The 72,089-nt window shown below is 37.0% G+C and overlaps 1 protein-coding gene, 2 long non-coding RNA genes and 1 pseudogene across 3 annotated transcripts; all 4 read left to right on the top strand.

Moving 5' to 3' along the window:
* Nucleotides 1-23,818: 23,818 nt before the first annotated feature.
* LOC118485390 lies at nt 23,819-32,555 on the top strand. Its single transcript, XR_004875850.1, has 3 exons — nt 23,819-24,670; nt 31,007-31,261; nt 32,245-32,555. It is a non-coding gene; the product is annotated as an uncharacterized LOC118485390 (long non-coding RNA).
* A 6,164-nt stretch (nt 32,556-38,719) lies between these two features.
* On the top strand, nt 38,720-46,659 carry LOC110899241 (annotated as a pseudogene).
* LOC110901634 lies at nt 46,242-48,280 on the top strand. The gene is made up of 2 exons (XM_035982340.1): nt 46,242-46,533; nt 47,784-48,280. Exons 1-2 carry the CDS (start codon nt 46,242-46,244, stop codon nt 48,278-48,280), a joined length of 789 nt encoding a protein of 262 aa, XP_035838233.1.
* A 181-nt stretch (nt 48,281-48,461) lies between these two features.
* On the top strand, nt 48,462-52,066 carry LOC110899243. The gene is made up of 3 exons (XR_002570033.2): nt 48,462-51,390; nt 51,500-51,749; nt 51,839-52,066. It is a non-coding gene; the product is annotated as an uncharacterized LOC110899243 (long non-coding RNA).
* Nucleotides 52,067-72,089: the final 20,023 nt, after the last annotated feature.

The following is a 72,089-nucleotide window of genomic DNA, read 5'->3' as shown; positions in this document are numbered from 1 at the left end:
GATCATAAAGATCAGCCAGCTCTGCCATCCCTAAGTCAATCCCCTCCTGCTCGATGATCCTCTCGAAGGTATACAGAACCCTCCAGATCATCGGCATGGCTTGGATATAAGATATGCCGGTCAAGGAAAAGAAGGATTGGGTGAAGGCTGGAAAAGGATATGAATATCCTATGGTAAACGGAGTTGCAGGAAAGGCCACCCAGGCGTCGGAAACAAAATCACTCAGAGCGGTGGGAGTAAAAGACTTGAAGACAGTATCCGCCGGAAAACAGTGACGGATCCTATCAACATGAGCATCAGTAAAGCAGCATCTCTCCGTGGGAGAATCTTTAATGATCCCTTGGCTTTTCAGGGGGCTACTCTTCTTGTGATCCTTATGAGGGGAATTCCGGAGCAACATACTAACCGAAGAATGAAAACAGAGGAACAGAAAAACAGAGTAAAGGAAGGAAGAAGGAAGAGAGGAGAATACCTGATCGATCTTCGGTAGAGATTATAAAGGGAGTATATCTTGAATTTAAATGCAGATTGATCCTAACCCTATCTCCTATTTATAATCATGATTTGCAGGGATGTCACCTCAATGACGTAAAGGTTGCAACGGCTAGTCCGGTTATAACGGCTAGTTATCCGGGTCGCCCGTTACAGATAGGATCAAAGCAAAATATAACTCGTTAATTTACAATAAACTCCTTATATTTTGGGGGCAATTGTTAGGGCTGGATTTTTATAATACATGATCCTTACATGTGATCCTAACCAGTGATCCTTACTTCTTTGGCAGATAGTGATCCTCAGCAGAGTTCCAGGATCAGGATCACGGACCATCATAGGATCCTCATACTAACAGTTGCTTTCATTGAACTTAATATCATTTTGCAGGAATGTCTAGCAGGATCCGCTCTTAGCATCACGATCAAAGGACGCGTCTTTACAATTATAGCATGTGCTTAATCGGAGATGGACGTTGCAAAGGATATGGAAATTTGGCATGATTCAAGGGCCACAATTTAGGCTTGATTTACTTTTATTTCTAAAGGGGTAATGAGCTGATTATTAGTCTTTTTACCTAAAATAGGTCACCTACACTTGTATATATAACACTCTTCCCCATTCGAAAGAACACACAACACAATTCTCACACGCTTAGACACACATTACGATAGTGATCCTTGTACTCAGCTCATTATCATCCGAAGTTGTAACCATATTTTGATATATTGAAGTTGGTGATCGGTAGTTGCCATCACCCGAGGTTTTTTATGCCGGAGATCATACATTGATCAAGGGCTTTTTCCTCGTATAAATCATTGTGTCTTTGCATATTTCATACTGAAGTGATCCTTTACTTTTTCAATTAACCAAGCATCATTCCCCATTTACTTAGAGTTTGGTTGCATTATCCTTGTGTGATTTTTAACCAAAACAACAGGTATCAATCACGCCATGGCCAGGGAATTGCAAAAGTTGAAGGATATGATATCAAGTGTTCCAGGAGTGGTCAAACCTATCCCGGAAATGGCAGATGGGATCCATAAGATATCTCGTTTTGCGCCACCAATCTGTGATGCTGAGATACCCAAGAGGTTCCACGTACCAACCATGAAGCTATATGATGGTTCAACGGATCCTGAAGAACATGTAGCACAATACCGGGAGAGGATGGAGATCAATCCAATCCCAGAAAGGTTAAAGGAAGCATGTCTGTGAAAAGGATTTGGATCCACTTTTACTGGATCAGCTCTCAAATGGCTACTAAGTCTTCCCCCTTACTCTATTACCTCATTTGCTAATCTAGTTAACCTATTTAATAATCAGTTTTCTTGTAGTAGAAAATTTGAACGATTAACTAGTGATCTATATAGGATAACCCAGGGTCATAATGAATCATTAACTGATTACATTACCAAATTTAGTAAAGAATCCTTAGACATTCCCAATTTGGATATAGCCACGACTGTTGAGGCCTTCAAAATGGGATTGCTTAGGGATTCATTGTTCTATGATGATCTTGTTATGGCTCCATGCAGGAACTTAGATGAGGTGAGAACCCGGGCACTCAGGTTTATCCGGCTAGAGGATGATAAGAGGATCCAGGAGAGATTAGCAGGATCCTCAAAGCAAGAGAAGCAAGGATCTTCGTTCAAGAACAACAAATTCAAATCCTATAACAAATCCGATAACCAGAACGTGCATGCTGTTGATCAGGAAGAGGATGATGAGGATTATCCTCCAATTTCTGAATATTGTTTTTCTGTTGATAACAATGAACTAATCCTTGCGACGCAGAACCTAGGTGATTGTTTTGGTCAAAAATCACACAAGGATAATGCAACCAAACTTTATGTAAACGGGGAATGATGCTTGGTATGATGAACAGAGTGAAGGATCACTTAAATATAAAATTCACAAGTGACACAAGGATTTATACGAGGAAAAAGCCCTTGATCAATGAATGATCTCCGGCATAAAAAACCTCGGGTGATGGAAACTACCGATCACCAAACTTCAATATAACAAATAAAGGTTACAACTTCGGATGGTAACGAGCTAAGTACAAGGATCACTATAGTATCGTGAGTCAAAGCGTGAGGGAAGTGTGTTGTGTCTTCCGAATGTGGAAGAGAGCTATTTATACAAGTGTGAGTGGCCCTATTTTAGGTAAATAGACTAACTATTAGCTCGTTACCCCTTTAGGAATAAAAGTAAATCTAGCCTAAATTATCGCCCTTAAATTATGCTGAGTTTCCATATCGTCCACAACGTTCATCTCTGATTAAGCATATGCCAAAGTTGTAAAGACGAGTCCCTTGTTTACGTTGCTAAGAGCGGATCCTGCCAGACATTCCTGCAAGATATCATTAAATCTAATGAAAACAACTGTTAGTATGAGGATCCCTATGATGGTCCGTGATCCTGATCCTGGAACTCTTCTGAGGATCACTATCTGCCAAAGAAATAAGGATCACTGGTTAGGATCACATATAAGGATCACATGTAAGGATCATAGGTCATAAAAATCTAGCCCTAACAATTGCCCCCAAAATATAAGGAGTAATATTGTAAATAAACGAGTTATATTTTGTTTGATCTTATTCGCAACAAGTTAATCGGATAACTAGCCGTTGAAGACGGACTAGCCGTTGCACATCTTACGTCACAGAAGTGACAGCCCTGCAGATCATCATTATAAATAGGAGTTAGAGATAGGATCAATTTGCATTTAAATTCAAGAGAAACTCCCTTTATATTCTCGTCCGAATATCAATCAGGTATCTCTCTTTCTTCTTCTCCCTTCTCTTACTCTGTTTCTCTGTTTCTTTGTTTATCATTCTGCAAAGATGTTGCTCCGGAACTCTCCTCATAAGGATCCTAAGAAGAACAGCCCCTTGAAGGGTCAAGGGATCATCAAAGATTCTCCCACCGAGAGGTGCTGTTTTACCGATGCTCACATCGACAGAATCCGTCACTGTTTTCCGGCGAACGCCATCTTCAAGTCTTTTACTCCCACTGCTTTAAGTGACTTTATCTCTGATACTTGGGTAGCCTTTCCTGTTACTCCGTTCTTGATAGGATATTCATATCCTTTCCCTCAATTCACCCAGTCCTTCTTTTCCCTCACCGGCATCTCCTACATTCAGGCCATGCCAATGATCTGGAGGGTTTTATATACCCTTGAAAGGATCATTGAGCAGGAAGGGATTGGCTTAGGAATGGCGGAGCTGGCTGAGATGTATGATCTCACAACGTTTGGATCCCATCGGTATCTGTTTAAGCGGAAAGCTGGAGAGGATCACCCTGTTCTCAAGGTCACCAAGAACGACACAAACTGGAAGCGTCGGTTCTTTTTTGTTAGGAGGGATACCAATCCTGATGGGAAGGGTCTGCCCAAGGAGTGGGCTACTCATGGTAGGATAGAGGATCCTGGAAGGATCACCATAAGATTTGTTCCTTAGGATAAGGGTCACTAATATTTTCTTGTTTATTGTGCAGCTATCTGCATCTCTCGTCTGAAGTTGACACCTGCTGCAAAAGAGAGACTTTTAGCCTTCAAGAAGCTTGATCCCGAGATTAGAAGTTTTCAAGTTGCCACTCAAGATTCCCAAGAAGTATCCTCTGCCTCTGTCACAATGTCAAGTAAGTATCCTTATTTAGAAAGTAATTCTATGTAGGATTTTCAAGTTTAATTAGAAAACTTATCTTATTTTGGTTGTGTAGGTGCTGGAAAATCTTCTAAGTCTGCCTCAAAGTTTGGCATTGATGATCTTGCTAATGTCAAATCTGCAAGGAAGAAGACTCCTGCTGCCAGCCCAACTGCTTCAGCCCCTAAAGCACCTATTAGGGGTAAAGGAAAGAAGAGAAAGGCCTCTGAGGATCTACCAGGCCTGCCCCTGCTTTGCCAACAGTTTCTGGACTACTTCAACGAGGTAAGGATCACTGCCCCTGTTCGTTATCCTGACAATTTTGAGGATCACTTGTTTCTGACGTTATGCCTTGTTTTCCTTGCAGAAATTTGCTGAAATAGAAACTTATGTTGGTCACGTCGAGGATCAAGATCGCCAAATTGCTGACCTCCAACAGATGGGTGTGCTGAAGGATCTCAAGATTGCTGATCTTGAGAAGGAGCTCCGGGCCACCAAGGATAAAGCTGCCAGGATGCTGATCAATTTTGATTATGAGAAGCATGACATTACCCAGGATGCCAAGGTCTCTGCTGCGATAACCATGTATAAGATCCAGCTGCAGATGGCTGCGGAGGCTCAGGATCCTTCCTTCGACAAGAGCACATGGGACGTGGAGGGCTGGAAGGCGAGGCTGGCAGAGTTGGAGGATGATGAGGAGGCTGAGGAGATCCCAATGCTTGAAGGTGGTGATGCTGGCAAGGATCAGGGGGAAGCAAGTGGAGCTGGTGGTGATGGTGCAGCGAAGGTTTGAGCTGCAGAATTGGGCGATGAAGGAAACTTCTAGACATAGCCGGAGCCCAATTTTTTAATTTTGGTAGTGGTTTCTTTTGTGGTTGTGATGTTTTAAACAATGATGGTCTGTAACTTTAAACAATAGTTTTAGGATTAGGGATCCAGGATCCTTCAGACAATAGGTAGGATTGCAAATGGTGGAGGGATCCTCTGTTTGGGGGATGAAGCCATTGTGATCCTGCCGCCTTTATATCCCTGCATAACTTTTGAACCTATTATCATGGACACCCTTTACCTACCCCAGCGGACGGGCCACGTATTGCTGGTAGATGCTCGGGGTAGGTAATTTTGCCAACCTTTGAAGGGTTACTCCTTTCGTTTATAAATAAAATCTTAAACTTTTGTCGCTTATCTTGTGTTATTATCCTTTTTGTTCCTTTAATTCCCCATTGTTTTGGTGTACATTTATTAAATAAGTAATTTTGAATAAGTCAGATTGAAAACATTTAGGATATGATCCTTGATCAAATATCCTATAGTTGAAAAATCCCAAAAAGTAGTACATATTTTAAGGGTCACAGGTTTAGTTGTCAGATTTCAAGGGTTAGCATAAAGAAACAATAAATAGGATTAAAAACAGTTAAGAATCATACCTGAGAATCCAAGTTAGGATCCTAACCTTTAATCAGGATAACCGTAAATGAAATTTTAATGGATAATAAGGATTAAGGATCCTTAATTGTTTTAACTTCGAAAACCTGAAAAATAGAACATAACTTGGGACTAAGCCAATATAAAAGACAAGTTAGTAACTGGGGACAAGCCCAAAGGATAACTGGGGACAAGCCCAAAGGATAACTGGGGACAAGCCCAAGGATCGTATGTAAACTGGAGTATGGGCCTTACTGGCGACTATCCAAACTTAGTGACATGAAAATGCCAAAACCTTAGCTAACGTGAAAACGTTAGAAACCTTAGGAACGGATGTATGGTACGTCTACCATTATACGTAGGATCCTAGGTATAGCCAGTACGATGAGGTTATCAGCCCCTGGAGTGGGTACTGGTCCCAAAGACATGAACTATACCAGGATCATCGTGCGCTACAGGCGAAAACTGGGGACAAGCCCAAGGATAACTGGGGTTGAACCCAAGTATCTGAGATGCTTTTGAAGACTATCAATAATATGCTGAGGATACCTGGACTATCAAAACTCAAATTCTCGTGAGAGGAGGATGAAGGATACATGATCCTTATCCTTTGGTAAAAATAAGAAAATGGAATAGTTTAGGATTAGGATATAAATCTGTTTAGAGCTGCTATCCTGCCTGTTAGCCTTTGCACATCCTTAGCGTTGGCAGGGGATTTGATATTCACCAATGCTTTGATTTGTTCCGGGCTTGCTTCAATGCCCCTCTGAGTTACCATATATCCTAAGAATTTGCCTGCTTTAACACCGAAGTGACATTTTGAAGGATTAAGCTTCATGTTATAATTATCTAGGATATCAAACGCTTCCTCCAAGTCCCTTAGGTGATCCTCAGCCTTCTTGGATTTCACAACCATATCGTCTATGTATACTTCCATAGTTTGTCCAATTTGATCTTTGAACATCATATTCACCAGCCTTTGATATGTTGCACCTGCATTTCTTAATCCAAAAGGCATAGCAATATAACAATATAAACCGGTTGGGGTCATAAAAGCCGTATCATCTTGGTCAGATGGCTCCATCTGAATTTGTTGGAATCCAGATGATGCATCCATAAAGGTTAACAGTTCATGCCCCGCCGTTGCATCCACCATGGAGTCAATGTGGGGTAACGGGAAAGGATCCTTGGGACATGCCTTATTCAAATCCGTGAAATCGACACATACCCTCCACTTTCCGTTTTTCTTTTGAACAACGACCACATTGGCTAGCCACTTTGGATACTTTACCTCTCTAATCATACCTGCTCAAAGTAGCCTTTCTACCTCTTCCTGGATAATGGCATTTCTTTCCGGTGCAAACTTCCTCCTTTTTTGATGGATTGGTTTGATTGACCTGTCAATGCCAAGTTTATGAGTTATAATATTCTTAGATATACCTGTCATATCCTCGTGTTTCCATGCAAAGGTAGACTTTCTTCTTTTGAGGAAGGATACTATGTCTTCTTTCATCTTGCCAAGGATCCCTGATCCGATATAGATTTTTGATTCAGGATCATTAGGATCCAAAAGGATTTCGTCCACATCCTGTTCTCTCGCCTCCAAGACATTCCTTGGCGGATACTGTAATTGCTATTGCTCCCTTGGCTTCGAGGCTGGTTTCATTGATGAGGTATAACAATCCTTAGCCTCCTGCTGATCACTGTCGATCTTGATTATTCCCCATGGGCTAGGGAGCTTCACACATTGATGATAGGTGGATGGGACTGCTTTCATATCATGTATCCAGGGCCTGCCAAGGATAACATTACAACAAGACAAACAGTCAATAACACAAAATTTTTGATAATTATGTAATCCTTCCACATAGATTGGGAGTTTGATGTCCCCCAAAGTTTTCTTAGTTTCGCCACTAAATCCCACAAGCACGGAGGATCTTGGAGTGATATCTGATTCAGGAATACCCATCTTCTTCAGAACATCAAGCTGGATAATGTTTACTGAGCTTCCTCCGTCGATAAGGATCCTGCGGACAAAATGGTTAGAGATAAAGAGAGTGATGACTAGACTATCATGATGAGGATCCTGGATGTTAATTCTATCATCCTCATCGAAGGTTATAACTTTTCCTTCCGAGACACTTGATGTTCGAATAGGTCTTTCTCCGTTATCCATTTTAGCTTCCTTTGCATGCCTTTTAGCTGCCGAGAAGGATGTACCACATATGTCTGATCCTCCAGAAATAAAGTTGATTACTTGGGCATCTGCCGGAGGAGCTGGAGCTTTCTCAGGGATCCTTTCAGGATCCTGAGTCCTTTGTTTTTTTCTTCCCAACAACTCTTTTAGATGCCCCTTGCTTAGCAGATATCCAATTTCCTTTCTTAATGCGATACATTCTTCAGTTAAATGCCCAAAATCCTCGTGGTATGCACACCACTTCGATTTGTCTTTAGTTCCAGTTGGTTTGTCGTTTTTTCTGGGCCATCTGGCTTTTTCTCCTAGATTCTGCATTGCAAGGATTAGTTCATGATTATCAACGGAAAAACAATATTCAGAAATCGGAGGATAATCCTCATCATCCTCTTCTTGGTCAACGGCATGCACGTTCTGGTTGTCATTCCTATTGTAGGATTTGAATTTGTTGCTTTTGAAAGAGGATCCTTGCTTTTCTTGCTTTGAGGATCCTGCTTGTCTCTCCTGGATCCTCTTGTCATCCTCTAGCCGGATGAACCTGAGTGCCCGAGTTCTTACTTCATCTAGGTTCCTGCATGGTGTCATAACAAGATCATCATAGAACAATGAATCCTTAAGCAATCCCATCTTGAAGGCCTCAACAGCTGTGGCCATATCCAAGTTAGGAATATCCAAGGATTCTTTACTAAACTTGGTTATGTAATCCCTTAATGATTCATTATGACCCTGAGTTACTCTATATAAATCACTAGTCAATCTTTCAAACTTTCTACTACAAGAGAATTGATTATTGAATAAATTGACTAAATTAGAAAATGAAGTAATAGAGTAAGGGGGAAGACTTAGCCGCCATTTAAGAGCCGATCCAGTAAGAGTGGATCCAAATCCTTTGCATAGGCATGCTTCCTTTAATTTTTCTGGAATTGGATTGATCTCCATCCTCTCCCTGTATTGTGCTATGTGTTCCTCAGGATCCGTTGTACCATCATACAGCTTCATAGTAGGGATATGGAACCTTTTGGGTATCTCAGCATCACAAATTGGTGGTGCAAAACGAGATACCTTATGGCTTCCATCTGCAATTTCCGGGATAGGTTTGACTACCCCTGGAACACTCGATATCATATCCTTTAATTTCTGTAGTTCTCTGGCCATAGCATGATTGATACCTGTATCCTGCATGAATCCGTGGTTAGTGGTAAGAGAGTTATTAAAAGTGTTACCTCCCATCGGGTTCAAGTTAGGAACATTGGGTGTGAATCCATATTGCTGGGATTCTGGGATAATGGATGGACCAGTGGAAGCAATGGTCTGCATTGGAATAAAATCTCCTTGATGGACATCTAGGCTTCCTGTTTGCAAATTCTTCAAGGATCCTGGTATCTGTAGGGATCCTTGAATCTGGGATGATCCTGGGACGAAGGAGGATCCTTGAACCTGGGATGATCCTGGAACGGAGGAGGATCCTTGAACCTGGGATGATCCTGGAACAAAGGAGGATCCTTGAACCTGGGATGATCCTGGAACAAAGGAGGATCCTAAGCTCATGAAGGATCCCAAATGCTGGGCGTAGGATCCCGCCGGTTGGAAATATGATCCTGATGCCTGAGTCATTGTTGCTGGGCCGAAATGCACTCCTCTTGATCCACCCATATATTGAATGTCTGGGACCTCTGATGGCTGAGAAGTAATCATTGGAGTATCAAAATTCAAAGATTTGGGCATCAGTGGGGAATGATCCTCTGCCGTTTTCTTTTGCCTTTTGAGATCTCCGATTTCTCTGAGGATCCTGTCATTAGTTTCATCCTGCTGCTGCATACGATCCCTCATCTGCAAAATCAAAGTAAATATATCACTAGTACTGGGAACAGAAGAAGTTAAAGCAGAAGATGATGGTTTAGAGGAGATAGAAGTTGGTCTCTTCTCAGGATTTTTCTGAGATCCAGCTGGTGGTGGAGGCAAAGGTGGAATGCCAGTAGATGAATTGACTGCCGACATCGCTGTGAAGGTATTCTTCAACGACGAAGCCATGCAACACTCCGGAATGGTCACCAACAGAAAAACTTTTTATGAATGAAGCACCAATTGCCCCACGGTGGGCGCCAAACTGTTTTGGTCAAAAATCACACAAGGATAATGCAACCAAACTTTATGTAAATGGGGAATGATGCTTGGTATGATGAACAGAGTGAAGGATCACTTAAATATAAAATGCACAAGTGACACAAGGATTTATACGAGGAAAAAGCCCTTGATCAATGAATGATCTCCGGCATAAAAAACCTCGGGTGATGGAAACTACCGATCACCAAACTTCAATATAACAAATAAAGGTTACAACTTCGGATGGTAACGAGCTAAGTACAAGGATCACTATAGTATCGTGTGTCAAAGCGTGAGGGAAGTGTGTTGTGTCTTCCGAATGTGGAAGAGAGCTATTTATACAAGTGTGAGTGGCCCTATTTTAGGTAAATAGACTAACTATTAGCTCGTTACCCCTTTAGGAATAAAAGTAAATCTAGCCTAAATTATCGCCCTTAAATTATGCTGAGTTTCCATATCGTCCACAACGTTCATCTCTGATTAAGCATATGCCAAAGTTGTAAAGACGAGTCCCTTGTTTACGTTGCTAAGAGCGGATCCTGCCAGACATTCCTGCAAGATATCATTAAATCTAATGAAAACAACTGTTAGTATGAGGATCCCTGTGATGGTCCGTGATCCTGATCCTGGAACTCTTCTAAGGATCACTATCTGCCAAAGAAATAAGGATCATTGGTTAGGATCACATATAAGGATCACATGTAAGGATCATAGGTCATAAAAATCCAGCCCTAACAGTGATAAAGCCAGATGGCCTAGAAAAAATGACAGACCGGCTACAACCAAAGATAAATCAAAGTGGTGTGCTTACCATGAAGATTTTGGGCATCTAACAGAAGAATGCATTGCATTGAGAAAGGAAATTGGATATTTGTTGAGCAAGGGGCATCTAAAAGAGTTATTGGGGAGAAAGAAGTCAAGGACTCAGGATCCTGAAAGGATCCCAGAGAAAGCTCCAGCCCCTCCAGCGGATGCACAAGTTATAAACTTTATTTCTGGAGGATCAGACATCTGTGGTACATCCTTCTCAGCAGCTAAAAGGCATGCAAAGGAAACTAAAATGGATAATGGAGAAAGATCTGTCCGAACATCAAGTGTCTCTGAAGGAAAAGTCATAACCTTTGATGAGGATGATCGTGTTGATATCCAGGATCCTCATCACGATGGTTTAGTTATTACTCTTTTTATTTCTAACCATTTTGTCCGCAGGATCCTTATTGACGGAGGAAGCTCAGTAAACATTATCCAGCTTGATGTTCTAAAGAAGATGGGTATCCCAGAATCAGATATCATACCAAGATCCTCCGTGCTCGTGGGATTTAGTGGCGAAACTAAGAATACCCTGGGGGACATTAAACTCCCAATATACATAGAAGGCCTACATTCTTATCAAAAATTTTGTGTTATTGACTGTTTATCTTGTTGTAATGTTATCATTGGCAGGCCCTGGATACACGATATGAAGGCAGTCCCATCTACCTACCATCAATGTGTGAAGCTTCCTAGTCCTTGGGGAATAGTCAAGATTGACAGTGATCAGCAGGAGGCTAAGAACTGCTACACTTCATCGATGAAACCAGCCTCGAAGTCAAGGGAGCAATAGCAATCAAAGTATCCTCCAAGGGATGTCTTGGAGGCAAGAGAGCAGGATGTGGTAGAAATCCTCATGGATCCTGATGATCCTGAATCCAAAATCTATATCGGATCAGGGATCCTTGGCAGAATGAAAGAAGACCTTGTATCCTTCCTCAAAAGGAGGAAAACTACCTTTGCATGGAAGCATGAGGATATGACAGGTATATCTAAGGATATTATCACTCATAAACTTGGCATTGACAGGTCATTCAAACCAGTCCATCAAAAAAGGAGGAAGTTTGCACCCGAAAGAAATGCCATTATCCAGGAAGAGGTAGAAAAATTGCTCCGGGCAGGTATGATTAGAGAGGTCAAGTATCCAAGATGGTTGGCCAATGTGGTTGTTGTTCAAAAGAAAAATGGAAAGTGGAGGGTATGTGTCGATTTCACAGATTTAAATAAGGCATGTCCCAAGGATCCTTTCCCATTACCCCACATTGACTCCATGGTGGATGCAACGGCGGGTCATGAACTGTTAACTTTTATGGATGCTTCATCTGGATTTCAACAAATACAGATGGAACCATCTGATCAAGAGGATACGACTTTTATGACTCCAACCGGTATATATTGTTATATTGCTATGTCATTTGGATTAAGAAATGCAGGTGCAACATATCAAAGGCTGGTGAATATGATGTTCAAGGATCAGATTGGACAAACTATGGAGGTTTACATAGATGATATGGTGGTAAAATCCATAAAAGCTGAGGATCACCTAAGGGACTTGGAGGAAGCATTCGATATCCTTGACAAATATAACATGAAACTTAATCCTTCAAAGTGTCACTTTGGTGTTAAAGCAGGTAAATTCTTAGGATATATGGTGACCAAGAGAGGCATTGAAGCTAGCCCGGAACAAATCAAAGCCTTAGTGAATATCAAGTCTCCTGCCAATGCTAAGGATGTCCAGAGGCTAACAGGCAGGATAGCAGCTTTGAACAGATTTATATCCAAATCTTCAGAAAAGTGCAAAGAATTCTATGATATCCTAAGGAAGAACAAGAAATTTGAGTGGACTGAGAAGCATGAAAATGCCTTAAGAGCTCTCAAAGATTACCTATCCTCAGCCCCGGCCTTGATGAAACCAGAAAAAGGCGATGTGCTATCCTTATATCTTGCAGTATCCTTAAAAGCAGTAAGTGCAGTCCTTGTTAAGGATCATGAAGGTACACAACATCCTGTCTATTATGTAAGTAAGAGTCTACTTGATGCCGAATCCAGGTATTCACACCTTGAAAAGCTTATTATTGCATTAATCATGGCATCTACTAAGTTGAGACATTATTTTGAAACTCATGTTATTGTTGTTAAAACTAATTTTCCAATTAAGAATGTCCTCAGGAAACCAGAGATGTCAGGAAGGATGGCTAAGTGGGCAGTGAAGCTTAGTGCCTATGATATAAGATATGAGCCCAGGACAGCCATCAAATCCCAAGCATTGGCCGACTTTGTGGCTGATTTCAGTAGTGATTTACAAAAAGAAGCTGAGTTAGAAGTCCAGCAGCTAGAAGAGACCAAGGATCCTTGGATATTCTATACTGATGGATCCTCAAATATCAAAGGCACAGGGCTTGGAATACTACTAAAATCGCCACAGGGGGACATAATACCCCACTCTATAGCTTGTGAGTTCCAAACCACTAAAAATGAGGCTGAATATGAAGCCTTGATTGCTGGTTTACAAATTGCTAAGCATATGGGGATCAGGTATCTTGAGGTACATGTGGATTCGTTGTTAATCACTAATCACTTTAATGGATCCTATGCTGTTAAAGGTGAAAAACTAACTAAATATTTAGAGATAGTCAAAGAGTTGGCATTCTCTTTTGTTTCCTTTAGTTTGACACAGGTACCAAGGGAAGAAAATACAGAAGCTGATGCATTGGCTAACTTAGGATCATCCTTGAAGATCCCGGAGGATATAAGTATCCCTATTATCCATATCTTGGCTCCTGCCATAGAGGATCATGTGGCCATGGAAATAGGAGAGGATTCTGCAATTATCCCTAGTGAGGATACTCAATCTTATTCAGGATCAGGATCATGGATTTCACCAATCATGAGATACCTACAACACGGAGAGATTCCTATGGGAGAAAACCCTAGGGCTTTCAAAATTAAGGTATCTCAGTTCACAATCTTAAATAATATGTTGTATAACCGATCTCTTGCAGGACCATATTTAAGATGCATTGAGGATCCTGAAGTCCAAGAAGTTTTAAAAGACTTCCATGAAGGAGATTGCGGAAACCACACTGGGGGCAGGGCACTGTTCTCAAGGATCCTAAGGACAGGATACTACTGGCCAACTATGAAAAGGGATGCTGTGGAATATGCTAAGAAGTGTGATCCTTGTCAGAGACACAGCAATATCCTTCATCAGCCGGCTGAATTTCTACACCCTATATCCTCCTCTTGGCCATTTATGAGATGGGGCATGGATATAGATGGTAAGCTCCCTAAGGCACCTGGTGGAAAAGTGTTCATGCTAGCCATGACTGATTACTTCTCTAAGTGGATAGAAGCTGAAGCTTTTGCCCAAGTCAGAGAAAAGGAAGTTATATCCTTCATTAAAAGAAATATTATAACTAGATTTGGTATTCCTTCTGAAATTATATGTGATAATGGTTCCCAATTTATTGGGGGCAGAACTACTAACTTTTGTGACAGCTGGGGGATTAAGATGATAACATCAACACCAGTCCACCCACAAGCTAATGGCCAAGCAGAATCATCCAACAAGATCATCATCAACAATTTGAAGAAGAAGCTTGGATCCAAGAAAGGGAAATGGGCAGAAGAATTACCTTACATGCTTTGGGCTGATAGGACAACCCCCAAGAATGCTACAGGCCAGACTCCATTCTCTTTAGTATTTGGGGCAGAGTCAGTGATCCCAACAGAAATGGTGGTTCCAACTGCTAGAACAAGTACCCGTGATCCTGAGGAAAATGATGAGAACTTGGCTCAAGACCTGGATACCATTGAAGAAATCAGGGATCTAGCTAGGATAAGGATGGCCAGTTATCAACAAAGAATGGCTGGTGCTTACAACAAAAATGTCAGGATCAGGAAGTTTCAAGTTGGAGATATGGTATTGAGGAAAGCATTCCAGAATACCACCAATCCTGCTGATGGAAAGTTGGCACCGAAATGGGAAGGCCTTTATTTGATTGAAGCTGAAGCAGGAAAGGGGGCATATAGATTGCTGACCATGGAAGGTGATTTGTTACCAAGAGCTTGGAATGCTATCCACTTGAAGAAATATTTCATGTGAGCAGGATCCTCATGGCATAGATGATCCTTACATTAGGGGTATCCTTGAAGGATCCTTAAAGCATCAATGATCCTTACTCTGGTAATGTCCTAATCTTGAACTATTTCATTTCCTTATTTTCTCATATAAGGATAAGGATCATGTGTCCTTTATCCTTCCCTCACAAGATTTTGAGTTTTGAAAGTTCAGGAATCCTTAGCAAAGCGTTTATTATCTACAGAAGCAATCCAGTTCCTTGGGTTTAACCCCAGTTATTTGGGCTTGACCCCAGTTCCGCCTGTAGCGCATGATGATCCTGGTATAGTTCAAGGCAGTGGGACCAGTACTCGCTTTAGGGGCTGATAATTCCATTGTACTGGCTATACCTAGGATCCTACGTATAATGGTAGACGTACCATACATCCGTTCCTAAGGTTTCTAACGTTTTCACGTTAGCTAAGGTTTTGGCATTATCATGTCACTAAGTTTGGATAGTCGCCAGTTAGGGCCATACTCCAGTTTACAAACAATCCTTGGGCTTGTCCCCAGTTATCCTTGGGCTTGCCCCCAGTTATCCTTGGGCTTGTCCCTAGTTATCCTTGGGCTTGTCCCCAGTTATCCTTGGGTTTATCCCCAGTTGCTAACTCTTGTCTTATATTGGCTTAGTCCCAAGTTATGCTCTATTTCAGGTCCTTGAAGTTAAACAACTAGGGATCCTCGATCCTTACTCCTCTCTAAGGTTTATCTTATAGTTATCTTGATTATGGTTAGGATCCTAACTTGGATCCTCAGGTATGATCCTTAACTATTTTTAATTCTATTCATTGTTTATTCGAATAACCCTTATACTTTGACAACTGAACTTATGATCCTTAAAACATATACTACTTTTTGGGATTTTTCGACTATAGGATATTTGATCATGGATCATATCCTAAATGTTTTCAATCTGACTTATTCAAAATTGCTTATTTAATAAGTGTACATCAAAACAATTGAGAATTAAAGGAACCAGAAGGATAATAACTCAGGATAAGCGACAAAAGATTAAGATTTTATTTATTAACAAAGAGACTAACCCTTCAAAGGTTGTCAAAATTACCTACCCCGAGCATCTACCAGCAATACGTGGCCCGTCCGCTGGGGTAGGTAAAGGGTGTCCATGATAATAGGTTCAAAGTAGTGCAGGAATATAAAGGCGGCATGATCACAATGGCTTCATCCCCCAAACAGAGGATCCCTCCACCATTTGCAATCCTGCCTATTGTCTGAAGGATCCTAGATCCTTAATCCTAAAAACTATTGTTCGAAATACAAACCATTGAATTGTTCAACAAACTACCATCAAACAAAAAAAATTGGGCTCCGGCTATGTCTAGAAGTTTCCATCATCGCCCAATCCTGCAGCCTAAACCTTCGCTGCATCACCACCTCCGGCTCCACTTGCTTCACCACCTTCACCCTTGCCTCCAGCCTTAATGGTAAGGATCTCTTCAGCCTCTTTTTCATCCTCCAGTTCAGCCAGCCTTGCCTTCCAGCCCTCCACATCCCAGGTGCTCTTGTCAAAAGCAGGATCCTGAGCTTCCAGGGCCATTTGCAGCTTGGTCTTGTACATTGCTATGGCGGCAGAGACCTTGGCATCCTCGGTGATCTCGTGCCTCTCGTAGTCAAAGTTGATCAACACCTTGGCCGTCTCGTTTCTGGCATTCTGGAGATCCTTCTGAAGATCAGCAATCTTGAGGTCCTTTAGCACTGCAACCTGTTGAAGATCAGCAATCTTGCTATCCTGATCCTCAACGTGGCCAACGTAGGTCTCAATCTCAGCAAATTTCTGCAAAGAAGACAAAGGATAAGGTCAGAACCAAGTGATCCTCATATCAGCAGGATATAAGAGCAGGAACTGTGATCCTTACCTCACTGAAGTAGTCAAGGAATTGTTGGCGGATCAAGGGGAGACCTTGCAGATCCTCAGCTTCAGAGGCTTTTCTCTTCTTGCCTCCCTTTCCTCTGAGGGGTGCCTTGGGGACCGAAGCTTTCGGGCTGGTAGGAGCCTTTCTCTTGGAGGATCTGACGGTGGTGAGATCGGTGACACTGAACTTTGAAGCGGACTTGGTGGATTTTCCAGCACCTACACAACCAAAACAAGATAAGTATCCTAATTTCACTTATATTTCATTATTTATTTAATTTTTTAAACAAAGATACTTACTTGACATCGTGACATAACCTGAGGATACTTCCTAAGAATCTTGGGTGGTTATCTTGAAAGATCTTGTTTCAGGATCAAGCCTCTTGAATGCGGCGAGTCTCTCTTTAGCAGCAGGAGTCAGTCTAAGATGTGAAACGGAGATAGCTGCACAACAAGAAAGCAAAAGAATGTCAGTGATCCTTATATCAAAGGATAAGTTCTCTGGTGATCCTTCTCAGGATCCTCCATCCTACCATGGGTAGCCCACTCCTTGGGTAGATACTTCCCATCAGGGATAGAATCTCTCTTGACAAAAAAGAAACGTCGCTTCCAGTTGGTATCATTTTTGGTAGCTTTGAAGATCGGGTGTTCCTCACCAGATTTACGTTTGAACAAATAACGATGGGAACCAAAGGTAGTGAGCTCATACAATTCTCCCAGTTCCTCCATGCCTAAGTCTATCCCCTCCTGCTCGATGATCCTTTCAAGGGTGTACAAAACCCTCCAGATCATCGGCATGGCTTGGATATAAGATATGCCGGTTAGGGAGAAGAAAGATTGGGTGAAAGCTGGAAAGGGATATGTGTAGCCTATGGTGAACGGGGTAACAGGAAACGCAACCCAGTTATCAGAAATATGATCACTGAGGGTGTTGGGATCAAACGATTTAAACACAGTGTTCGCCGGGAAACAGTAGCGGATCCTGTCAATTTGCGGATCGGAGAAGCAACATCGTTCTTTTATGGAATCTTCGATGATTCCCTGGCTCTTTAATGGGCTGTTCTTTGTGTGATCCTTAGATGGGGAATTCCGGAGCAACATTTTGAACGGAATAGTGAAAAGAGAAGGAAAACAGAGCAAAAGAAGGAAGAAGATGAATACCTGTTTATCTTCGGAATGCAGTTATAAAGGGAGTAACTCTAGATTTTAAATGCAAACGATCCTATCTATATCTCCTATTTATAATCATGATTCTGCAGGGGTGTCACTTCTGTGACGTCATAGTTGCAACGGATAGTTCTACATCAACGGCTATATATCCGTTAAGTTAGTTACGGATAAGATCAAGAAAACATAACTCGTTCATTTTACATATTACTCCTTATATTTTGGGGGCAATTGTTAGGGGAGGATTTTCTAACAATTAGTGATCCTTATTTGTTATCCTAATAGTGATCCTTACTTCTGTGACAAAAAGTGATCCTCAGAAGACCTTCAGGATCAGGATCATGGATCACCCTAAGGATCCTCATACTAACGATTGTTTGTTCACGTTTCGTATTGTTTTGCAGGAGTAATAGGCTTGACTTGGTCTTGGCAACGTTACTATGGAATATTCCACGGGTATTTCGCACACGTTTGAATGGAAATGGACGTTGTGGAGAACGTGGGAGCATGGCATAAAAGTCGGATAGTTTGTTAGCTTAGTTAGCTTTATTTTTAAAGGGGTGACGAGCTATTTTTAGAACACTTAGCCATTTTCAGCTACATACACTCTCGTACTACTGCACTCTCGAAACTTTCAGCAAACACTTAACAGTTTTCACACACTTTCACACAATTAACTATAGTGATCCTTGTACCTAGCTCGTCACTATCCGAAGTTGTAAACATTTATTGATTTATTTGAGCTTGGTGATCGGTAGTTTCCATCACCCGATGTTTTTTATGCCGGAGATCATTCATTGATCAAGGGCTTTTTCCTCGTATAAATCCTTGTGTTGTTTGTGCAATTTACATCGAAGTGATCCTTATTATTGTTCTTCATTTCAAGCATCATTCCCCATAACTAAGAGTTTGGTTGCATTATCCTCATTAGATTTTTAACCAAAACAATAGTGTGTTTGTGTACATCTGGATTCTTGGACTCATGTACAAGAAAGTGATGTGCACTACTTTGATGCACATACCCAATGAAGATGCAATCAATAGTTTTGGGTCCTATCCTAAGAGCCTTAGGAGGTGGTACAATCACCTTTGCTAGGCACCCCCACACTTTCAAGTATTTGTATGAAGGCTTCCTTCTTTTCCATAACTCATATGGAGTTTCGTCCCTCTTTTTGAGTGGTATCTTGTTCAAAAGATAATTGACTGAGAGAATGGCTTCCCCAAACATGTCCTGGCTTACCCCAGAACTGATCAACATGGCGTTCATCATTTCTTTCAATGTACGATTCTTTCGTTCGCCACACCATTTGATTGTGGAGAATAAGGAGGTGTGCACTCATGACAATGCCACTTTTTGCACATAAATCAGCAAAAGGTGCAACGTATTCGCCTCCTCGATCGCTTCTCATAGCTTTTATCTTCTTTTGAAGTTGATTCTCAACTTTATTTTTATACAAGATAAATTTTTTTATTGCTTCGTCTTTACTTTTAAGTAAATATATAACAATATTTAGTACAATCATCAATAAACGTGATAAAGTACTAATTTCCACCTCTTCTGGGTACCGCTTTTAAATCACAAATATCAGTGTGAATTAAATCAAGGGGTTCGGTTATTCGTTCAACCGATTTCGATGACAATCAAGTTTGGATTCTACGCATGTTTCACATTTATAATGTGAACCAATATGGAATGTTGGTATACAATTTTTTTTATTAAATAGCGTATTGAATTAAAATTTACGTGACCTAATCTACCTTGCCATTTATTCGAATCGGAAAACTCAAGCATATAAGTAGAAGTAGTAGCAATTTTATTCATGTTCTTTTTGACAACTATTACATTCAATTTGAACATTCCATTTTGGGCATATCCCTTACCAACATAGGTGCCTCGTTTAGTAAGCGCTAACTGATCACTTTCAAATACTAAATGAAATCCAAACTTATTAAGCAACCATCCCGAGACTAGGATCTTGCGCAAGTCTGCAACGTACAAGACGTTGCTTAGAGTGAGCTCCTTCCCCGAAGTCCACTTCAAAATCATTGTGCCTTCACCATTGATGTCCGCGGTGCTGCATTTCCCATGTACAGCTTCTCATCTCCCGCAAGCTCCCTGAAGGTGGTAAAGAGGCTCCTATCTGGGCAGACATGACGGGTCGCGCCCGTATCAACACACCATCCTTTTGGAGTGTTGGTGACAGTATTGACCTCATCCATCATTGCGGTTTTGTCGGAAATCATAGCCACCAAAGGCGTTTCGTCTTCATCCACCATGTGCGCGCGCTCACGCTTTGGTTTCTTGCATTGGTTAGCCCGATGCCCTGGCTCATCACAGTTGTAACAAGTCCTTTGGAACGCATGAGGTTTCTTTTTCACAACCCCTTTCTTTGGTCCAAGCTTGCTAGCCTTTGCTTTCTCTTTGTCCTTTTTCCCCTTACCCTTGTTCCCCTTAGAGGATTGCCCATGCTCAACCATATTTTCGCTAGCACTAGTTTGCGCAAGGCTGCCTTTATGGGCAATTCAATTGTCCCCTTCAATCCGAAGACAAACAATAAGATCCTCTATAGTCATCTCCTTTCTCCTTTCGTTTGTGTTTAAGATAATTCTTAAAATCCACCCAGTCAGGAGGTAACTTTTCAATCACCACTGCCACTTGAAATGTCTCACTAAGTGTCATTCCTTCCGCGAGGATGTCATGTAGTATAATTTGCAATTCTTGGACTTGATTCATAGCGGTTTTAGAATCAACCATTTTGTATTCCAAGAAACGGGCTACCACAAATTTCTTTGTGCCAACATCCTCCGTTTTGTACTTTTTGTCCAAGGCATCCCATAAATCTTTAGAAGTCTTGACATTGTAATACACATTATACAACGCATCCGAAAGGCCATTTAACACATAGACTCGACATATGAAATCTGAATGCTTCCAAGCATCTACCGCGCACTGTCTTTGTACGTTGGTCTCCCTTTCCGCAGGTTGGGGAGCGGTTTCAGTTAAGAACCTCGCAAGGTTCATGGTGGTCAAGTAGAAGAAAATCTTCTGTTGCCACCTCTTGAAGTGTAGACCCGAGAACTTCTCGGGTCGTTCAGTGTGATTGGCCACTGTGGACGCTCCCACAGTGGTGGCATTCAAAGGGGTACCCGTCATAACATTCGTATTGTTGTTGACATTGACGTTTTCAGTCGACATTCTAAAAAATTAAAATTTCAAGTCTAGTTCAAAAATTTCGGTTTTAAACAATTAAAAACAGAAGTAAACTTTCTAAGTCCAACTTTGAAGAGCAAAACAGAATTTTTTTTATAAGTATTTAGGCAAACTTACTGTTTGGCTTCTAAGTCCAACTTTGAAGACCAAGGCAGAAAGTTTTTAAGAGTTTTAGGACAGAACTGAAAGTAAACAGAAAACTGTTTTCAACCAAAGTTGCTCATTTGAAGATGAAAACAGAAATAAAATTTGTTTTTAAAACACAAACTGTTTGAAACAAAACTGGTTTGAATCACAAACAAAATGGTTTTGAATACACGAACGGTGTTTTAAAAATTTGTTTTAAGATTGTAGGAACCGTTCACGTAATTAAATAAAATAAAACAAATTTTATTCAACGATTACAATACATAAATATAGAAAGCTGAGGAACTATAGTACTATAACAACTGAAATAATTAAAATACACGAAATAGAGAAGAAATAGGAAGAACAGTGGATGAGGTTTGTGTTTAACACAGGTCCCTTAAAACAAATTCCGAGCCTCCCAGGAGTACTCGTTTTGTTTCTCAGGGTACAACAACCGAAGTAGTTTGTACTGCCGGAACTGGCACAGGAACCCGAAGAATACCTTGAAGCAAGTAAGAACAAGATCAGAAGATAACAGAGAATTGTTTGCATATGCTTTGTTGCTGCTGGTGTGTTTCTGCAGTGACTATGATGTTGTATTTATACAGCTTCTGAAACGAAACAGACAAAATCGAATTAAAGGAGAGAATTAAAGTGTGTTAAACGCCTTCAATGCAATTTAAATCGTCATTTAATTCTCAGTCAAAACCGTTGACTCGTGAGTTTCGAATGCTGAACTGAAACTGCTCAGTCATTAATGTCAGGAAGCTTCTGGGTGCGCGCGTACAAGACACACTGGTGCGCGCGCGTCCTTTTGGCTCAAATTCGTGTGCGCGCGCAGGTCTGCACGCTCATGCGCGCGTGCATTAGCAGGTCTGCACCGCCCCTTGCACACGTGCGTGAGCCACTAGTGAACCCATACGAGCACGCCACACAGTCGCACCGTATTGGCTCACTCTGATGCGCCCTCGCGCGCAGGTTCTAGTGCAAAGTGCGCCATCAAAGCGCCACATTGCACCCATCGTCCACGCCACGCGCGCGAGGGAGAGCGCAAGTTAGGGCACCCTTCCCGAGTACACTTAGTGTGTGCTTCCATGAAACAATAAGGATGGAGAGTTCCCACTTAAATACCCATTTAAGTTTCATCTCCCCTCCTATGTGGGACAAGGTGCCACTTTCCTAATTTTTCAGCATTCAATGTTTCAAACACCAAACTTTGAGCATCAATATTTCATTCATCTTAGCTCCGTTTTGGACATGGTTTAGTTCGTTGCGAAGCTCTTCCAACATTGAACACAAACCCACAAATAAATAAATGAAATATCCTTCGTTTTTTACATTTATTTCTAGTCCAAAATTAGGAAAAGATGCTTTTTCTATATTTGTAAAAAATACTATTTTTCACAAAATTTCCAACAGGATACATATTTTACATGTTAAATTTACTAAATATCTTATAGTAATATTATTCTTCGATTAGTTGTTCTATAAATTTATTTATCAACACAATACACATCTTCCTATACTAATAAATGAAAATCTTTTTACAAATATAAATGTATCAAATAATATAATAAGTGTAATATTATTTAATATAGTTAGAGATCATACGTATAATTTCAAGTTTAATTAATAGTAAATCACTTTTTGAGTCCCTATGTTTTAGTGGTTTTTTAACCATTTGAATACAAAATCAAAAAGTTTAACACCTTGAGTCTCTAATCGCTCATTCACACCCTCTGTAAAAAATTAAAAAAAAAAAAAACCTTTTGTAAGGTTGAGTTCTGTAAGTTCTCACAACTCGTAGAAGTTTTCATTTTACCCTAACCATATATTATTTGGATATAAACAATAATTACTAATAAAGTATCAAATCACATATACAAGTAACGAAAATATAAATGTTCTTTTGTTTTACTAATTTATCTAAATAAGTCATTTCATTAATAAGAATTATATACAAGTTTATAATTTACATTTTTCGTCATTCAAAGAACTAGTTTATATTATATAAAATTTTGGGTTACAACATATTCTAAACCCAAACCCATTCTAACGCGGACCAAAATAACCCCTTTTTTACCAACCCGTTCTGACCGGAACATGTTTTAGCCCGAATTGGTTTTTACCTGATTTGTCAATTTTGCCCCATTTATGAACAAAGCAAAATTGAGTTTCTTTTGTATTTGAAGTCATCATGAATTAGGACCAGCGTACAAGCGTACATGTTGGTTGTTTCTTGGAAATTATCTACACGTATATATTGGTTTAGAGAAGGTGCTGATATGAAAGAGTCTACCAGCTCTAGAAGAGAAGCAATACAACGGACAATGGTCAATATAGAAGAGAGGTCAGCCAGGTAATAGTGAGAGAGATGGTGTAGGGATAGGCCACCCAAAATAACCCTTTTTTTATCAACCCATTTTGCCAGTTTAGTCCAAAGGTTTCATTTTTCGCCTGTGAGTCCAAAAAGGTTTCACCGTTATCGTTTTAGTTCACTGGGTTAACTTCATCCATTTTTTTCTGTTAACGAGAAGGGCAATTCGGTCATTTTATATGGCCGAATTGCCTTTATTGTTAACAGAATTACATATAAAATGACCTAATTTCTCTTCTCGGTAATAGAAAAAATGGATGAAGTTAACCCGGTGGACTAAAATGGCAATGGTGAAACCTTTTTAGACCAACAGGCGAAAAATGAAACCTTTGGACTAAACTGGCAAAATGGCCCAAACCACAAGGACTAAAATGACATTTAACTCATTTTGAATGGTTATAATTTAATACGTTTGTATATTGCGAGTGAGTACACTTTGGGCTATGCTTGACCTTATATATTAGCTCAGTTTTGAAGTTTATCTCTATGACCAGTTAGAGGCATATTTTAACCCAGTGGACCCGTTTGTAAATGCATGGTTTGAAGTTTATCCCACATAGGTTTGACTTTTTTGTATGTACATGTTTTTATAGGTTTACATGTCTGCTTTGCATTCGACACCCTGGTGGCACGCGTGAAAACTTGGCGTGTTTTGCTAATTGAGATGCAGTATATATTTTCTCTCACTATTACTTACTATTATAAAGCTAATAATACGTAAGATTTAGCTATTTACTTATCACGTTATGTGTGTTAATTCTAAAGAGATTGCTATTTCGGCCCATTTACTTATGAATGGGTCAAAATGGTTGTGCTTTATCTTAAATGGGTCAAATAGAAAAAGGTAAAATGGGAATGGTTCATACGGGTCAAACGGGTGAGAGTCATGCAAAATCTATTACCGCATACAATATCCTATATCGTCTTATTCAAAGGTTTATATTATTATTGTAGTATAATAATAATGTGTGGTTTGAATTTGGAGAATCTGGGCAAGAATCATGGTTTGCTTTACATAAATGGCTGGAATGTATGTCCTGGTAAAGAAGATTCTTAGACGAAGTTGATTTGTTGTACAACGGTGCTCGTGTTGAGGCTGCTGATGTAAGTGCTTACCGGGTTGTTAGGACCGGTTTCGATACCGTTCGATTGCGTAACGTACGTTCGACGTGCGGAATCCGTGAACGTATGTGATCGAACACTCAATAACGTACTAATGTCGTGATTCCATTGATGATGTAACGATTACAAGCTCCGTGAATCACGTTTTGCCACTTTCTCTCTCTAGTTTCTCTCTCTAAGCACCTAAGCTCTCCAAGCTCTAATGTGGCAAAAGTCTTAAATCTAAACCCTAAGACTCCTATTTATAGGCACAAGATTATAAGGGATTTCCCCTTATTTACAATAATGCCACCTTGCCTATTGTTTACAAATTACAATATAAAGCCTATTTTACTTCTATTTCAGCTACGGTTCCGATTGACGAAGGCGATAGACATTCTGCACTAACAGACTCCCCCTTGGATATTGCCGTAGTCAATCCGTAGTCAAACTCGTAGCAACTTGACTTTCTCTCTCTCTCTGAGTCTTCTTGAAGGTTTGACGGTTTCAGCAACCATAGACTCCCTCTTTCTCAAACAGAATCCCCGTGGATCTGTTTACGAGCTTCCGTTGCTCCCCCTCTCGCTTAGACTCTTTTTCTTCAGGCTCCCCCTTTCGTCAAGCTTCCATGCTTTTGGGATCGACACCTGGATTTCCAGATACAAGCTCTTCCAGGAACGATACCTGGCTCCTTACACGCTTCCGTTTGCGTTGAGCTCGTCTTCAGACTCCCCCTTAGACTCAGCTGTCGGGATCGTAGTCTGGCTTTCATCGTTTCACAAGTTCAGGATCAATTCCTGGCTTTGTTCTGCATCTGCTCAGGACTTGAAACCTGGTTAACCTGCATATCCTCTACCTCAATATAAGTTTCATAAATTTATGACAATTGAATTTAGTAAACTTACTGGTAGACATCATTTTCAACAAACATATTAGTTACATCAAGTCCAAATGAATGACCTTGATTAACTCAACCCACAATCTTTTAAAACATTTGTATATGACATTCAAAGTTTTCAACATATTCTCCCAAACCTGTTCATCATGATTAGCCCTCGAATTTTGAAAATCAGCTCTTCAAAATCAGTTGTCGAAAATCTTTTTGACTTTTCAAAAATTTATACGAAAACACTCCGAAAATTTTTTTGGATTTTTGTTTTTGAATGAAAAGCAGTAAACAAATATATACAAATAATATTTTTGCGAGTTTGTGTAAGAGGATCATATCAGTTCATGAGACAAATCACTAGCACCGTTAAGCTTTAATCATTTTAAGTTCTAAACGATTCACCTCGATTGACGATATAGTTGTCCTCTTAAATTTTCACACAATTTTCAATCTATTCAGGATACGATTTAGATGTTTTAAGAACTTAGCTCAATTCATGTGTCCCACCTCTTGAATATACTCCCGTATCCAGAATCTCAATATTCAGTCTTACAGGCAAGAATACTACAATGATGTCTGTACATAAATTAGGGTATGCGAAGACTGAGGGATCTCAGGTCGATACTTCCGTATACGCAGAGAGATATCAGCTTCGACTTTGCAGTGTGTTCCCTTTAGAGAATCTTTTTAGCTACAACAGATGATTATCAATTTTATTGTTTAATCAATATGAGGGCTATAATGCTATGTTTCAAGCATTTTGGATAAAGTATTAGCCAAGGACTAGGTCAGAACCATCGTTCAGCAGAAGTCCCGGAATAATACCCCAGACATAGAGTATAACCACCTAGTATATCAGAATACGAGACCTTTCAAACGAGATTTCAGGGGTTACCTATATATCCAAGTAGTGTTCCCCACGAATTTCACAAGTTTGAAATTTTAGGTTTATATCCCGAATAAATCTACTAAATGTACGAAAACCTATCGTCACATCATCAGTGAGACCGTTTATTACATTTGACATTACATTTCTTTAGCGTGCTGTGATAGTCCACTGATTTACTATCATTTCCTCTTTTTCACAACAAAACTCATTTTTACTTTTTCAATGTTTTTGGAATTTTCAAATTTTCTAATTTTTTTTTTAAAAATTTTTCTCCCCCTAAAATCAAAATATGTTTCAATTTTGATTTTAAAGGAAAATTTGAAAACTGTACAAGTAAAATGACAAACTGATATCGAATCACTTCAATTCTCCATCCACTTGGCGTAAACAATCAGAACTCCCCCTCACAACAAACTATTTTCCCATTCTGATTTCAAAACACTTAAGTTTGTTTTAATCAAAATAGTTTTTCCGGAAAATTAGTTTTGTGTGTTGTTTCATAAACTCGGGGTTATTTCATCACATTGTTTTCCTTTAATCACAAACATCACTTGTAGAAAATCAAGTACAACTTAATGTCCCTGATTTACCACATGTAAGATGAAAAATCACCAGAGTGAAATTTCTCAAGAAATATGCCGATTCATGTTCCACGCTTACCAACCTGGGAACTCCGGCAAGTCAGGATTTTTCATTTGAAAAGATCCACCCAAGCCTGACCAGCCTTGGGTTTGACAGTTTTTACCTCAACTACTGGCTCTTCTGGTTTTGTCGAACCAGAATCATTGCCTGAGTGTGGCTTGTCTGACTTTGACCTGTCAGATTCATCGCCAACACGTTTCTTTTTCTCCTTTTTCTCCGTTGTCCTCAAATTTGTAACTGATGAACTCGGCTTGTTTGACTTTGCAGTCGATTGAAGCGATTCATTAGTACTTTTATTCTTATCAACCGAAGAATCTGAGGACAAAATCCTCTCGAGATACTCTCTCGCCTTCTTCCTTTTCTTTCGCAATCTGTCTTTTTGCCCCTGAGAAAGTTTTACTTTCGTTTCCTGGACTTTCTGTTCTTGAACTTTTGGTTCTTGAACTTTCTGTCCTTTGGGCTTGACATTGACTGGTTTCTTTGCCATTCTTTGAGATTCAGCCCTCGATCTTCCCATTGATCTCCTTGGGCAATCTCTGGCAATGTGACCTCTGATATTGCAATTAAAGCATCTTCTTGTCTCATAATTCCGTCTTTGGCAGTTAACAGCAATGTGTCCTTGATAGCCACAAGAGTAACACATTCTGTTATCATACCTCTTCTCTCTTTCATATCGTATACCATTTTCATACCACACACTTAAATCATAGCATTGAGTTGCCTTGTGGTAGTCATTTCTCTTCTTGTATCCTTGATTTGGCATTTGAGCACTGTGGTCAAACCTGCACCACTTATTGCCAACATTTTGTAAATTTTCATTTTTAAATTTTTCTGATTTTTGAAAATGATTGGATGACTTATCTGATGAGATTTTATTTTCTTTTTTAGGGTTTTTCAAATTTTTATCTTTTTGTTTCTGTTCCACAATCTTCTTTACAGGTTTTTGCTTTGAGCATTCACCTTTCTCAGTAGATTGCAAAACAGTATTTTTAAAATTTTCTTTTAAATCTAAAAATATTTTTCTTTTCTTTTCTTTTTCTTTTACATCATCAGATACATCATCACAATCTTCAATTTTGACTTTGTCAAAATTTGTGACATTGTCACTTATTGGAACAGAATTGATCGGTTTTGGACAAGGAAAATTCAACCTGTCTGATGAAGTCACAAAACCTTTCAACTTCTTTTCAAGTTCTTCAATCTTGATCCTTGAATTCTCAGCTTCATTTTCAAGCTGAGATATTCTCTCAAGATGAGACTTAATTGATTTTTCATTTTCAATTTTAAGATTTTCAAGAACATATTTTTCATTTTCCAAGACTTTTAACTGTTCTTGAAATCTTGTTTCATTTTCTTTCAGATTTTTGTTTTCCAATTTTATCCAGCAATCTTCATCTTCTGAAGATTTTCTTTTGCTTTCAATATCTTTTTCATTTTCTTTCAAAATTTTGTTTTCTGATGTTAAACTGTTCAAATCATTTAACAGTTTATCATTCTCAGATTTCAGTTTTTCACAGTTCAAGCGTAACTCCAGAATCTGTTCATTATCAGCCTTCTTCTCGATCTTCAAATTTTTGTTTTCCAATGTCAAACTTTCTACATCCTTCAGAAGTTTGCCATTGTCTATTTCTGATTTTTCGCATTTCAAACCATCTTCAATCATCTTTTCATATGTACCTGCACAAAAAAGTTTAACAAAATCAAGAGGATTCGAATCTTTATCAATATAACACCCCCTCTTAATATCGTATCTCATATTCTTTTTTGCTGCAAGACACACATTAATTCGTTTTCTTATTTCGTTGATTACATTCAAATCAATATTTTTTGATTCTTCTTTTATTTCATCCAATAATTCTCTTTTTCTTCGATAATCATAACCACTCTGATTTGTAATTTTGTTGAGTAGACTTCTTAAGTCAGTAGATAACCAAGAATCTCGTTTTAGTCCATTCACGAAGTTATCCCATTCCAAAGGTAACGCCTCAACAAATTTTAGATTTCTTTCATCATTTGAGTACCAAACCTTATGTTTTTCTAATTTGATAATTAATTCCCAAAATCTTTCTTTCAACATCTCCATCGATTCATCTTTCATACACAATAAATTTTCGTATCTTTTTATATAAACCTCTTTATCATATCTCGTTTCATTCCAAGCTTCCTTTTTCCAGTTATTCAGATTTTCAAGATTTGCATTTTCCTTCTCATCAAACATTTTGATCTCACTTTCTTTGTTAACTGACATGATTAAAAAAATTTCGTTCAAAATTTACACAATTTCAACTTCTTGGAATTTACCCCTTGTAAAAATCCCTCGAATCACCTGTGAACACACAAACAAATGATTAGTAAACAAAATATCAAAATCTTAAAAACTGGATTGGGCCTTATGCTCTTAATGGACGGTGACCAAAAAACTAGTGATTGGGCCTTATATATCACTAAATCACTAAAGTTGATTGGGTTTCATGGACGGTTGGGCGGTAGATTAAAAGGTCTGATTGGGTCTTTTGGGTTAGTGGGTCGGTCACATGGGCCAACTAAAAGATATGGGCGGTGGACTTTGATAACAACAACTAACCAACCATGACTGTATATACAAAGCCTTTGATTGTGGCGGCCGACAATTATAAATGGTTGTTTAGTATATGGGCGGTTAAAAAAAACAACAATCAATTGTAGTGGGGCGGTGGATTTCAATCAACACCTACACGTGACCTTCAATCACAAAAGTAACCTAGGATTTGGCCGACATTCTGTGATGATTCAGATAATCACGTGAAGGAGACGACACATAAGCGAACTAACATGTACCATTTATGAGCGGTCCACACTTTGTCTCAAAAGCGATCCACACTTGACATAAAAGCGGTTCAGAATTTGTCTTAAGAGCGAGCCATAATCTGTCTAAAAAGCGATCCACAATTTATAATTTTGGAGCGGTTCACAAGTAGGACCTATGAGCGGTTCATATAGGCGGTTCAACCCAAAAATGCCTGTTTGAGCGATCCAACACTTGTTCGTATAAGCGGTTCAAGTCAGATCTGATCGTATGACGCAAAATCGGACCAAAAAATCGCGATATCTCCAAAACGGCTTGGAGTTTCGAGCTGAAATTTGGTAGGATTGTAGATCGGGTCTAAACGCACAACATATCCAAAAATCAGACGAAACGGACCGTATTTACCTGTTCAATTTGACGTTTTTCAGAAAAAAAAACGTAAGAAATGAGTAGAAGATGAAGAAATCGACGAAATCGGATCAAATTCTGCTGCAATCTGTACGAAAACGATGTGTTTGATCAAGCAATCGAGCTCCTAGCTCTGATACCACTTGTTAGGACCGGTTTCGATACCGTTCGATTGCGTAACGTACGTTCGACGTGCGGAATCCGTGAACGTATGTGATCGAACACTCAATAACGTACTAATGTCGTGATTCCATTGATGATGTAACGATTACAAGCTCCGTGAATCACGTTTTGCCACTTTCTCTCTCTAGTTTCTCTCTCTAAGCACCTAAGCTCTCCAAGCTCTAATGTGGCAAAAGTCTTAAATCTAAACCCTAAGACTCCTATTTATAGGCACAAGATTATAAGGGATTTCCCCTTATTTACAATAATGCCACCTTGCCTATTGTTTACAAATTACAATATAAAGCCTATTTTACTTCTATTTCAGCTACGGTTCCGATTGACGAAGGCGATAGACATTCTGCACTAACACGGGTAATTAATTCTTTTACATTTCGAAAGCACATTATGTGTTTTATTATTATTAGGTTTAGAGGAGTGTTTAATAAACAGCTGATTAGGAATTGTTAGAAAAACCAAGATGGGGCTTGGGTTTGGGCAAAATTAACTCTAGATGATAGGTTATCTTATCAAGTTTAATTACTCTAAACTTACCGCTATGGACATACTTGACTGCAGGCAGTTCATGTCGCAGCTCAGTATGGTCAAACATCCTTCTTGAATTTAAGTATGATGCTGATTTTAATGTACCAGATAATGACGGAAGGACCCCTCTTCATTGGTACCTTTTTATTTCTGCATCGACACTTGGAATGTTAAATTTCAACTTATTTTTCTATCTATTCTCAATTAGGTCTGCATATAAAGGATTTGCAGATACAATTAGATTACTTCTTTTTTTAGACGTATTTCAAGGAAAACAAGATAAAGAAGGTACCTTCTTTTCATTATAGCCTTATATGCTTCATTGCTTCTCATACTTGGGGGTGATTTTAATAACCAGATGCTTAAACACACATGCAAACACCCTTTGATACAAGTTAACCATTAGATGAATCATGATTGTCCGTAATGATGAAATACTATATTTTTTAGGTTGCACTTCTCTGCATTGGTATAAAAAAGGTATAAAATAAACATTACATATATATAAAAAAAATAAACATTACATTTTTATACATAAAAATGTATAAAATAAACATTATATATATAAAAATTATATAGATAGCTATTTCTATTTCTTTAATTTTTAACTACCTTATCGCTAAACACGAAATAGCGGGTGCTATTTCATCGCTATCGCGACGTAGCATATAGGTATGTTGTCGCTATTCGCTATCGATAACTATGCCGTGAAGTTTACAGTTGATAACCTTTACATGTGATTATGAATCGGCGGACTGACATGCCTAGAAATCTTTTTGTAGTGTTTTGTAGTTTAAAATGGTAATAAATTACATGTAAGATGTGCCATTATTGACTTATTTACTTAAAAATGGGTCGTTGTTGCATATGAAACTGTAAAAAAAATTCAACAAAGTGAACAGGTCAAAGGGTCAAACAAGTTGAAATCTGTTTCAGTTCTGCTGAAAAAATGACCGTTTTCATCCATTTTACTGTTTTTCGTTGAGTTTAATCTATTTTTCATCAGTGGATCATCTTGTTTATTTGATAAAAACAAATTCTTGATTACTATACTTCCCATCATGTATGCCCTCCACCTGTTTGTTAAAAAGCCCCACTCAGTTGTTTTTTAATTTTTTATTTATTTTATAGAGTTTGGATAGTTTTGAGTTGAATAATGTTGCTGATATGTAGTTGTGATCTGGGTAATTTTTAGTTGTGATTTATGAGAGCTTTAAGTTTTTTGATGTGTTTATATGTTTTGTTTTTCATTTTTGGTTATGAATCTCCAGGGAACAAGGGGTTAATCGGGCTTAGTTTATGGATAATACGAAGTCGTATCAACAGAGACGAGGGAGTTTCGTCCCTCTTATCACCAACACAAATGCTCTGGTCAAGTGAAAATGGTACAAGTAACAGAGATGACAAAGAGAAAGGTGTCAATGTGCAAGTTGTTTTGAGCATATGTCACTCTCCACATGTGGTTGGCCAAATAGAAACTCAATGTGATTTCATTTAGTATTTTTAATCTAGAAATAAGACTCAAAATAGTTTTTAACTTTTTGCAATGAATATGTGAGAGAGAATTTTATATATAGGATTAGACGATACACAATCCAACAATGGAAACTGATTGATTTGGAACGTATTTGCATAATTTGTTTATAGATTGCCAGATCCAAAAGGAAGTCTCTTTGAGGTTCAGTTGACCCGTTTCCTATATTGCCATTCCCATTGTTGACAATCTCTCATAAGCCAATAATAAAAAATTCTTAGTCTTGGTTTCAGTGGTACACTTTATGTTTCAGAATATAAATATAATAATCGAATCCTAAAAGAGTATATTCTAAGGGGCCGTTTGGTTCGCTGAAATTCAATGGAATTGGAATATGAATTTCATCTCTTAAGATGTTTGGTTCACATAATTTGTTGGAATTGGAATCTCAGTTCCAATGTTCATGTGTTTGGTTGACAAGTGAATTGAAATTGGCCATGAATTCCTTCAAAATCCTTTAGCTAACGGAATTTAAAATCCCTCCTATACGTGAAGAAATTAAAGTAAATTCAATGGAGTATTCGACCGTTTCGATCCCGCACCATTTCAACCCAAACGGTTTCAACCCATACCATTTCGACTCGAAACATTTTGACGCGAACCATTTGGAACCGAACTGTTTGGAGTTGAACTGTTTTGACGCAAATCGTTTGAACACCATATTTCAACTTCATATTTTATTTTGTGGTTATATTTATGTGACTATGTTTCGGACATTTAGTTGCCAGTTAAACAATATTGCTTATTTTTTACACTTTATCAATTATCGATAATTGTATTGAGGTGCTTTCATGGTAATATTTTACGAGACAAATAGACTTATCAAGCCTTATTCGTTACACGTTATTCGTTTTTAATATATATATATATATATATATATATAATTATGTTTAATAAAACATTAAATATCCGACCCGTGAGTATTCACGGGTGATAACATGAAGATGGAGTAAATCAATAATTTTACGTCGATGTTTAATTTATTAAATCAATAGATTTATATTGAAAAGTTTTTTTCACTACGAAGTTCATCTCAATGTTAGTAGATATTATATGTTTGTGTTAAGCCACCCGTGAAACTCGCGGGATCTTAGACTATATGAATTTAAATAAGAATTTAGATATTGAAGTTTATGTAAACTTGATGTCAATCAAAAGATGAAAACAGTGACCTTTCGTTGATCTATTAAAGGTTCGTTGGTATGTAACAGGTTTTTGGAGAGAGAAGTGATCTGTTTTAACCCTTAGACTTGAAGCCTAAGTTTGGAAAGGCCTATAAAAAATGATGATCTACATGGGCTTCAATGCCGGTAGATATTATATGTTTGTGTTAAACCACCCGCGAAAGTCGCGGGATCTTAGGCTAGTATTATTTGGATATAAACAATAATTACTAATAAAGTATCAAATCACATATACAAGTAACGAAAATATAAATGTTCTTTTGTTTTACTAATTTATCTAAATAAGTCATTTCATTAATAAGGATTATATACAAGTTTATAATTTACATTTTTTGTCATTCAACCCGGTAATACACGGGGTTGTAAACTAGTTTATATTATATAAAATTTTGGGTTAGCTGTTCTATAAATTTATTTATCAATACAATACACAATATATATTATACATTATATAAAATTTAAAATTCATAACTAAACAAGAACCTTTCCACCCTAGTCTCGAAGTATATGTACAATATCCCATAATATCATTTAAAATCTAGTAATTTTTTATAAAATTCAAGTTACCGAAAATCGCTAGTTCCCTCCCTTACCCCAACTCCCACATTAATTAAATTACTTTAAATATCTACAATATCCCATAATATCTCAATGTTTGATCTCAAAATCTCACGTTCACGCAAAAAGATCCAAAAACCCCTGTATAATAATTCACACCATTCAAACATGCAAGATCATTCTCCAGCCCCTCTGAAGCACCCATGGATCGGTTACAACACACACTTTCAATCTTGTAAGTTTGCTACTTGTATGTGTTGGTCTCTTTATCATCACATACAAGGTATTTGTTTTAAGGCTTATTTTCATCATCCCCTTTGTCAAAGGTTAGAACTCCCAATTCTGATCTTCTTTTATTTCACGAAAATAATTAGGGTTAGTCACCAATGATATCTTATATGCATATATAATGATAAGTATACTTATTTTCCAGAACATGTTAACCTTAGAATCTGTAAAATAACATATGAAACTTCACAAATTCGCACACACACCATAGACGGTTAAAAACAGACTATTTTCGCGTAACATAACGACAAATCCAAAAGTTAAAACCGAAAATCGGACCATAAATGCATTATTTTAGATCCAACCTTATTACACATCATATTTTTACAGTAGGAAACTTTTATATAATTTTTTGCTATGTATCTAGGGCTATAAATGATTTAAATTATTAAAAATAGGAAAACCCAAGGTTAAATTCTCAAAAAAATAAACGTTTGTGTTCTTACAGTGTAATTAACCTAGTGATTTTTGGATTTAAAAGTGGTAGGAACTATTTTTCACAAATTATTGAGATGGTGATTTTTGGATTTAAAAGTGGTAGAAACTATTTTTCACAAATTATTGAGTTTTAGACTAAACCGAAAACCGTTAAAAAAATCAACAATAGAGGAAATTTTATGATAAACACTTTATTTTTCCTGTAGCTTATAACCAAAAATTGAGTTATTATGATTCCTATGAATATGAATTTTTATGTTAGTCTATCATTTAGGATAATGTGTATGTATTTATTTTAAAAGCCGAATGGCTGTGTAAACCGGTGAAAATAAATCTTAGGAATTATTTATTTTTTTTCTTTTATATCTAAAGATTTTTTTTGACCCAAAATAAGTATTATTGAACCATAAAGTTTCTGGGAAATAATAATTTTAGATTTATTAGTCGCCCGAGTATTTTCTTTGCATTTTTTTTACCCTAAACGCATGAATTACACCCTAGAACCGACGAACATATGCATGTTATATGATCTGAGAATAGATTATGTAATGTATATTTTTCTATGAATTTAAGTATTAATATGTTTTTCTTTTACATATTTAAGTTATATTTTTATAAATACAAACACTTATGGGTTATCGTAGGGGTGTTCAAGTTTGGATATTCGAAAATTTCGGATAGCTCATTTCACTATCCGATTCTGTATCCAAAATTTCAGATATTCAGATTTCGGACACCCGGAGTTTCGGATACGGATTGGATAGTGAAACGAATATTTGAAAATCCGAAACAATATTTATTATTCCAGAATATTTTTAAAAATATTTCATAATTTAAATATAGTCAGTTTATATTTAGCATTTTACAGTATTTGATACCATCCCAAATTTCATGAACATAAATTGTTCCAAATGAAAAACAAACTAGCATTTAGGACTCCTGCGTTACAGCGAGACCGTTAGATTAAACAAAAATAGATTTAAAAACGTTGAACTGAAAATTTATACTAAAATGTAAAACAAAAAAGTATTTCCACCCAAAATATGAACATATGCATGTCATATGATCCGAGAATATATTATGTAATGTTGTATATATATATTTTTTAAATTAGTATTAAAATATTTTTCTTTTACATATTTAAGTTTTATTTTCATAAATACAAACATTTATGGGTTTTTTTAGGGGTGTTTAAGTTTGGATATTTGAAAATTTTGGATAGCTTATTTCACTATCCGATTCTGTATCCAAAATTTCAGATATTCGGATTTCGGACAACCGGAGTTTTGGATACGGATTGGATAGTGAAACGGATATTTGAAAATCCAAAACAATAATTAGGGTAAGTTACACTTTTCGTCATTTATGTTTGTAGTGGGTTGCACTTGATAGTCTTTAACTTCAATAATTACAGTCACAATCATTTATTTGAAAAACGCATAATACCTTTCGTCCTTTAGCACTAACCAAGTTAAAATTTTCAGTTATGTCTATCTACTTAAGGGTATTCTAGTCATTTCATACTTTTATTTAAAATGTTCATTAATAATCTTGAACCAGTGGTTTCATTTAATTCAAAAAAAAAAAATGAGCAACAACATGATGAACTTCTAATTCTGAAGATGATGTCACCAGAAAAGTTTCTGCATCAAAGAAAAGAAAAGGAACAAGTGATAAAGAGTATAATCCTGAAGAAGAAGTGAAAATGGGCACCATTCAGCGGGTGTGGTCACCTGCTAATGAATTAAAGCTTCTGCAGGCTCTAATGAAGCAACCTGAGAAAGGCAACACGACCATGTTGTTCGAGACGGTAAGCAAATGTTTGGATTTCGATGTACAAAAAAGAAAGTTGTAGATAAAGTGCCGAAGCTAAGGCAGAAGTACAAGGAGATTAGTGAAGGAATAAAAGCTGTCGGTTCTGATAAACACAGTGTGAGCGTTTACAAATTTTCTCAACAAGTGTGGGGGAAGAAGATAAAGGCAAAAAAAAAATAATAAATAAATAAAGAAGAAGAAAAGCAAGAAGGAGGGAGAGATGGCTTAGAGATTCTAGGGTTAGGGTTAGGGTTGAGGAATTGGGTAAGGCTATCCATTAAACATATCTCCCCTAGTTTCCCAACCCTAACCCTAACACTAGAATCTCTCAGCCATCTCTCCCTCCCCCCTCTTGCTTTTCTTCTTTTTTTCGACTTTAACTTTTTCCCCCACACTTGTTGAGAAAGTTTGCAAAAACTCACATTTTGTTTATCAGAATTGACAACTTTTCTTCCTTCACTAATCTCCTTGTACTTCCGCCTCAGCTTCCGCATTTTATCTGCAACTTGCTTTTTTGTACATCGAAATCCAAACATTTGCTCACCGTCTCGAACAACATGGTAGTGTTGCCTTTCTCAGGTTGCTCCACTAGAGCTTGTAGAAGATTTAATTCATTAACAGGTGACCACACCTGCTGAATGGCGCCCGCTTTCACTTCTTCAGGATTATACTCTTTATCACTTGTTCCTTTTCTTTTCTTTGATGCAGAAGCTTTTCTGTTGACATCATCTTCAGAATTAGAAGATGATTTAATCATGTTGTTACTTATTTTATTTTCTGTGAATGAAATGAAACCATTGGTTTAAGATTAATAATGAACATTTTAAATAAAAACATGATTTAAGTGGATAGACATAATAGAAAGTTTTCACTTTTAGTGCTAAAAGACGAAAGGTGTAATGTGTTTTTCGAATAAAGGATTGTGACTCTAATTATTGAAGTTAAAGACTATCAATTGCAACTCGTTACAAACATAAAAGATGAAAAATGTAATTTACCCTATTTATTTTTTTCAGAGTAAACTGCCAAAATGATCCCTAAGGTTTTTTCACTTTTGTTACTTAAGTCCAAAATTCAAACCTTTTGAATCTGCGTTCCTGTGATTTCAATTTTGTTGTCATTTTCATCCCAAATCAAAACCTGGTTAGATTTTTCAATTAACATCCAGTTTTTTTTTTGTCTTTTTTCTCCCTTTTAATGAAGGGAAAATGGACTTTTAACGTTTTTATTATAACAAATTAAAAAAATATGACCATTTTGCCCTTCATTAAAAGGGAGAAAAAAGACAAAAAAAAAAAATTGGATATTAACTGAAAAATCTAACCAAATTTTGCATTTGGGTGAAAATGGCAACAAAACTGAAACCGAAACTTAAATTCAAAAGGTTTGAGTTTTGAACTGAATTGACAAAATTGACCAAATCTAATGACGATTTTGGCTGTTTACTTTTTTTTTTTTCCCAAATAGACAAGAGTTGTCACTCACATGCGCGGACCTATATAGAAAAGTACGGTTCCCAGAAACCCATTCGGTTTCGAATTATTAGTAGAAAAACTATATAAAAAATAAAAAAGTGAACCCATAAATAAATTATGTAGTGAACCGATAACAAAAAATGTCAAGTAGTCCACTGGTTTGGAACGTGCTTTCCATACTTGTGTTTGATAGTTCGAATCCCAGCCCAAGCATAATATCCATATCTTTTTTTGCAATAAAACCTGATTTAGATCTTAAAACCTGATTTAGGCACTTTAGCAATTTTAGTTTTTGTAAAACCTGAATTTTGGACTAATGCTAATAGAAATTTGATATGAAATTTATGTCTTTATTCTGTTCCGTGACCCACCCCGACCCAAAAATTATAACGAATGTTGTGAAAATTTGACCACCCAAAAAAGTGAACCCACATGAAAGAAAAAAAATCCTGGATCCGCGTCAATCATCTATAGATATTGGTACCAGAAACCGAACAACGACCATCTCTGGCTTCACTTGTCACTTATCCAAATAAAACCGTTAAAAGAATCAACACTTTCAAATTAATATTGGTACCCTATTTATTTCTAATCTTCTATCATCGATAATGGAAGCTCACAAGCTTTTCAAAAGAACGACAACATGATGAACCACTTCTAGCGGTTAAACCCACCACTAAAAAGAATCAACCCATCTGCAATGGCGATGCAAACTTCTCACACCGTAAGTATAATTATATCTTTAGATTTGCGTTCACAGTTTCAGAGTTCAGTTCTAATTTGATAGAATCTTGTTGAAATATTTAATGGGTGTATGGAGTTTTGTGAAAATTGGGTTGCATGCCAACTGTTCGATGAAATGTCCGTTTGAATTTTATTACAAGTATGTGTTGTAAATTGATTTTAATTTCTTTTTATTTATGTGCTTGATGAATTGTTGTTAATAAACTCTCTGGAAAACCCTTTTAATATTTAGTTTATTAATTTCTTGTTGGTTGAGTTTCTTTTAGTTTCCTTTCATTGTAAAAGTTTTTCATTATTGAATCAATAACAGAAAGTGTTGATCTACAGGTTTTACAGTTATTTTAACATCTTTATATTTTCAGTATTGCACGAGAAGTTGCTCATCGTTTAGAAAATCATCTTCTTTTAGCATCATAGATTTGCAAAGATGTTCCGCCATTGAGATCCGGTCTCTTTTCCGTTTTACAAATCGTTGTATTTATCTCAGAAGCGCCTTTTGCACTCAGTCAAAGCGTAGGTCTCGCGGACCCGTGATGGCCGCCAAGAAAGAATCGAATGGTACATACATGATTACAACTTTTATATAGCTTTGTAGTCAGTAAAATATGATTGTGAACATAAATAATCCAGTGTAATTATAATAACTTGATAAGTGTTTTTTAACGGGTCGATGGTGACAAAAGGAACCATAAATGTATGATTCATGTGCATAGAAGTTATGCAATTAACGCAGTACAAAACTGGATATCGGTCAAGGACCGATATTTGAGATATAGGATATCGCGGTGGGATATCAGTATTATTAAAATCATGCAAAATTTATATATATAAACAATTCAATATACTCTCCTACCATTAACAAATTACCCTTTTGCAACTTGCAAAACACTAACAATTGTAGCAAGTTGGAACTGATTAAGACTTAAAACACTAACAACTAAGTTAAAACACTAATAGCAGCAATAAGAAGAAAAACGAATGGTAGCACAAAGAAGAATGGTACTGATATCGGGAAAATCGGTGATATATCGGTCAAATATCCGCGAAATATCGCCGATAATATAGGTACCAATATTTTGACCTATATTTTACATGGGGAGCGATAACCGATATATCATTGATAGCAACTGCATTACACAGAAGTACAAATACTGTGAATATGGGACATATGGTGAATGTGTATCTAAACGTTATTACTTTTATGACAGCTTCTTCAAAATTGTAAAGTTCGTTACGTTCCCGGTTGGGATTGCCATGGTCTGCCGATTGAGTTAAAAGGCAAGTGATAATTTGTGGATAGTTTATCTAGTTGAAAGTTTTCTGGTAGCTTCTTGCTTTAATCATGGGTCATTTTCCGTTAAATTATCTTAGTATTGCAGTCATTAGACCATGATGCCCGAAAGGGGCTAACACCGTTAAAACTGAGAGCAAAAGCAGCTAAATTTGCCAAGGCAACTGTGAAGACACAGATGGCATCATTTAAGGTATATCTAAACACAACTACTCGTTATCCACGAATACATTATTTCCAAGTTCCGGTTACACTTGCACAATATTTTTTTTCTTTTTTGTTTCTTCAGGTAATGATGCTGGTTAATTGTTAGTAAAGTACACGGATGGTCCCTCTGGTTTACCAAAATTTTGGATTTGGTCCCCAACTTTCCAAAAGTACACAGATGGCCCCTCTGTGGTATGCACTTTGTAACCCATTTAGTCCCCAACTTTTTCCAAAAGTACATGGATGGTCCATGTGGTTTGCACTTTGTAACGCATTTAGTCCCTAACTTGGACATGCTAAAACCTTTAGATTTGTTGGCTGGGGACTAAATGTGTTACAAAGTGTAAACCACAGGGACCATCCATGTACTTTTGGAAAACTGGGGAGCAAATCCAAAATATTGGTAAACCACAAGGACCATCCGTGTACTTTACTCTATTAGAAATACATCAAACGTTAAGTATAGATACTGTCTGTCTACAGAGATTTGGAATATGGGCTGACTGGGATCATCCTTATCTGACTCTTGATCCAGAATACGAGGCTGCTCAGGTAATAACCTAAATTAGTTTCACCTGTAGTTTATAATCTATATGTCCATTATTATCATGTTTATTATTATTATTATTATTATTATTATTATTATTATTATTATTATTATTATTATTATTATTATTATTATGTACTTTTGGCTTTCTAGATTGAAGTGTTTGGGCAAATGGTTTTGAAAGGGTACATATATCGAGGTAGAAAGCCAGTGCACTGGAGTCCCTCATCTCGCACCGCTCTTGCAGAGGCTGAGTTAGAGGTAAGTAAATCAACAGCCTCTTGTTTGGTTTGATATCAACTCTTTTTGTATAAATAATTAGGGGTGAGCAGAAAACCAAAAAAACCAAACTGAAACAGAAAAAACCGATTTTAACCGAACCGAAAAAAGGGAACCAAAAAAAGCGAACCAAAATTTATGGTTCGATTACAGTTTTGCATGTTATGAAAACCGAAAAAACCCGAACCAAACAACCTAAAAATTCATTTTTTAATGTTTGTTATATATTGATTTAGGAATAGGAATTATTAATTTTATTCTTGAATGTTAGGTATTTATAATAAAACATTAACGTGATTATTTATCTTTGAAATGTTAAATTTATTTCCTACAAGAAATAACAAAATTTAACATAAAAGTTAAATGATTTTTAAAGTATTATAAAAGAAATCGTCTTAATAAAAACTTTGGAAAAACATAAAAATAGATTAGAAGTTAGGTTTATCTGAACGATCTTAATTACAAAGGTTAAACATAATAACTGAAATGTAAACATATTAGAAGGATTATTAAATCTTGCCTTTATACTTTTTCTTATTTTTGGATCTTACGTAATTTTGTTCCAAAAACCGGAAAAACCAAACCCAACCGTTGCTAAGACCGTAAAAACCGAAACTGGACGGTTTTCAATAACTGAAAACCGAACATTTCGGTTACGGTTTCAGTTTTACCATAAAACCGAACTGAATGGTTCACACCCCTATAAATAACAAGTATGATCTTTAATTTAAACAAAGTTTGTAACTTTTTCATACGAATATAAGGCTTCTTGTCTTTGGAATAATCTCACTCCGCTTGGTCATTTAATGCAGTATCCTGAAGGCCATGTTTCAAAGAGCATGTATGCAATTTTCAGATTATTTAGCACACCAACGAAAAACGGATTACTAGATGAATTTCTTCCCAAATTGTCCCTTGCGGTGTGGACCACCACTCCCTGGACTATTCCTGCAAACGCCGGTATGGATTTATACGTGTAAAAGCTTATAAAGTTATCTGTGTATATCCACATGTTTATCTTTTCTTTTCCGCAGCTGTTGTGGTGAATGCCAAGCTCCAATACGCGATTGTCGAAGTGCAGCCCGTTTCACCCAATGTTGCTTCATCTTCTGAAGAGTGAAGACAAAAGTAGGAGATTCGGTAGCGTTTTAAAAGAACAAGAGACACAATTCTTCATTGTTGCAGTGGATCTTGTGCCCCGACGCTTGAAGCCAAATGGAATGTGAAGCTTGTTGTTAAAAAACAGTTTTAGGTTCAGATCTCGAAAATTGCAGGTACTTAATGTTTGAATTAACTGAGTTACTTTGTTCTTTTGTATATAACTAGTATTGTGACTTGCCGCGTGTTGTTGCGGCGTCGAAATTTAGAGTAAATTGAACTTATGCCATCAAATATTTGACCCAACTCGTTTTCGAACAAAAATTACGGCAAAACATAGACCAACTAAAAACGCACATGAAAATAAGTAGAAAATTTGACCTCACTCATTACCTAGAAAATTTAGGTCGAAAGGCAAACCAACTTGGATTTATAACAAAACGTACTTAAAAATAGGCACGTAAGAAAATAGTGTTTTTTTTACGTTAAAGAATGGTATCACGCGTTGTTGCGGAGTCGAAACGTAAAGTATCTGAAATTTATACCGCTTAGTAAAAACGTACTATATTTACCCAGACACGTTTCCGGACAAAACGTAGACCAACCAAAAACGTACATAAAAATAAGAAAAAAAATGTATTATATCTGACCCACGTACATAAAAAATAAGCAGGTAAAACTCGAGGGGGGTCAAAATGACATTTTACAAAAAAATCAGAAAGTTGCGGGGGTGCAAGTGGAAATGCTAAAAGTTGAAGGGTTGAATACACAAAAATAAAAGAAAAAAAAAACCATGGGTTGGATGGCATTGCTGTAAATTTGGCAAAGAAAAACAATAAAAAACAGAGGATGTGTCTTAAATGCTATTTCTAAGACACCCTCTTTTGTTATATTTATAGATACACACACCCAATAAACGGTCAAGAGTGTCCTGTTGTGATCGGTGGAGCGAATCAGGAACCGGGCTTGTTCACACAGCCCCAGGCCACGGGCAAGATGATTATTTAACGGGCTTAAAGTATGATCTGCCTATAATATCCCCAGTAGACGATGAAGGAAAGTTCACTGAAGAAGCTGGGATCTTTAATGGGCTCGATGTGTGGGTGACGGCAATGCAGCAGTAATTGATCACTTGGATGAACGTTTATCAATTGTCATGGTAGAACCTTATAGTAAGTCATATCATTCAAATTTAAAAGTTCTCTTCGAAATGGTTGTTAGAAGTTCTAGTTTAAACGTTATTGTTGTTTAAACTGTAGAGCACAAATATCCTTACGATTGGCGAACGAAAAAACCTACGATTTTTAGGGCAACAGCACAATGGTTTGCGTCAGTTGAAGGGTTCAGAGAGGCTGCTACGGATGCGATTAATCAAGTTACATGGACTCCGTCTCAGGTAAGAGTATAGAACTGGTACATTATATTTTTTTAGAGTAAAATGCCATTTTCGTCCCTGAGGTTTGGTCAGTTTTGCAACTTTCGTCCAAATGTTTGTTTATCTGCATCTGTATCCAAAAGGTTTGAAATCTTGCCATTTTCATCCGGATCGTTAACTCTATTCATTTTTCTCTGTTAAGTCGGGGGCATTTTAGTTTTTTTTTTAACTTAAAAGGGCAATTCGGTCTAAGGGATTCGGTCAGGGGTATTTTAAATGCTTGTACATATAGTGAAAAACACCGAATTGCCCTTCAACTTAACAAAAGAGACGAAAATACCCCTGACTTAACAGAAAAAATGGACGGAGTTAACGAGCCGGATGAAAATGGCAAGATTTCAAACCTTTTGCATCCAGATGTGGAAAAAACAAACCTTTGGACGAAAGTCACAAAACTGACCAAACCTCAGGGACAAAAATGGCACTTTACTCTTGTTTTTATTTTGGAGAATCTTTGTTTTAGGATTTAATAATTGATTGAAGTTCACATGATTTGGTAATTATTAGAAGAGTGGAACAAGTAGCACATAATAATAAATCAAAACACGACAGGAACATAGAGAACTAAATTAATTTATTGAAATTGTAATAAATCATAATGTTATTATTTTGTCATTTAGGCGGAAAACCGAATTTCTACAATGACTTCGAGCCGTTCCGATTGGTGTATATCTCGTCAGAGGACATGGGGTGTCCCAATTCTCGTCTTTTATCATGCAGAGGCAAAGGAACCTCTGCTAAACGAAGAAACCTTTGATCATATCAAGTGTAAAAACCAATCTACTACATATTTAAAAGTGAACTTATATTAATGATATATAGTTATTTACCTTTTGATTATTATATTTGGCAGCAATCATTTCCCAAAAGGGCAGTGATGCATGGTGGTACATGTCAATTGCTTCCTGAAAATTATCGCGATAAAGCTTCAAACTACGTGAAAGGAACTGATACGATGGATGTTTGGTTCGATTCAGGTATATTAATTACTGGTTAAACATTAGCAATTCTAGTACCGTTTACAATTTTACATGCAATTGAACGTTAAAATGGCTTATAATTGCAGGTTCTTCATGGGCTGCTGTTTTGGAGAACAGAAATGGTCTCCGTTTTCCTGCAGATTTGTATGTTGAAGGTACCGATCAGCATCGTGGTTGGTTTTCCTGCAGGTTTGTTTTTCTGCATCTGGATCCAAAACGTTTAAAATCTTGCCATTTTCATCCAGCTCGTTAACTCCATTTCTCTCCGTTAAGTTAGGGGTATTTTCGTCCTTTTTGTTAAATTAAAGGGCAATTTGGTCTTTTGAATACTTGTACATTATGCTAAATGCTTCTACAAAAAGTGAAAAAAACCGAATTGCCCTTTAAGTTAACAAAAAAAGGGAAACACCCTTGGCTTGATAAAGTTAACGAGCCGGATGAAATTGGCAAGATTTCAAACCTTTTGGATCCAAATGTGAAAAAATAAATCTTTGGATGAAAGTCGCATAACTTGCCAAACCTCAGGGACGAAAATGACATTTTACTCTTATTAGACAACTATTAGATAGATATATATATTTGTTATTAGAGGGACTAATGTGTAATTATGTTTCCTCTTTATATTCACAGTAATCCTTGTTTATGAAACACAGTTTCCCTGATTTACTACTCTTATTGTTTGTTATTTTGATAATATCGCAGGAAAAGCTCCATATTCTGGAGTTATAACCCATGGATTTGTGCTGGACGAAAAGGGTTTAAAAATGAGTAAATCGTCGGATAACGTTGTCGTTCCACATACTATAATTGAAGGCGGGAAGAACCAAGAGGTTAGTGGTTGTTTGCCGTAATTAATGATTATAAATTTATAACAAGATATTGGTATATTTTTATTTTTTCAATTTTCTCTCCAGGAAGCTCTGTTGTTAAAGGCGATAGTCCAGTGCGCCTAGGCGAGCAAGGCGACCATGTTCCGCTTTTGTCTCCTAGATAAAAAAAAGCAACGTTTTTTTTTTAAACCCTATTTTTAAAAACAAACTAGATTTTAAATATTTTAGAATCATATCTAATCAAATCTGTATATATTTTTATAAAGATATTTTGAATTTCAAAAACTTAAGAGATATATTATCTTTATATAATATTCATTCTGTATATAACAGATAACTCGTATACACAGCCACAACATTCACAGTTCTGTTTTTTTCTGCTGGCAAAAAAATACTACAGGTATGTGATCATTCAGTTCTTTATTCTTTCATCATTCAGTTAAATATTCATGATCCATGGGAACTATGCTACAGGCTATGGCTTCTCAAGATGTTGGACCATTGGAGAGCAGGAAAACGGACCCTGGATGGAAGTACAATCATCTGAGAAATCCTGATGATAAAAATGCGGTTTCATGCAACTACTACAAGAAGATTACCAGAAGGTGGGACTTTTCGTGCTAAACTACACCAAATTGGAGGAAACAGAAACGTCAAGTCATGTACGAGGTGTCCACAGGAGGTTAAAGACGGGTTGAAGGCGTATGTTTTGAGCCAAAAGGCCAATAAAACAAATGACGCCCTGGGTGATTTGGCTGATGAACAGGAGGATGATGAAGTAATAGAGATACATGCTCATCAAAACAAGAGGCAGAAGACTAATGTGAAGGGGCCATTAGATGTGATGTTTTCAAAAGGTATGATAAATTATTTTTTATTTCAGTTAATTACATGTATGTTAAATTCTGTCTCAGTTAATCAAATCATTGGCGTGTTAAATTCTGTCTCAGTTAATCAAATCAGTGGTGTGTTAAATTCTGTCTCAGATTGTTACCTCAGTCGTTTGTTAGGTGCTGTTTGTTTTTGCAGACAAAAATTGTCTGCAATCTGATTTCATCTGTTTTCATGTCTGCAACTGTAGATGTGGTCTGAAGCTCTTCAAGCTGAAAATATAAGACTGTTTGTTTTTATAAATTGATACCGTCTGTACAAACTACATGAACTTTGTTTTATTTTCCAAATCAAAACATCCTAAACCAATTAACATTATTACACTAACCTAATCTGATCTTAATCACTAACAATTTCACACATAACCACTAATGTAAACATAATAGCAGCCAAACATAATCTACCAGCATATGCATCCAACAAAACATCACCAATTAGGGTTCCAAACATCAAAATCACCAACAACAGATCAACAAACTAACAAGATGAAGAGCAAACTTACAGCCCAAATGTCAGCAGTAACGAGGATAATGAAGGATAGAAAGAAAAACCAGGTGTAACTGACGGTGAAGAAGACGTAACGATGTATATCAGGTCCGGCGAAGTATTGTAACGTGAGCGGCACCATCCCCATGGTTAAAGGTAACGAGATCAGGTAGAATACCCACATGATTGATGATTGTATGTGTTAATGGTGGATTAGGGTTTGTGACAGAGATATGGAGGAGAAGATGAAGATCGACTGGGTGAAGAGCCCTCTCTCACGTAGGTGGCTTAATCGATTGGGGGAAGATGAAGATGAAGATCGATTGTATGTGTTAAAGTTGGAAAAAAATGATGATGAACAGAGGGTTTTTTGAGTTCTGAATGTATACGAGGGAGAAGGTTTTTTGTGAAGATGTTTGAAGTAAGGGTTTCATAGCTTTTTTTTTTAAGCTGAAAAAAGTTATTTTCAGATCTGTTTAAAAGAAAAAAACAAACAGTCTTCAAGGGTAATGTCTGCGCGCCTGCAGACATAAGCTCCCTTGAAGATGTTTGAAGAAAAAACAAACACCCCCTTAATGTCTCAGTTAGTTAACTCAGTCGTGTGTTAAGTTCTGTCTTAGTTAATTAAATCAGTGGTGTGTTAAATTCTGTCTCAGATTGTATGTTCATTAAATGAATTTCAGTTGTGATTTTATGGCTGTTTTGTTGTCTGTAATGTTTTTAAAAACAGGTAAAGGAAAACAAGTTCAAACAAGCATCAAGGATGCTTGTAATAAAGAGATCCGAGCCAAAACCATACAGTCCATTGCAGCGTTTTTCTACCAGGCTGGGATTGCATTTAATGTGGCTAATATGGACTGCTTTAAAGAGATGCCTGTGGCTGTTGGGAACTCTGGGCCGCATTTAAAGACTCCATCATACCATGAGCTTCGCGTTCCGTTGCTAAAAAATGAGGTACAACTTGTGGAGGAGTGGGTCGAAACTCATAGAACTGAGTTGATAAAGTACGGTTGTTCGGTAATGTCGGATGGATGGCCAGATAGGAAGCAAAGAACGTTGATTAACTTTCTTGTCAACGGTTCTAAAGAAACGGTGTTTATGGAGTCTGTTGATTCTTCGTCGTATATGAAGACTGGTGAAAAGGTTTTTGAGCTCCTAGATGAGTTTTGGAAAGGATTGGGGCAGGTTATTACCGACAATGGGAGCAACTTTAAGCTAGCAGGTTAATTTATTTTTTAATGTTTTCTATATATGATTACTCATCAAATTGCACCAACCTGTTTATAACAAATTATTTTACATGTTTTTTTTGTAGGTAAAATGTTAATGGAAAAGCGGAAAATTCTATTTTGGAGACCATGTGCACCGCACTGCTTGGATCTAATGCTAGAAGATATCGGTAAGATTACGGATGTGAAAGAAAATGGTCTCCAAAATAGAATTTTCCGCTTTTCCATTAACATTTAACCTACAAAAAACATGTAAAATAATTTGCTATAAACAGGTGGTGCAATTTGATGAGTAATCATATATACAAAACATCAAAAAATAAATTAACCTGCTAGCTTAAAGTTCCTCCCATTGTTAGTAATAACCAACAACATTTTGTTCTCCAATCCTTTCCACAAACCCATCTAGGAGCTCAAAAACCTTTTCACCAGTCTTCATATAAGACGAAGCATCAACAGACTCCATAAACACCGTTCCTTTAGAACCGTTGACAAGAAAGTTAATCAAGGTTCTTTGCTTCCTATCTGTCCATCCATCCGGCATTACCGAACAAGCGTACTTTATCCACACAGTTCTATGAGTTTCGACCCACTTCTCCACATGTTGTACCTCATTTTTTAGCAACGGAATGCGAAGCTCATGGTATGATGGAGGCTTTAAATGCGGCCCATAGTTCCCAACAGCCACAGGAATCTCTTTAAAGGAGTCCATATTAGCCACATTAAAAGCAACCCCAGCCTGGTAGAAAAACGCTGCAATGGACTGTATGGTTTTGGCTCGGATCTCTTTATTACAAGCATCCTTGATGCTTGTTTGAACTTGTTTTCCTTTACCTGTTTTTAAAAACATTACAGACAACAAAACAGCCATAAAAACACAACTGAAATTCATTTAATGAAGATACAATCCGAGTCTGAGATAGAATTTAACACACCACTGATTTAATTAACTAAGACAGAACTTAATACACGACTGAGTTAACTAACTGAGACATTAACACATGACTGAGGTAACAATCTGAGACAGAATTTAACACACAACTTATTTGATTAACTGAGACAGAATTTAACACACCAATGATTTGATTAACTGAGACAGAATTTAACATACATGTAATTAACTATACCTTTTGAAAACATCACATCTAATGGCCCTTTCACATTAGTCTTCTGCCTCTTGTTTTGATGAGCATGTATCTCTATTACTTCATCATCCTCCTGTTCATCAGCCAAATCACCCAGGGCGTCATTTGTTTTATTGGCCTTTTGGCTCAAAACATATGTCATCAACTCGTCTTTAACCTCCTGTGGAACCAAGGGCTGTTCATAAAGCTCGCGACTCGTAGCTCGGCTCGTAGCTCGCTCGAAAGAAGCTCGAGAAAAACTAGCTAAAAAAACTCAATTTGAGATGACGTGAACCAAGCTGGCTCATTTTGTAACCAAGCCCAGCTCGAGCTAAGCTCGGCTCGGCCCATGGCTCGGCTCGTTCTTAGGCTCGTTTAACTCTGACGTAAAGCTCAAGCCAAGTTTAGCCTCCTGAATTAATTTCGATCTTGAGCTCGGCCCCACCCTGGCTCGACTCGTTTAGCATGAAAAATTCCACCTTTCGTACATGACTTGACGTTTCTGTTTCCTCCAATTTGGTGTAGTTTAGCACGAAAAATTCCACCTTTTGTAATCTTGTTGCATGAAACTGCATTTGTATCATCAGGATTTCTCAGATGATTATACTTCCATCCAGGGTTCGTTTTCCTGCTCTCTGATGGTCCAACATCTTGAGAATCCATAGCCTGTAGCATAGTTCCCATGGATCATGAATATGTCACTGAATGATGAAAGAATAAAGAACTGAGTGATCATATACCTGTAGTATTTTTTTTGCCGGCAGAAAAAAACAGAACTGTGAATGTTGTGGCTGTGTATACGAGTTATCTGTTATATACAGAATGAATATTATGTAAAGATAATATATCTCTTAAGTTTTTTAAATTGAAAATATCTTTTAAAAATATATACAGATTTGATTAGATATTATTCTAAAATATTTAAATTTAGCTGTAATTAAAATCTAGTTTGTTATTAAAGATATTTTTTTTAAAGAACGTTGCTTTTTTTTTATCTAGGAGACAAAAGCGGAACATACGCATCATTACACAACCATGTTGTGTATTTGGGGTTGGGTTGAGTAACGGGTTCTGTGCCTTCTTTGTCTTTACCGGATGCAGAGGAGGTTGTGATGATTGGTGGCGGGCAGGGAATACTGCCATTAACATTGCCGAATAGGCTGTGGGTGGTTAAAAAGGGTTGTATCATAAGTTTCCAATGGCCATAATTTGTGGGGGATAAGGTAAAGCCAAACTTATGGGAATTGTGTTATGTTTTTTCTACAGTGGTGAAGGCAATGAGTTGCTGATCAGCCATAGAAAGGGAAGAAAAAAATAGTGACAGTGAACAGTACCGTGAATAGTGACGACGAACAGTACCGTGAATAGTGACGATGAACAGTAGCGTGAATAACAGTAGCGTAATTGTGATTGCTGGAAGGTGGCGGCTGATTAGGGTTAAGCTCTGATACCAAGATAAACTTGGTATAATTGTATATCGATTGTGTTATGATTGTGATTACAATGAGATTACATATAGGATATATATATAGACTAGGATTACAAAGATTTGGGTCGGCTATAATCAACTTAGGGTCGGGCCTATACTAAGACATATATCAACTAATACTAAAGCAAAACCCTAAATCCTAAAACCTAAACCTAATCCTAAATATGTATATTATAGGGTTCGATGAGACGGTTCCAATGCCGCTGGAATGAGTCCAGTCGGAGTTCGTTTGAGTCGGTTCCCCACTTTTTTAGTGTTCCCCATTGAACCCAACCCTAGATAGTTATATGGTTCTAATTTGTATAAATTTGGTAGTTGAGAACCGAGGTGAATAAAGCTTTGGAGACTGCCCGTACCAGGAAACTCATTGGTTCGAGTCTAGAGGCAAAGGTGTACCTTCATAGCTCCGATAATAAGCTCGCTGAGAGATTAAGGAATATGTGTGAAGCTAAAATCGATGCGGACTCCCTGCATCGTATATTCATAACGTCTCAGGTATTTCTGTTTATTATGTGGAAACCTTTATCTTATGTTTTGACATTTTAGGTGTTACGTTTTATTGATATTTGTTGTTTAGAAAGCTGATTGATGAATCAAACTGCAGGTTGAGATTCTTTCTACATTGGAGGACGCACCAACAAAAAATATACCATATTCCGGAGAATATTTAATTCAAGGAGAAAATAAAATATGAATCGGGGTGTCACGTGCAGAGAGTTTGATATGTGAATGATGCTGGAAATTTTCACCTCATGTTGGCTCGTTTGTTGATCACCCGACGCTTTGCAAACGTTGCTATGATGTTATTGCTGGTCATCCACTTCCTGCTCTTGCAGCTGTTAGTTGACCTTTAGGTAGTCAATCTCTACAAATATAAACTATATACACTTGTATATTGTTTTACCATGTTTCTAATTATATTAACTTTGTTTCTGATCAATAGACGCGAAGTGGGAAGTAAAATCGTGCAGAGTTTCAGAATCGTGCATGCTTCTGGATACATTTTCAGTTTGACCATGTAGTTGGATATGTTACAGCTCATTCATAGTAAAGAATTAAATTTGATCATTTTGAAGTTAAAGGGAACTCTTAGCTTAGAATCTACAAACATAAAGGTTACAGACATTTGCATATTATAGTTTATAGATTAAATAGTGTTTTATTTATCTGCTATATAAGTCGTATAATGTATCTATTTAAGTAGTAATATAGTTCTTAATGATACAATAAGCACGGAGCAGGCTTAACCTTGTCGAGGACTTAAAATGGATTCTAATTCGGGATCCTTTTCGTAATATATATAGGGTGGGATAAGTGTAAAAAAGGTGGTTTGTTGAGAAGTGTAAGATGTGTTTTAAGCCCTTAGATATTGAATTTAATGGTTGAGATCAATAGGGGCCTAAATGTAAATTGTGTTTTATTATTTTGGACTTATTTGACATTTGTATGGGTAATAAAGTCTATTTTATCTATTTGAAATTAGGAAACCGTATATTCATATGCACTCTCGCTATCAAACCCCTTACAAATTCGCGATTTCACTCCTCAAAATCGGAATTCATGGAAGAAGATCATTATCGAAAAACATCGTTGTGTTATAAACGTAATCAACATCTCTTCTTCGTTTATCTTTCTCTAAAAATCTAGGGTTCCATATTTACAATCAGTGTTTTTTTAGGGAAAAGAATCAAATCAAAATCTTGAGTGCAGTGTTCAATGGGATCTACGGAAGCTTCAAACACACCATTGGCTGTAAAACGTGCAAGAAATTAACCACGGCGATGAAACCAGGTTTTGATTTTACTTGATGACTACTAGGGTTTTGATTAAATGAGGAACTGTAATGAATGTTATTGCTTGTAGTATTATAAACGGCAAATAAAACCAGGTTTAACTGATTTGTGGTTTGGTGTTATGTTCGAAAGTGTTACGTAGTGTTATATACTGATTATAAAGTGTTATATAGTGCTAAAGTTAGGTAGCTGGTTATATAGTGTTATATACTGATTAATAGTGTAATGTTGTGTTATTTACTGATCATAAAGTGTTATACAGTGTTATATAGTGTTATATGCTAATAAATAGTGGGCAAAATTGCACTTTTCGTCCTTTATGTTTTAGGGTTTCTACAGGCGTTGTCCTTTAAGTTTAAAAATTACACTCTATGTCAACCTATAACAGGCGGTGTCCTTTCTTGTCAACCTAGTTAACTTTTGATGTTAAAACCCCTCACATGCACGTCACGTGAGGGTATATTCGTCTTTTTCCCCAAATAACAAGCAATATAACTGCATCTTCTCCGCTGATTCACAAAATTAGGGTTCCAAATCATTCCAAAAAACCCAATCGGACCGTTCATGAAAGCTGTGCAACGAAATTGAACTTACAATGGTGCTTTGTTGGTGTGGAAAGAAGCTGCATTACGTACATCTTGGACTATTAGAAACCCAGGAAGGCGTTTCATATCTTGCCCTAATCTGGTTGGTATAACATCCTCACTCTAGCCCTAGTTAAAAAAAAACTGATTTTTATGAAAATGCAGGAATCAAACTGTGGTTTTTTTTATTGGATTGACCCTGAGATGTGTCAGCATTCTAGGGAAATCATTCCTGGACTCTTACGTGGAAGAAATGTACTTGAAGTACAACTTCGTGGTCAGGTTGAAGAAGCCAGGAGGTTGAAGAAGTATTTGAAGATTAGCTGGGGTTTTTTTTGTGCTTGTTGTACTATTTTTTAAGCGTTAATGTATGTAGGTTTTCTTTTGTGGTAGTTGTTTTGTAATGCTCTAGTTGAAGTGTTAATGTAATGGTATTTGTTGAAATGAATGCAAATGTAATATGGTATTAATATAATGTAATGGTATTTGTTGAAATGAATGTAATCTGTTATTAATAGAATGTAATGGTATTTGTTGAAATGAATGCAAATGTAATGGTTACCCAACCACCAAACCTGTGTCCATTTGAAATGAAGTGCAATTGTAAACTGGTATTAAATGGTTACACAACCATTGAATGTTTAGCCAACCAACATACATGTACATCATTTATGACAACTACTAACCATATTATACATCAACCATATTTGTCATTAACATCAAACATCAAGCATAAGTCTTAGTCATCAAAATAGAACATCAGTCATACTAAACATAAGTCTTAGATCACAAAAGAGAACATAAGTCATAGTTAACATAAGATAACAAAAGTTGAACCCCACGGACATAAGTTAAGCCTTCTTGCTTTTCTTTGCAGCCTTGCCTTTACCACCATCAATATGCTGCTTCTGTTTGCCTTTCGCATCACCACCAACTGCAGTCTTGACCTTGGCACCACCCTCACTTGGTTTTTTTGAACATGACCTCTTGTTGGCCTTTCCCCTTGCAATTTCCACAAGTCTGAACTGCGTATTTCTTTGATAGCTTCCACCCTTTGTCATATCCTCCATTTCAACAGCTGACTTCCTCCTAGCTTTTTTAGGCCTACCTGCTCCAACATTTGAAGAGAAAGGAATGTTGAAGTGCAAGCATACAAATCCCTGCAGTTAACACACTTGTGAACTGTATTCAAAGTCTTGACAATCCAAGAATCCTGATCTCAATCTTTTGAGACTAAAAGGACCCATGGACATAGATATTGGTGGGGATTTGTCTTTTTCCCCCTACCACCAACATTTACTTTTTCATTTTGGCTCTTTTCCACAACTGGTCCCTCATCTTTCAAAATCTGTGTACCATCTTCCTTAACCTCAAACTTTGGCATTTGTCCTTGACAAATTGCCCTAACTCTTTTCTTATCATCTTTAACAATCTTAATAAGTCTCCTGGTTTCAACAGCATGTTTTTTAATTCTTTCCTTTGCTTCTTGTTTGGTGCCAAATATCTGACCTAGAAAGAAAGTGTTGTTGTTCACATAATTTCCTTAAAAACCTTAAACTATGTCTCCTGATACTATTACCCTCATCATCTGATTCTGAACCACTGTCAAATGTCTCATTGTCCAACACCTCCTCTTCAAATTCATACTTATCAACTACTTTGAAGTCTTTAACACTCAAATCAATATTCATCTTATAATCCTGCATATCCACCTCTGGATCATCCATGTTATTATCCTTATCAACAAGATAGTCACTGTCACTCTCACTGGCACTCTCATCAACATTATCACCCTCCTTTTCATCATCTCCCTCATCTACATTATCACCCTCATCTACATCATCACCCTCATCTACATTATCACCCTCATTTTCATTTAAACCCTCATCTACATTAGTATTATCTACATCATCACCCTCATCAACATTATCACCCTCATCTTCATTTAAACCCTCATCCACATTAGTATCATCTTTATCATCACCCTCATCTACATTAGTATCATCTTTATCATTTGGATTACCACCCTGATCACCCTCATCTTCATTTAAACCCTCATCTACATTAGCACCCTCATCTACATTACCATCAGCATTATCATCTACATTACTATCAACATTATCATCTACATTAGTATCGGCCTTATAATCTACATCTGCATCCTTTTCATAATCTGTTATGGCTAAAACTTCCTGTTGTACACCACTTGATTGGCCCACTTCATGCCATCCCAACCGTAGAACCCTTAACCCATTGGTATCAAGTCCCAATCGAATAATCAAACACAAGAACAAGAACCAATGGAATAACTCTCCAAGAACTTTTATTATAACCAAGAAAATATAACTCAAAAAACTTGATTACAATAACTCATAAAACCATAACTCGGTTTATCTTCTCTTGACCCTTTTCTCTCTTAATAATGTCTAACCCTAACATGGTTTATATAGCCTTACCCTAACTTGGTGACCAAGACATTACCAAATAACCTTAACTTGGTGACCAAGACATTACCAATTATAATGTAATTAGGAAACTTAACCAATTATGACCAACTTGTCAACATTGATCCCTCAAGTTCACCGACTTGTGACTTGAACTCTTTTATCACCCTTTTCACATCGCCGACTTGTGATGAGTCGGGAATTACCGCCAACAATCACCCCCTTAATTTCCGACTCGAAATAGGTAGGCTCCAACATGTCTTCTTTGTCTTGATTCTCATAGAATACATCTTGATCTCTAGCTGTGCTTTTCGGCTCCTTCCTAGCTCGAACATTCTTGCGACCTTGTACTCGACTAGTCCTTCCACGACTTGTCCTTTGGCCATAAGAACTCGCACCACCATTGACTCGGCTGCGATCTTGAGCAAACACTAGCTTTCTTGGATCATAACATGTTCCCTTAGAATTTAGACTCATATTTGACACGCGACTAAAACATTGCGTATCGACTTCCTGAAGAAACTCGATCGGCCCTTTGATCTTCTTACCAATCCTCTTATTGGTCTAGATCCTCCTGATTGGTTCTTCCTTGCCAACTCAAACCTCTGTTCAATCCTTGGTCAAACCTAAACCCGGTCAACCCAAAAAAAATATTACTTGATTAAACCAACTTGTTCAACCCAAAGACTTTGACCTTACACATTCAATTCTGATTATAAATCAACCTGCTTGTCGATTTAAAACAAACGTAGCAACAACCAAACTTGTTGAACAAGAAACTTGTTTGAATTAGATATACTCTAACCGACTTGTTAGAAAGTGCCAAATTTACCCTCTCGCTCTAGTCCGTCATTGATTTTTGAACAACTTTTCAGAAACGAACGCGTTTTGCTCACAGAAACCCAGTCACGAATACCTCTCGAAAACCGAATAAAAAAGATCTTGAATTGAACCCGCTTGTCCAACCCAAACAACAACGTTTAATGAATAAACCCAAACTTAGTTTAAACCAAAAATTAAATAAACCAACTTGTTTATTTTTCTAAACGTTGTTTCAAAAAAATAATAATTGTTTGATATTTTGTTATCTCGTATGCACATGTGCAAAACCAATTCCCTTTTAATGCTTTAGGATTTTGACTTTTGTGACACCAATTTTGTAATTTTAAACAGCTACAGGAATCAACGAAACTATTTTAGGCTTCTTGAATTTACGGTTCAACACCAAAAGAAATCAAACCAACTTGTTTTTTTGTTTAGTTGCAGCGATGAAACAAAAATTTCCGTGCCTTTTATTAAATCGCCGCTTTAGAAAGAAACTAAATCCCTTTACGCCGCCGATTCCGTAACCTGGTTCTGATCACAGGTATAAACCCAGCTGCTGGCCGCTGATATTCTGATTTGAATCTTCAATTGCAGGCTAGAGCTAGCATGCAGATTTCCGTTTGCCTCTCGCAAAACTCGTCACGAATAACTCTCGCAACACAACCGAAATCCCCGTTGACCAGCCCGGATCGGAAACCAACTTGTGTCCGAGTTGCCGTTGGCGACTACACGAACAACCTACTCATCCGCCGTCGTAACAGTACGCACGTCACTGCTTCGACGAACCAGTACCGCCGGCCTCGACCTTCTTGATCGCCGGCCCGTTAGACTTCTTAGCCGCCGATTAAGAACCCGAGTACCCGTTTGATATCGACGATTGAACTTGGCTCTGATACCAATTCAAGTCCCAATCGAATAATCAAACACAAGAACAAGAACCAATGGAATAACTCTCCAAGAACTTTTATTATAACCAAGAAAATATAACTCAAAAAACTTGATTACAATAACTCATAAAACCATAACTCGGTTTATCTTCTCTTGACCCTTTTCTCTCTTAATAATGTCTAACCCTAACATGGTTTATATAGCCTTACCCTAACTTGGTGACCAAGACATTACCAAATAACCTTAACTTGGTGACCAAGACATTACCAAATATAATTATAATGTAATTAGGAAACTTAACCAATTATGACCAACTTGTCAACATTGATCCCTCAAGTTCACCGACTTGTGACTTGAACTCTTTTATCACCCTTTTCACATCGCCGACTTGTGATGAGTCGGGAATTACCGCCAACATGGTAACCAATTGTTCTTCATTGATTTCTTCAATAACCACCCCTGATCTATTGTAGTTAACATTTGTATTACCATGTTCAGTATAAAAATGTACAACCCTATGTTCAAGGACATATTTTTAAAGTTCTATCACATCAGCATCACAAGCAAGGCTACGAAGACCACTATCTAAACTCTCTCCTGGTATTAAAAAATGATAGTACATAGTGCAACCTTCTTCATAACCTAACATTATCATCGCAATATCCAACTCGTGTACTGAGAACCTGTCACTGTCTAGAAGATCGATGAAGTCATGCTTACCATTAACATACTGTCTACCAGGAAGTTCTGTGAAAATCCCACCATGATGCAACCGAGCAGTAAAAAGGATATCATACACCTCTGCATTTCAAAAAAGACATTAAAAATAAGCATTAGGGCTTGATCATTACAATTCTAAAATATCAGCTACTCACCATAAATTTCATCAACATCCCGCTGGTCTAATGTCTCTCGAATGTAGAATCCTTCACTCATCGCGTGTGAATTAGGGCTTAATCGCTTGAATTCGTCGTTGGATTTCAAAGGGGAATGAGCATTTGGTGTTAATGGGAAATGAGCAGTTAGGGGTTAATTATTCTTCTTGATTAAAGATGAATAGTTAATAAATTAAGGTCCAGAGATATTTAATGGGGAAAAAGACGAATATACCCTCACGTGACGTGCACGTGAGGGGTTTTAACATCAAAAGTTAACTGGGTTGACAAGAAAGGACACCGCCTATTATAGGTTGCAAACATAAAGGACATAGAGCGTAATTTTTAAACTTAAAGGACAGCGCCTGTAGAAACCCTAAAACATAAAGGACGAAAAGTGCAATTTTGCCTAAATAGTGTAATGTAGTGTTATACACCAATTAAATATTGTTAAAGAAGCTGGTTAAACTAGGTGAGTATTTGATAATAGTATTTATGCAGTGTTATATGCAGAATCAAGAGTGTGAAATAGTGTTAAAGCTGGTGGATTGGTCAAATAGTTGCTAATAGTTTTATACAGAGTTATAAATGTTGAACCAATATTGGTTTTTTTGACTAATCGTGTAACCATATATACTTAGTTAGGAGAAGCAGCCGAATACCAAAGCACAAAATGGGAAAAGGCTTCAATAATACAATACAACAAAGCATCCCCTTGGATGATTCAGATAATGAAAACATAGCAAAGAGCGGTATTGATAAAGGATTAAAAGAAGTAAAATAAATGCCTAAAGAATTGTAGCTTTATGCAAAACCCTCAATTAGGAATGTGTATTTAATCTAACGTTACCACATTCCTTTGTTTTTGTCACAACAATCAAGCGGCCAAAAGACCACAACTATCACCTATTGAAACAACACCGGCGGTGATCGACGGCTCTTACAAGACTTTGGCATGGGGTTGTTTCCGGTGCTAAAACAAGAATGGGTTAGGGTTTTGAAGAGAACACTTTCATACTGATAACGTGTTGTGAAACTAGCCTAATAGCAACCAATAGACAGAGAAAGAAAATAATACTAGAGGGAGAAATGATTTGATATTTCATTGATTGAGGTATGTTTACGATGAGATACAATATGGGTATCTATTTTTGATGTTGATAACCATAATAATAATATATGCTTATAACAGATACATAATTATTTAAATTATGCACATGTGTATATTATTTAGTGTCCACCAAACTTTGCAAAGCCAACACGAGTATTATAATAGAGTTAATTACACAGATGGTCCCTGTGGTTTATATCTAGTTTCACCTTTAGATATTAACTTTTTTTAACATGTTCAAGTTTCATGATTTCAATTTCGTAACACATTTGGGTACTAACAGCAAACTTAGTTAATTTTTATGATAAATTTCATTAAAATGACTAAAATGCCCTTCCATTTTAAAAGGGCCATTTATGTCATTACTCTATTTTTAATCCCAATGACCATTTGTGTCATTTTCATATTCGGTATTGTTTGGTTTTGTCATGTTATGGACTCAAACATAATCTATAACTAATTTCAGTTATAATCTGTTCGCATGTTTGAGTAATTTATTTAAAAAATGCTTGTATACAAATATAATTTTATGTATAATCTATCTATACTTTCTATAAAAGGAGAAATCCAAGTGACATAAGAAAAGCTGATGTGTCAGCCTGAGAGCATGTCCAACAAGGCTTTTCTTATGTCATTATTACATCATAATGCCTAATATATAAATCACTTTAAAATACATTTAATGTTCTATCGAACCACTGCCTTTTGTATTCAAGTGTTAAAGGTCTGGCCCACATTCCAAAGGGCAAACCACTGCCCATCTACAAGAAAGTAGCAGATGGTTCCTTTGGTAAACGTATACCTAGCAACAGATGTGGCTAAATTGCGGGTAATTTGAATTTCAAAATGCATGGGGATATGTAATTTTCAATTAATGTATGTCACTCGCCAATAAACATCTATTGAGATTCAAAATTCTGGCTCCACATTCAAAATTCAAACCATATATTCTAACCCTATAAATAAGGGTTAATAATCTGGCTCCACATTCAAATCTCTCCCGCTCACATCTATGAGCGTGTCTCTCCCTCTCAAATGCATCTTTCTCGTGATTCAGCCGCTAATTTCCGATTACCCTTCTTTGTTCGAATGTTTGGTGATTATGTTTACATGTTATAGTTCCAGTATCATTGTTCCAACATCGTCGTTTCAATGAAGCTTCCCATCACACATCAACCTTTCAGTATTGATGTTGCAGTATCATTATTGCAACATCGTGAATAGTTGCATGTGATATCTTCTTCGATGGGAGACTTCCATGGTTTTATAGAAAGTATATATAGATTCGTGCAATATCGTGAAAAGTCAGATGTAGTACAACAGTTCTGTTTCGCCCTTTGCATGTTAAGTTTATTTCTTATTTTGATTAACTGTTGATGATGTTGAGAGTTTTTATAGACACTGAAATTTTAGAATATTTTAAGATGCATGTTTATATTATTAAAATGAGCTATTACATAGAAAAATACAAATTTAAAGAAATATTTATAAAGGATTACACGCTAGAGTTAACACTTGCTAGGATTTCATAGACTCTGGCCTTTCTCCATGTGATCATGTTCTCTTTTGATTTTCAGGTCAGTTAGCATGTTGCAGATTTTCTGATCATGTTTTAGAAGTTGTGTCAAAAACTCCTCTGCATTCTTCTGGAACTCTGATGGAGGAGAGTGGAGGACTTCATCGAAGCAATGCTATGCTGTTCCAGGTTTTGTTGTAATTAGTGTAATTTATTATGTCGACTTTCCTGTTTAGTTTTTCGTCTGTTCTTTGTTCTTTGAGTGACCACATGGAGGAGTGTGTTTAACATTGCTGGTGTCTGACCAGTGGTAGAAGCTGAAATTTGCCATGTAGATTTTTTGTTGGTTTTCTGATTTGGAATAATTTTTGACAGAAAGTGATTTGTAGGACAATTTGTTGCTGTTTTGAATCAAAAGTAATCATTGGTCTTTTATAGAGTTTAAAAATGCGTCTACATGGTAAATCAAGAGGTTAATTGTAATTGTGATAATCTGTTTTAGTTCTTTGAACTTTGAAATTTTGTCCCTTGGGTTTCTTGGTATTTAATTTTACAGTTTTCCCATAAAATTTGGGGTTTGGAAAGGTGTTTGCATTAAAAGATTGTTGTTTTGAAATATACATTAATTAATATGTTTATATTAAATGTACACGTTTTCATAATACCAAATTTCAGTATATAAACTCATAGTCACTTCACCTGTTTTTCATCACGTTTCCTACGAATATATCATAATTTCAGGAAAGTCGAGTAATATAGTTTATTTAAATGGCATCATTCACAAATGTAAAATCAGATGATTTCAAGCAGCGTTTTGTCAGGCAAATCGAGGAACAGGTGTATGAAGATAGGGCTACTCTTCAAGAGTTGAAGAGGTGTTTTGATGGATTGCAAGTTGGCCTGTTCACTAGAGAGCAGGTTTCCAGAGATCTTATGCGGATGCCTTCAACCTTTGTTCGTGAGCTTTGTGTTGTCAGTAATATAGAGTGCGGTGATAGAGACGTGGAGTTCATGGCGATGTTGAAGGACATACATCGAGAGGTTCAGCAATCGATGGAGTTGAAGCTAAAGTTTCTTAATTCTTGCTGTTATTGTTAGATTTGAAAATTAATGTTGTTCAGTATTTGATGTTATTATTATTATTGGAGTTTTTGTTTTAATGTTATGAATAAATGAATTTTAGATTATGTTCATGTTGAATTGTGTTTGAACATGTTGTGTTTTGTTTTTAGTTATTTAGTGTTTGAGTAAGATTTAGATTATGTTCATGTTGAATTGTGTTTGAACATATGTTTGGTAAGTCAACAGAGGTTTAATAGTATGAAAGGTTGGTTTGATGGTGAACATATGATAAAAAGATAAAACAAATATTTAGAATTTGATCAGAAATAGCAGTTTTTTGAAGAATTTGTGCTCCTGCAAATTACACAGAGTAAATACTTCGAGTTGTAAAAGGTCTGTTGTAGTTAAAGTTTGGCAACAGAGAACATTTGCTGATGATGAAACAACTGTGTATTCTAACGACTGTTGATACTAACAGTGGTTGGGCTAATGATGAATAAGTATTATTATATAACGTCTGCTGTAAGTATTATTATATAATTTTGTTTATCAATAACAGTTTTTTGGAAGAATTTACGGTGTATTTTGGAGTTATAAAATTTGTGTTGTAGCTAAAGTCTGACAAAAGAGAACATCTGCTGATGAATAAATGTCTGAAGATGCAAAGGTCTGCTATAGGTCAACAGATGTTAACGAACAACAGATGATATTCAATCTGAAAATGCTTAACAGAGGATTTGATACTAACAGTGGTTGGGCTAATGATGAATAAGTATTATTATATAACGTCTGCTATAAGTATTATTATATAATTCTTTTTATCAACAACAATTTTTTGGAAGGATTTACCGTATATTTTTGTGTTATAATAGGTGTGTTGTATCTAAAGTTTGACAAAAGAGAACATCTGCTGATGAATAAGTATTATTATATAACGTCTGCTATAAGTATTATTATATAATTTTTTATCAACAACAATTTTTTGGAAGGATTTACCGTACATTTTTGTGTTATAAAAGGTGTGTTGTAGCTAAAGTCTGACAAAAGAGAGCATCTGCTGATGAATAAATGTCTTAAGATGCAAATGTCTGCTATGAGTCAACAGTGGTTGGGCTAATGATAAATACGTATTATTATATAGCGTCTGCTATAACTATTATTATATAATTTTTTTATCAACAACAATTTTTTGGAAGGACTTACCGTATATTTTTTTGTTATAAAAGGTGTGTTGTAGCTAAAGTCTGACAAAAGGGAGCATCTGCTGATGAATAAATGTCTGAAGATGCAAAGGTCTGCTATGGGTCAACAGTGGTTGGGCTAATGATGAATAAGTATTACTATATAACGTCTGCTATAAGTATTATTATATAATTTTTTTTATCAACAACAATTTTTTGGAAGGATTTACCATATATTTTTGTGTTATAAAAGGTGTGTTGTAGCTAAAGTCTGACAAAGGAGAGCATCTGCTGATGAATAAATGTCTGAAGATGCAAAGATCTGCTATGGGTCTGCTATGGGTCAACAGATGTTAACGAACAACAAATGATATTCAATCTTAAAATGCTTAACAGAGGATTTGATACTAACAGTGGTTGGGCTAATAACAGATGTTAGAATTGCGACTGTTGAGTTACACCGATTGAAAAAAACTGTTTTTGAAACTTCTGCTTGCCTAAAAATACATCCACTATTAAAGGTTACCGTCTGTTGTCATAATTTCTGTTTATCCTAATGACTGTTGATTTACTAACCTGCTGACTGTCATCCATTATGACAACAGAGGTTCTGACGTGAGCAGATCTTAGCTAAAAATAAAACAACTGATTTGAAAAAGTTATCATCTGTTCTCATAACTTCTGTTTATCTAACGACTGTTTGAATCACACTGTTCCCAACGACCAACAGAGGTTTCCAAACAACTGTCATCGGTTGGCGCAAGAGAGCTTCTCACGTGGACAGATCTTAGCCATCAAATATTTGTAATTACTGCCACGCCAGCATTCACTTCTTCTCTCTATATAAAAGCTGTTCCATCCCTAAATCGAGGTTCTACCACTGCAGTCTCGAATTCAAAATTCTCAAAAACAGTTTCCAACATATTAAAAACCCTCCAATTTAAATCCTGTTTCATCCCCAAATCACCTTATTTTCCGATCATGTCTCTGAAAATCAAAAACCCTCACAACTACCTCCCCATCTTCGAGAAAACAAGCAAAAATACCAGCTATCACTCAATAATTGACCTTTTAACGTCATCGAAATACAAATCAATTCTTACTGTTGATGCTCCGGTTCATAAAGAAACACTCAGACAATTTTGGTTTAATGCTGAAATAGAGGCTGAAGATAATAATCCAGTTGCCATCACATCTAAGGTTAGGGAAAGTGTGGTATGAATTTCTTCCTTTACAATTTCCACTACATTTGAATTGGACGACTTGGCAGGTAAGAACAAGTTTGAAAAATTTGAACTTCATACAGAGTTCATTGAAAGAGGGTATGATGCACAATTAAAGGAAGTTACTATCTACAAACGAAACTTCCCTCCGCCAATGAAATTTTTGTTTATACTCTTTTAATTTGTCTCTCAGCCAAGACCACCGCATTTAATGAGATACCTTTGAACATTCAATATTTGGGTTATGCTATTTTAACAAAATATGATTACAATTTATCAAAAGCACTATTTTCTGATTTGTTGAATAATGTGAAAAATGTGAAAAAAATTGAAAAAAGGTGCTCGTAGTAATGCTTTTTTGTTGAATCCAAGACTTCTAAGCTTCTACCTATGAAAACAAGTGTCACAAACAGATTTTGAACAAGGTGTAGCTTTTCAAATAAATATTCTTACAAGTAAAACTTTTACTAAACTTATGGATAAAGAGTCAAAAGTTTCAACAACTGAAACAAAGGGAGATGAGCCTCTTTTAGATGCGTCTGCATCAGTTGCTCAAACTTCTGTTGTTGAGCGAACTGCTCATGCTGATCATGACACCACAACCGGTGTTGTGAAACACACACCAGGAAAACACAAAAAGAAAGCTGTCACATCCAAAAAGTCCATCAAAACTAAACAAAATAAAAAGGTTCCTCTGGAAGATGAGATCCCAGAGGTTAATGCAGTGACAACACAAATGTCACTTGAAACCACTGCTGTTGGAAAGATCTCAACCCATCCAAACTCCCAAGGGATCATGTTGTAAGTACAGGGACACCACAACATGAAGTAGAGCTTTCATATGAAAGTATGTTTAAAAGTCCCCCTCCCAGGGCAATCACTCTTTCTACACCACAAACCTCGGCTCAAGTTCCATTAACAATATTACCTCTGTTAGAAGCAATTGAATTTTAGAAAGAAAACAGTTCCTCTAGTGCACAAATTACTGATAGTAGATCGCAACAAATGACTGCGTCTGAACCAATTAAATCTTCTATTCTATAAACAGTTGAGGAGGTTATCTCCGTTGAGTATTACGAAACTCTTGGTGGTATTTAAGTGGAGCAGCGACTACAACTGTTGAACCGATTGGTGATCAGTTGGACAGTGGTTACATCATTAAGACTCCTTTAAAGGCAACTACTGATGAGGTTACAACTGTAATCTCTGCTTCACTGGGAAGTCCCCAGAACGAAGAAAAAGGCGCATCTGTTTTTGATGATATGGAGACTTCTCCTATTATCAAAATAAAAACAATCACTACATGTGGCAATTCAGATGATCCTATTAAAGTAGGTGGTGAATTTACTTATAAGGATTTGACAGTTAGAGTGTCTGACATTGAAACAGATGTTGCTGAAATGAAAGAATTGATTAAGCAAATGATAGAGCTTTTTAAAAGTCAACCTAGCAGACAGGAAATTGCCAATGAGCTTTGGAATTCTATGCAACCCATCTTTCAAGTTCAGAGGAATTTGGCTGAAAGTAACCGCAATTTTAGTTTGGAATTTATCAGAAATTTGGTTGATGCCAGGTGTAAAGACACACAAGCAGACATTATAAACATTAAGGAACATCTATTGGAACTTACTGGCTCCACTTCTACATCAATCTTTGAGAAAGATGATGATGATGATAATGATGCCATAAAGGGGGAGAAAGATTCATTGAGAAAGTTGCCACCAGATTCAAAAGCTAATCCTACAGAAATTGTATTGCCTGCTCAACCTAAATCCCAACCTTCTCCAAAAAAACCACTACAAAAGAAGGAGAAAATACCTTCCACACCATCATTACCCATTTTGTCAATAGATGTTGGGAACACAAAAGTATCAGCAGATGTTTACCAAACAGCTGCTGAGACACCAGTTGTTTCAGTAGAAGTTTCTCAAGCATCTGCCATGATCATTTTTACTACACCAACCACAATCCAAGCATCTTCAATGTCACAAAGATTTCTCATACATTCATCTTCACTACCAAAACATTCTCCTTCACCAGAAATCATCTCCACACGTAAGAGAAAAACTCATATCGATAGAATCACAAAAATAAACAATGATCCTCTGGTTAAGCCAACTCAATCTAATTAGAAGAAAGTCAAAAAAGTGGATTCAGATGAGGTATTGAAGTTTAAAAGAATGAGAGCAGAGCTTGTGGCTGCTGATTATGGTCCAGTTAGATCCATTGCCAGATGGTCTAAACTGAAAATTGTTGAGACCTACAAAAAGCTGGAAGAAAATAGAGCTGAACATTCAAATGTTCTTCAAAAGTCAGTCTATCCTACAACTGTTGCTCTGTCTCCAAAAATCGCTACTCCAAAAAACCTTCTCTCGTCATCTGATTTGTCTTAATCCATTGTAAATTTAGTTAGCAGACCACAATCACCAAGAAAACCAACTGATCCAAAAATATTAAAGTGGAAGTCATGTTCAAAAACCCAAGTATTGACTTTGATCAGATCAGATGGTAGTGTTGAAGAGATTAAAATGGATAGTGCATACAATCTGAATGCATACGATCTCCAAGATTTGTTGGACCTTCAACTTGAGAGGGATGATGAAGAAGACATGTTCTTCCTGGACTTTGAACTACAATTCAAAGGACAAATTAGGGAGATGTTGATGAGAAATGAATATCAGTTATAAAGAAGGGTTTTCATATCATCTGTTGTATAGGGAGATTGTTGAATCAGCATCTGTTACATTGTTTGCAGTAGTATATTTAACCAGATCACAACATGTAGCGAAGGACATGTTGCTGCGTAACAAATTCTTGAATGAGGTTTGATGTGTGTTGTTTAGGCAGGTGATTGTATGTTCTTAGTTAATGTTTATTAAAGTTAAGTTGTATTTGAATTTTATTAAGTTTGTTAGACATATTGTTAGGATCGGAGGCTCTCATGATTGTGTTGGTTTGTAATAGATGAACAATGAATAAACATGATTCAATGATTTATGTAGCGGAAATGAACACAAACTTTGTAAACACAATCAAAGAGGAAAATAGTTTTGATAAACGCATGCTTTCCATTAGTCAAAAGATTACAGATCAAATCAAAAGATTACAATGCATGCTTACAAACTAAACTCCCCTTCAGCCTGATGCTCCCTAGTTGATTGCACAAGATGAAAGGATTGGAGGAGAAGAACTCACTGTCAATCAAATGTAACAGTACATGGTACTATTCCATTTATAGGCAAATCAAACCACTGAAGCATTTAATGCTGATGTCACCATGAAAGTGACATCTAACAACCTAACAACCTCTAACCACTATTACATATAACTACTGCTTGCTAAACACTGATACTATTACAATAGACAAAGTAAACAACTGTTTCTTCATTCCACTGCTTCATTCCAAGCAGGGCTTTGGTCTTTAGCAGCACTTGACTTAGGGCAGTAGATTAAGGAGCAGCACTTTGTCTTCAGCAGTTGTTTTACACAAGCAGTACTTAATGGACAACAGTTGTAGTATATAAACAGTGGATGAGGGCCATCAGATGTTATAATCACTTTCAAGAGGAAAGTCTAATGCAAACAACTGCTTATGATGAATCCTCTGTTGTGAACCGGTTTTGGCTCTCATTATCTGTTCCTCTGATAGGGTTCAATCCTAACAATCTCCCCCTGGAACAGATAATGCCAAAACCCTTCATTATTCTGGATCTTTATTGTCTCATCAGAAGTTCCCTAACTTGTCCTTTAAATTGTAGTTCAAAATCCATGGAACTTGTATCATCCTCATCCCTACACAGTATAAGCTCAAGGAGATCTTGTAGATCTTCAACACTCAGGCCCAGTGCTTGTTCCCTTGATATGAGCTTTACTTCTCCATTGGATCTGACCAGTGTCAATACATGGGTCTTTTGATCAGACATCCATTTTAGTATTTTTGAACCCAATGGGTTTCTTGGGAGAGTTTTATTTACTGATGAGTTGGGAGATGTGGCCTTGTGAGAATTTGTTGATCAGTACCCTGAGCTTTTGCTAGTTCAGAGTTTTCAGCTGACATTTGTTTGAAAGCCATTTTTATGATGTCATTTGCTGCAGCTATGTCTTCAGCAGTTTCTTTTTCAACCTGCTCTTGTCTCTTTCTTTGTTCTAACTCAATGATTGAAACATCTGCTGTTGTGATCAGTGGTTCAGGAACATTGATCTGTTTTGGCTCTTTGTATTCAGGCTTCTGTGGTAAACTAGGATCTGTCATCCTTCTTTTCTTTAATCTTTTATAAGCCTCATCTGTGTATTGCCTAGTCCATTTTGCTATGGCTTTGGCAGTTCCAACCTTTACATCCACCAGCTCTTGTTTTTTTCTTTTGTATTCCGAAGTAAGTTGTTCAATGACCTTTTTGTATTTGTTCCAGTTTGGAGATGTCCTTTTCTTACTTGGATCATTCTTGATTCTGTTTACCTCATGCTTTAGTGCAATGAGTGGCCATTCACAGAATTGTTCTTCTTTGGCTGGATAAAACTTTTCTTTCATGATGAATTCAAGATAATCCTTTCTCATTTCCTTTTGTAGGGCAGCATCAGGTGGCATATTTGACATATCTTTGCTCAGGTCTTTTGCATAATCTTCCATTTGTTTGACCTTAATGAGTAAAAATTCCATTCTCTCAGAAATGGCTTTATCACCTTGATCTTTGCACTCAATTCTAGCTCTTATATCTGCTTGTCTGGCTTTGAGTTTTAGATACTCATTCATATTTACTGGATTCCTGAAGCCAATGAGAGAAGGAAATCTTCTTTTTGAAGGATCATCCACCGTATAGAATTGTCTCATCTCATCCTTTACAACTTCCAATTCCAGTGGATAACTTTCAGCAACGGATACAATGTTTGCAGGGTTTACTGGTTTGGGCAGAGTTGGTGGAGTGGATGGTTGTGGCTTGATAACACTGTAAGCTGTGGAGGATAATGGAGTAGGTGCTGGTATATCATTATTATTCTTCTGAAATTTCCTTTTTCTTGTGTAAAGCTTTTTGGGTGAAGGGGGTTTTGGTTGTGATGTGACACTGGGTTGTATGGTGATTGTAGAAATGGTGAGAGCAGTGGTAGATGGCTGGCAAACAGCTGTTGAAACAACTGGTGTTTCAACCTCTGTTGTCATTACAACTATTGATGTGTCAGTAGATGTCTTCTGCTTTTCAGTAGGTGGTGATTTGATGGGTGGTGATGTAGTTGAAGTGATGGCTTTTGGTGGTGAGGTGATTTTATGTGGTGGTAGGGTAGTGGTTGTGGTGTGTGTTGAAGGGGTGCTTTTAACAACTGCTGAAACTACTGATGTACCAACAGTTGTTGATACAACAGGAGTTACATCAGTTGTTTGGGTAGAGGTTTGGTGCTTGGAGTCTTTGGGAGATGGTTTGGAAACATGCTTTTCTGGTTCAACATAAAGGCCATCTTCTATTCCCTTCTTCTTCCACTCCTTGATTTTCTCCCCCTTTTTGGCATTATCTGGGGGTAGTTGATCAATGAAGAGAACAGTGGAAGAGCAGTGCCAGTGGTGTTCAAGATGTGGGCCTTTATAGCCTTGATGTCTGCTTGGGTGTTTCTAAACCTTGACTCCATCATGTTTCTCAGTTCTTGTACATATATTGCATGTTGCTGATCTGCCATTTGTCTTTGTTTTTCGAGCAGGGGTTCAAATAAATTCCATAGCTCATTTGCAGCAGGTGCAGGTTATGCAGGTGCTTGAGCTGGAACAGCAGTGGGTTGTACCTTTTGAGATTTTAACAACTGTTGCACCATATCCTTTATTTCAGCGACAGACGTTTCAAGGTTGTCAATTCTACCCGTCAATTCTACCCGTCAATTCCTGATATTGTAAATCATCACCCAATTTAATGGGATCATCTGATTCCCCAGTAGCAGTGGTTGTATCAATGTGCGACTTAGGAACCGAATCCCAAAAGTCATTCATTGATGCCCCTTGTTCTTGGTACTGGGGTCTTCTTCCTTCAGCACTTGATAGCCTTTTGAAAGTACTTGTGGTCATAACAGACTCACTGGTGGTTCTCAAAGGTGCTATAGAAGGAATTGCCTTCAAGGGTGTAACATTCCCAAAATTTTATTTATATAAAATATATAAATACTTATGTTATTAAAAGGATGCATCATGGGTAAAGTTAACCAATGGAAATATGAGGTATTTTGTGCAAACGTAGGAACCGTTTAATAATTAAATTATAAAAATACCTTATATTTAGACCTACTCCGTTTTTAATAAAACAAAGACCCAAATGTAGATAAAAATATTCTCATTCTAAAGGCATAATTATTATTTTATAAAACATCATAATTTAGAAGTTATACATGCCAAATAAGTGAAGTAGCTAAATTAATCATAATAATAATAATAATAGTTAACTTATGAAATTGAAATTTAAGTATAACTAATTTAAAGTGCACGTCTGCACTTGTGTAAGCACCATAAAATTACAAAAGTTAACAAAGTGGATAGTATATGCATGAAGTGTAAATTCTAATATTCAGGTGTGTACGTGGAAGGTTATCAAAGCAACAACAATCAAGGACTTGCGTGCTTTCTAAGACTAAATTCGTAGTATATAACTATATATATGATGCTATATTCCAACTTTACAACACCATTCCATTCTTCGGTCTCCCACTCTTTCTCTCTCAAAATTCTATATTCTATTTTATTATTTTGACCCATAATAATAATAAAACCTTGCCCCGTTTTAAGTATTGTATCCCCTGATCAGTGATACCCTGTCTAAGTGACGTAGGGCCCCGTAACGTATGTCAAGGCTCTGCCTAAATTCGTTGGGGTTCTGTCTCGTGACGTAGGGATAACATGAAATTGGGTTACTATACTTAATATGGGTGCACTATATATTTTATTAAATAACTCAGGAGTTATACCCAAAATATAACAACCCTCCTAAAACACCCCTGACACCCCTACACTTCCTAAAAAAAACCCCTTATGCGATAAACGAGTCTGTATACCTTTTATATAAATAAAAATCAAATAAAATAAAAATTATGGATCTCTCGCGGGGCGCGTAAGCCACCCCCTTGGTCTTACGCGGGCCGCGACAGCAAGGAGGCCAGACCGCACCAGAGCACGCCACGTGTCCGACGCGTGTGGGGTCTAGGGCTGACTCAGCAAGCCTATAGCGGGACACGTAGTCCCTGGCGGGCCGCGTAGACCCAAGCCAAACCTTACGCGGGCCGCGTAAAACTCGATTTCAGGCCCTATAAAGTGGGAGCTCGGGCTTCAGTCTCAATTCGCTCACATCTTTCTCTCTCACTCGAATTTTCTGATATTAGGCATAATACTCGGGCATTATACCCCCCCAATTAGCGAAGCTCTGCCTCGTTGTAAGTATCATAACCCCTGGATACGTATTAGATACTCTGCCCGATTGATCTAGGGTTCCGTAACGGCTGTCGTGGTTCTACCCGACGTAGTCGTTGGAATGCCGTCTCGGGGAGGGTATTACTAATGTTAAAATGGGTTATTATACTAACGCGTGTGCATTGTTTATTCAACTAGATTATAACCAGGAAGCCACAAAGGAAATACCTAAAATAGCAATGTGAGTAATCTCCTTTATGTTAACAGTTTTTACAAAACCTTAAATATTTTACAATGCAATTTAGCAGTGATTGAGTCTT

This window comes from Helianthus annuus, chromosome 13, assembly GCF_002127325.2.
Source record: "Helianthus annuus cultivar XRQ/B chromosome 13, HanXRQr2.0-SUNRISE, whole genome shotgun sequence".
Taxonomy (NCBI): domain Eukaryota; kingdom Viridiplantae; phylum Streptophyta; class Magnoliopsida; order Asterales; family Asteraceae; genus Helianthus; species Helianthus annuus.
Note: the sequence above shows the minus strand (reverse complement) of the source record. Positions and strands in the feature narration are given on the sequence as shown.

Bases quoted from the DNA above. Each gene is read 5' to 3' on its own strand.
- LOC110901634 (XM_035982340.1), top strand. From the start codon at position 46,242: ATGCGGTTTCATGCAACTACTACAAGAAGATTACCAGAAGGTGGGACT. The intron at 46,534-47,783 runs GTATGATAAATT...TTTTAAAAACAG, and splicing joins AGATGTGATGTTTTCAAAAG to GTAAAGGAAAACAAGTTCAA.